This window comes from Nerophis lumbriciformis, linkage group LG06, assembly GCF_033978685.3.
Source record: "Nerophis lumbriciformis linkage group LG06, RoL_Nlum_v2.1, whole genome shotgun sequence".
NCBI classification, from domain to species: Eukaryota; Metazoa; Chordata; class Actinopteri; order Syngnathiformes; family Syngnathidae; genus Nerophis; species Nerophis lumbriciformis.
Genome location: NC_084553.2, coordinates 29,518,681 through 29,590,769, shown reverse-complemented (window position 1 = coordinate 29,590,769; position 72,089 = coordinate 29,518,681). Strand labels below are relative to the sequence as shown.

The 72,089-nt window shown below is 40.8% G+C and overlaps 2 protein-coding genes across 4 annotated transcripts; one reads left to right on the top strand and one right to left on the bottom strand.

Moving 5' to 3' along the window:
* Positions 1-13,301: 13,301 nt before the first annotated feature.
* Positions 13,302-45,542, top strand: crispld2 (cysteine-rich secretory protein LCCL domain containing 2). Of its 2 annotated transcripts, XM_061964042.1 has the most exons (16): positions 13,329-13,434; positions 15,305-15,353; positions 17,902-18,215; positions 20,643-20,761; positions 23,472-23,604; positions 27,686-27,801; positions 28,135-28,235; positions 30,579-30,758; positions 30,848-30,908; positions 32,390-32,456; positions 32,534-32,667; positions 32,747-32,790; positions 32,875-32,947; positions 33,047-33,122; positions 38,462-38,592; positions 44,053-45,542. In XM_061964042.1, exons 3-16 carry the CDS (start codon positions 17,964-17,966, stop codon positions 44,102-44,104), a joined length of 1,539 nt encoding a protein of 512 aa, XP_061820026.1. In that variant the 5' UTR covers positions 13,329-13,434; positions 15,305-15,353; positions 17,902-17,963; the 3' UTR covers positions 44,105-45,542. The 2 variants fall into 2 exon arrangements, with proteins under 2 accessions (XP_061820027.1, XP_061820026.1); XM_061964043.1 differs by lacking the exon at positions 15,305-15,353 and having other exon boundaries at positions 13,302-13,434.
* Positions 45,543-58,197: 12,655 nt separating this feature from the next.
* On the bottom strand, positions 58,198-64,760 carry LOC140678847 (uncharacterized). 2 transcript variants are annotated; one of them, XM_072913323.1, is made up of 2 exons: positions 62,473-64,760; positions 58,198-58,685 (listed from the first exon to the last, which is right to left on the bottom strand). In XM_072913323.1, exon 1 carries the CDS (start codon positions 64,589-64,591, stop codon positions 63,428-63,430), a length of 1,164 nt encoding a protein of 387 aa, XP_072769424.1. In that variant the 5' UTR covers positions 64,592-64,760; the 3' UTR covers positions 58,198-58,685; positions 62,473-63,427. The 2 variants fall into 2 exon arrangements, with proteins under 2 accessions (XP_072769424.1, XP_072769425.1); XM_072913324.1 differs by lacking the exon at positions 58,198-58,685 and adding an exon at positions 62,283-62,307.
* Between the last annotated feature and the right edge of the window lie 7,329 nt (positions 64,761-72,089).

Below are 72,089 nucleotides of genomic sequence, written 5' to 3'. Positions count from 1 at the left end.
TGCAGCTTATGTGCAGTCAGATGTGGACATGTTGGCAGTAAGTGGTCCTAGCAAGTCTGCCTCACTGTTGGTCTGGAATGTACATGTTCTCACTGGGATGCCTGTTTCCAAAGTCAGCTGGGATAGGCTCCAGCTCCCGTGTCACCCTGAACAGGATAAGGGCAAGAACACGGATGAAGTACAGATTATCCTGTCACCTTTACTTCCGAAGTCCTGCACATGGCAACCTTCACCCTGTTCACCTCGTTTAGTCATGTGACCAACGTTTCAATGTGTTCCAATGCTCGGTGTGTTTCGAGGTTGTCCAAGTAGCTCCTGTGTAAATAAAGCTGCACTCAGAAAAAGTGCATGGCCACCTGCTTATGATTAGGTCTTTACAATGTCAGAAGACTTTCCACTGAAATACTATGAATTATGTATTAGGAGTATAAGATTGTTCATGCATGTACGTATTATTATTGCACGATGAAAGTCTGCACAACCGCTGTAATTTGGTTAAACGCTGAATAAGAATGTAAATTCAGATTTTACACACGCATGATGACATCAGCAAGTCAGGATACTGACGACATTGCAATTAGAGGAAGTAACATGATAGGTTCTTTCAAATGCACTAAAGACAGGTTTTGTTGACATTAGCGTTTTCTATAAATTCCATCCAGGACACGATCTTAAATACTTCATGTATGTTTTGTGCAAAGAACACAGGTGATGTGGAATTATTGCAGCAAATATTTAGATTTATTGGTCCCCGTTGGGGAAATTAATTTTTCATTGCCGTACGTTTAAACCATAGACATTACACATCACAAAGCAAAAATAACAAAAAGACATCATACATAACCAACACATTTACAGGCTTGTCAGACAGGTTGGCCGGGCCTGCTGTTAAGAGCGGCTATAGCTGCAGGGATAAGGCTTTTCCTGAGGCGGGCCCTCCGGAATTTGATGGTTCTGTACCTGCGCCCTGATGGTAGTGGGATTATGTATTGGTGTAGTGGGTGATTGATATCTTGGACTATCGTGTTTGCCAGTCGAATGATGGACCTGTGGTTTAAATCTGAAATGTTGGGTGTGGGTAGGCCGATGATTTTAGCTGCTATGTTTGTAATGTTTGCCGGCAGTAAGTCGGACACGTTTCCAGTGAGGGTTGGACTCCGCCAAGGCTGCCCTTTGTCACCGATTCTGTTCATAACTTTTATGGACAGAATTTCTAGGCGCAGTTGAGGAGATCCGGTTTGGTGGCTGCAGGATTAGGTCTCTGCTTTCTGCAGATGATGTGGTCCTGATGGCTTCATCTGGCCAGGATCTTCAGCTCTCACTGGATCGGTTCGCAGCTGAGTGTGAAGCGACTGGGATGAGAATCAGCACCTCCAAGTCTGAGTCCATGGTTCTCGCCCGGAAAAGGGTGGAGTGCCATCTCCGGGTTGGGGAGGAGATCTTGCCCCAAGTGGAGGAGTTCAAGTACCTCGGAGTCTTGTTCACGAGTGAGGGAAGAGTGGATCGTGAGATCGACAGGCGGATCGGTGCGGCGTCTTCAGTAATGCGGACGCTGTATCGATCCGTTGTGGTGAAGAAGGAGCTGAGCCGGAAGGCAAAGCTCTCATTTTACCGGTCGATCTACGTTCCCATCCTCACCTATGGTCATGAGCTTTGGGTTATGACCGAAAGGACAAGATCACGGGTACAAGCGGCCGAAATGAGTTTCCTCCGCCGGGTGGCGGGGCTCTCCCTTAGAGATAGGGTGAGAAGCTCTGCCATCCGGGGGGAGCTCAAAGTAAAGCTGCTGCTCCTCCACATCGAGAGGAGCCAGATGAGGTGGTTCGGGCATCTGGTCAGGATGCCACCCGAACGCCTCCCTAGGGAGGTGTTTAGGGCACGTCCGACCGGTAGGAGGCCGCGGGGAAGACCCAGGACACGTTGAGAAGACTATGTCTCCCGGCTGGCCTGGGAACGCCTCGGGGTCCCACAGGAAGAGTCTTTGTTGACTTCTTTTTTGAATGTCCGTGGTGTGCTGATCAAAGGTGAGTTTATTGTCCAAGGTTACGCCCAGGTATTTAAAAGTGTCAACTGTTTTAACTGTTTGTGTGTTTATGATGATGGGGTGCTGAGGTGAGGGGGGTTGAACCATATTTCTTCTGTTTTATTGACATTGATTTCCAGATAACTGGCTGTGCATGACTCTGTGAAATGTTTGACTGTGTTATGATAGTAAATGGTAAATGGGTTATACTTGTATAGCGCTTTTCTACCTTCAAGGTACTCAAAGCGCTTTGACACTATTTCCACATTCACCCATTCACACACACATTCACACACTGATGGCGGGAGCTGCCATGCAAGGCCCTAACCACGACCCATCAGGAGCAAGGGTGAAGTGTCTTGCTCAAGGACACAACGGACGTGACGAGGATGGTAGAAGGTGGGGATCGAACCAGGAACCCTCAGGTTGCTGGCACGGCCGCTCTCCCAACTGCGCCACGCCGTCCCCAGATAGTCCAGGATGGATTGACTGTTGGAGAGGAGTGCGAGAATGGCTGTGTCATCTGAGTATTTTAAGTATGTTGTGGTGGGTGAGACGCTACGGCAGTCATTGGTGTAGAGTGTGTACAGGAAAGGGCTCAACATACATCCCTGTGGGACCCCGGTGTTGATGGTAAGCATCGGGGATGTGTTTGAGCCCACCCTTACTGCTTGCAGTCGGTCTGTGAGGAAGTTGTGGGTGAGGTGGATCAGCTGAGGGTGGATGTTGAGCTGGTGAATCAAAAAGCCATTTGCCAAACAATTGTAGACTTCAATTTGTATGAAAAACTGATTTGAATATATATTTTTTAGCCAAAATAAAGAATGCAAATCCAACACCAAAAACCGGGGCTAAGTGTATTTTGAGGCAAGCCCCAATTTTCACCCTTTTTTTTTGTTCATGTGAAACAATTTCGATATTTTTCGAATCAAACTTAAATTGAATTTAATGCATTTTTTGTCCTAGAACAAATTCATTGGAAAAAAAAAAAGTTCAATTATTAAACATCTTTGAAACACAAATTCCGGCCAGGATTCAATCCCAGTACAGTAGAACATGCATTTAAAAACTTAATTGGTTCTTGAACATAGTTCGCAGACTGAAAAGTTTGCATAGTGAAGCAGAGTTCCCCATAAGAATCAATGTAAACATGAATAATTGGTTCTAACCGCGACAAAACTCCCTATTTTAGTAAAACAAAGTGCATACTTTGAAGACACCATAATGTCTATATTTACTGTGTGTATACTGTATATCTAACCAACGCAACAAGGGTGTAATGGCTCAACATCGCTTTTTTTTTTATCAAAACAACAACATGACAGCCAACTTAAATATTAACACACACACACACAAGTCTCATTGGTGTGCTACAAAAAAACCCCCAATGACAATCATTTTACTTTGTACCTGCAAATAATTGTGGCACGTAGTCATGTAGTCACCGCTAGTGTTAACAAAAACTAGCAGTGGGAGGCGATCCTTCATCGGCTTGTGTCCTGGTAGTGCCTTCTCCTTCAGTGTAATAAAGGTCCGCTGTGGCATCTTTTTCGGTCTCATCACAATTAAAAACGTGCTGCAGAACAAAGGCCCATTCACAGATAAAATCAGTGAATAGAATGCAAATGTAAATGAAATCATATTGAAGGTGGGGGCCTGGGGCTAACTAGCTAAAATACTAGTTTAAAGCGGTTGTTTAGCAACCCCAAGCTATACAGCGAGACTGTGAGACTTTGGACACATGAAAAGCATTTCTGATCACACAAAGTGATCTCTATGATACGTGCTGGTGTGTACAGGATGAATGAATGAAGTGTCCGTACGGCGAGACATGGTCCGCACACAGAGGCACATTTGGCGCAATGTAAATGTTCGTCAACCAAAAAGGTGGCAAATAAAGGCGTTCGTGAATCCAGGTTCCACTGTATGTCTTTTCACCAGCCCAGCAATAACACTGACTGGGCGCCATGGAGGACAACATGGAAATTAGGGGACTATTGCCATTAGAGTGAAACCTAAATTTACACACGTTTGGTTCATGAACACGTTTCATATATTGAAGCAAATTTCTCCATAAGAAACAATGTACACGTGAATAAATGGTTCCAGCCTCGACAGAAGTCCATATTTTAGAAAAAGTTTGTACATTTTGGACACAATATTAAGTGCTATACAGTACTGTTTATCAGTGATTCTTAAACTGTGGTACGTGCCACTCTGGTATTACGTGGGCTCCATCTAGTAGTACGCAAAATAATCACTTGATTAAACTACAGTGTTTTATTTTCCTATATTCTATATATATATATATATATTACTGTTCAAACTGTGCCATACTTGTTAAATAAAACCTCTGCCTTGATTTTAATGAATACTTATGCCTTCTATGCTACTTTTAATTTTGGTCATTATGGTGGTACTTGGAGAGCTACATTTTTTCTCAGGAAGTACTTGGTAAAATATAAGTTTGAGATTCACTGCTGTATAATAAACAAACATAACAAGGAGGTGCTGGATCAACTTTCTATGTAATAACATACTAGCTGAACTATCCTCATATTCAGCCACCCTGCCGACATGCACACTTACTGTCACTAGTCATGTGGTGCACTCACAGTTTGAAATCACCAAACTCCTTAACTTTAACAGCCTGATTAGGAAGAAAAAATAGATCCACTTTATAGAGGTGTCAAAAAAAATCCACTATTATCCAATTAAAAAAAATAAAAAATCTAAAATCTAATTTAAAAAAATCTGTCCTGTCCAGCCACTCCGGCAAATCGTATGGTAGATGTAGATGCCCAGATTTAGTCTGTGAATACTTCTCTTGTTTTCTTATTTGTATTTGACTTTATTAAATGTTTATCACAGCTGTTTATTTTTTTTTCATGGAGGAATGTAGTTATGTATAGAACTGGCAACCAATGTTATTAAAAAAATTTTTTTTTTTTCTTTTTTTTTTTCTTTTTTTTTTTTTTTTTCTTTCTATTTTTTATTTTTATTTTTTTTTATTTTTTTTTTTATTTTTTAAATTTTTTATTTATTTATTTATTTTTTGTGTGTGTTGTGTATGTATGTGTTTGTGTATATGTGGGCTTATGTATATGTGTGTGGGTGTATTAATGTGTATATATGTGTGGATGTGTATGTTTATATGTATATGCATACGTGTGGAAATGTGTGTATGTGTATGTATATGTATATGCATATATGTATGTGTGTATGTATGTGTATATGAATGTGTAGGTGTGTGCATGGGTGTGGATGTCCGGTGGCTCAATTGGCCTGGCTGTGGATGAGTTGGGGTAGGTGGGTTGGTGGCCTCGGTGGTAGCCGGGGGTGTGCGTTGTTGTGGTTTACGGGGTCGGTCGCTTTTTTGTTTTGGTTTCGGCGGCCGCGGGTGTTTACGCTGCGGACGGGCGGTGGTGGTGATGGTTGCTGCGGTGATACCAGCGGTTGGCATCGCTGTGTTGGGTTGGAGTGGTTGGGGGACTGTGGCTGGTGTCTGTGCGCTTGTGGGGTTGTGGGGATGGCTGGCGTTGGCTTGCCGGCTGGTTTGGGGGCTGGCAGGCGGACGGGATGCATTGGCTTCTTCCCCCGTTGGGGGGCTCCTTCCCCTGGCCGGGACTCGTATGGGCACGTTGCTGTGTGGATGGCCGGGATGCGGTGTTTGCATTGGGCGTGGGGGCTGTGCGGTTTCTCTGCGTTTGGTTGCCGGTATGGGCTCTGCAGGGTTGGGTTGGGGCGGGCGGGGGCTGGCTTTGTTTGGCGGGGGGAGGGGCTCGCGTGGCGTCACGTTAAAGTGGTCTGGTGTGGGTCACGGGCTGTGGCGGGGGGTGGCGGCCTCCTGGCCGTAGTTCCTGGTTGTCGGCCGCGTGGACTGGGGGGATGTCCGGGCCCTCTACTCCTACTTATAGCGCACACAGTCACACATATATAGGACTTTGGGGATTTTCCTGCGGGGAGGCATGGCGGGGGGTTGAGGATGCCTCCAATGGGGCTCCAGTCTTCCTTTCTTGTCCCCTGCTCGTCCATCCCTCAATCTTAGCTGCATATTAGACACTTAGGATTTGGGGGGCTTGGTTTGGTTGGGACCCACCATGACCTTGATGTCCCCCAATTTTAATCGCATTATTAGTTCCCACAAGCATACATATCTCACTCACGCTACAGTACACACATCAATAGGGACTGGAGGTCGGCTGTAACGGCTGACCTCCTAATTTTAACTACACAGTAGACACTCTGGGGGCCTTGTACACATGCATGGGGGGTTTGGGGTTCGGCACACCCCTCATTGCCTCGTCGGCCGGCGGGGACTGCGGTCTGGTGGCCTGCCAGGCTTTTATTCATTTATTATTGTTATATATATATTTTTTATTTTTAATGTATTTATTATTTTTATTTTTATTATTACTCATTTTTATTTTATTTTATTTTTTAAATTTTATTTTTTATTTTATTTTTTTATTTTTATTTTATTTCATTTTTTTTTAATCTTATTATTTATTTGTGTGTGGCGTCGCGCGGGTCTCACTTCCTGTTGGATGGGGTCCGTGCCCGTGTGGCCCGACCTTGCGCTGTGGGGTCTCTGTTGGTGACTTGGTGTGGTGGCGGCGCAGCCCCCGTGTCTGGTCTGGATGCTGTGTCCCGGTTGTTTGGGCGGTGGTGTGTTTGTGCGGGTTTGGGTTGGGGTGGGGGGCCTTTTGGTTGGGGGGGGTTGTTGGTGTCTCTTGTTTGCGTGTTGGCGTTCGGGCTGACCGGCGGGCTGGCGCCGGCTGGTCTCCGTGGCCCTGGTGGCGTGTGGTTGCTGGTCGCAGTTTTTCTTTGATCGCTTTAATTTGATTGGCTGGTGCTGGCTGTCTGGGGTTATTGCGGCTGCTGTTTCTGCTGCCGTTTGTTTGTGGTGTGGGCGCCCGTGGCTGCTGGGTCTGGTGCAGGGGTGTGGCTGATGTTGTGACTGGTGGCAGCGCGCGCGCGTGATGGCTGTCGGGGCTGACGAACTGTGTATATGTATGTATATGTGTGTGTATGTATGTATGTTTATATATGTGTATGTGTACATATGTGTATGTATATGTATATATGTGTATGTGTGGGTATGTATACGTGTATGTGTGTATGTATGTATGTATGTATATTTCTGGGGGTACGCTCTGGGCCTGCCTGTCAGACGGGGGTCGACGCCTCAGGCTACTGCATCCGAACTGCGTGTCTGGAGCTCCTGGGTCCCGCTGTCCATCCCTTCCGGGTGCCCGTCTTGGTTGGGGCCTGTTGGGCCTAGTCCCTGCGTCTATTGTGGTAGCTTGGTGCTGCAAGGTATTCCGAGGTGCTGCGAGTCGGCCAGTTGCTGGGGTAGTGACCTTGTTTGTCAGCATGTCTGTGATCTTCTTTTAATTCTTTTTTTTTTTAATTAATTAATTAATTAATTAATTTATTTATTTATTTTTAAAATATATTTTATTAATATTATTTTTTAATTTTTCCCCTCCCTCAGGGGGGGGGCTCGGCGGGGCGGTTGCTGGTTGTTCCATCTCCATCGTTGGGGTCCCTGCGGGTGGGGTGGGTGGTTCCCGTGGCCCTGTGCCTGGGTGGTCCTGCGGCGGCCGGTTTGGGTGGGGTGGCCGGGGGCTGGCCTCGCCGCGCTCTCCGGGGGTGGGGGGTGGGCTCGTGGGGGCCCGGTTGCCGGTGGGGCGGGGGCGGTCTTCCCGTCCGGTTGCGGGGAGTCTCTGGGTCCTTCGGGCGGGGCGTCTCGCCTTTCTGCCCGTGTGGGGTGTGGTCTCTCGCTGGCTTGGGGTCTGGCTGTCCCCTGCTTTTCTCGTGCCCTGTCCTCCGCCGGGTGCGTCTGTCTGCGGCCTGCTGCTGGCCCTTGTGGGCGGTACGGTGGGTCGGGCTCTGGGGTTCCTGTCGCTGGCCGGCTTGGCTGCGTGGGGGCGGTGGTCCCTGGTTCCCTGGGCACCACGCCTCCTGTTTGTGGGTTGGGCTCTCGGGGGTGATGGGGCCGTGCTCTGGCTCCCACGCACTCTGGGAGTCGAATGTATTGTACATGCAAATTCACATATGCTCACATACGTACATAGGTACCTACGCTCCCACATACATACACAAATACAGTACATATTTACCTACCTAATGTTCGTACATCCACACGCACATTCAATATACAAACATACACATACACATACTGTACATATACATTCACTGTACAAACACATATACACATTCTGTACATATACATTCATTGTACAAACACATATACACATTCTGTACATATACAAGTACATATGCATACTTACACTCATGCACATAATCACGTTTCATCAAACATATATTAACGTTGTTGCCCTAGGGTAAACTGGGTGTAACACATGGCACACTGACAAAGCTTAACCTATTGTGACTATAACAATCTACAAGGTTAATGTAGGTTGCTTCTCTTTCTCCCCCTCCATTTTTCTGCATTCTTTCGTATCTCAAGTTATCATTACGTATATGTATTGTTGCATTTAAACAACTGTATTGTTGATAATAAAGGTAAATTATTGGTATTGTTCATTATCAATAGCGCTATTTCTATTGGTATTTGTATTGATCCATTTGTAGTGTAATAATGCTCATTGTCATTTCTGTATTATTTTTTATTTTTCGCTAACTGCTTATTTGCTATTACTTTTACCATCATATTTGTACATGTCATATTTGCTGATGTTGCTCTATTGTTGTTGTTGTTGTTGTTTGCTGTTGTTGTTTTTGTCTCTCTGTCTAATCCCCCTCTTGTCCCCACAATTTCCCCCTCTGTCTTCTTTTTTTTTCTCTTTCTATCCCCTCCTGCTCCGGCCCGGCTGCACTAAATGATAATATAAATACATTTAATAAAGTCAAATACAAATAAGGCAACAAGAGAAGTATCCTACACTTCTCTTTTGTAAAGTAAATCTGAACAGCCGACATGGGCATCTACATCAACTATATGATTTGCCTGAGAAGCTGGACAGGACATTAAAAAAAAAAAAAAAAAAAAAAAAAAAAAAAAAAAAAAAAAGTTTTGATTTTGAATCAAGAACCATTTTGAATCGAGAATCAAATTGAATCATGTGGTGCCCAAATATTCACAGCCCAAACACTTGTTGGTTAATCTTCTTTTGTGTGCATTGGTAGGGAGGGGTGTCGACAACGCTGTGGTTACGTTCTGAATTTTCCAAACCACACATCGCTTGTCCATTGCTTTATTCGGACTCATATTGAGCTAGCAAAACTAGAACATGATGTAAAAAGGCAAAATAAACCCCACTTAAAAAGCACACAAAGTAACATAGTAGTTAGCAACAGCATTGCAGTGCAGACTGAATGAGCACTAAAGATCGATCAGCCCGCCAACAATGGATGTGCTGCCGGGCACAAAATGGCACCACTGCACACAATGAGTGGATAAAACGTTCTTACATTGAGACGAGGTTCGGGCAACAATGCATATTTTTATTTGGTTTGTGGTTCGTAAATCAACAAGTTTGTACAACGAGGGTTTCTTTAAAGCGAGGTATCACTGTGTATTTTTTTTACCATAATAATGCAAATCCAACTAACCCGCTCCAGACACTCAAAACAAGTTTTTGTCGAGAACAATTCCAGTTTTACGTGCAGAAAACACTGCAAATTACATACTGTACATTTTACTTTTATTGAAGACTTCTGTTGGCGAAGATGTTGAAGAGCTGAGGAGAAAAAGGCTACTCCGATGTCACCTTCGTACCTTGCCAAGAGTTCTTTCTTAAATTAAACAATTAAACCTTCTTTATTAAAGTGCTGGGACTTGCAACTTTCTTTGTTCCTATAGTGAGTTATTTTGCAGCCGTAATCAATAAAAAAAAAAAGGTGACGATTATTTTTGGGCGCTCAATTGCACAAAATGATGATTTGTTTGTTACAGGCAATGTTTGGCTGTACGATAACGGAGACGGTGTACGGAAAATGTGGCAAATATTTGGTGAACATTTTTGTCAAAAAGTGGGGAGTACAAAAAGCAAGGCACCACTGTATATCAAATGAAGTGATTTTAAATCACAAGTGTCAAACTCAAGGCCCCACTTCATTTTATGTGGCCCGCCATCTCATTCAAAGTGGTATTCCACATCATTTAATGTTGCCCACTATATCACTCACTGTGGTCCGACATGTCATTCAACGTGGTCTTCCACATCATTTAAGGTGGCCCACCACATCATTTAATGTGACCAGCCATGTCATTCAACGTGGTCTGCAACATCATTTAAGGTGGCCAACCACATAATTTAATGTGACCAGCCGTTTAATTCAACGTGGTCTTCCACATCATTTAAGGTGGCTCACCACGTCATTTAATGTGACCAGCCATGTCATTCAATGTGGTCTTCCACATCATTTAAGGTGGCCCACCGCGTCATTTAATGTGACCAGCCATATCATTCAACGTGGTCTTCCACATCATTTAAGGTGGCCCACCACAACATTTATTGTGACCAGCCGTTTAATTCAACGTGGTCTTCCACATCATTTAAGGTGGCCCACCGCATCATTTAATGTTACCAGCCATGTCATGCAACGTGGTCTGCAACATCATTTAAGGTGGCCAACCACATCATTTAATGTGACCAGCCGTTTAATTCAACGTGGTCTTCCACATCATTTAAGGTGGCCCACCACATAATTTAATGTGACCAGCCATATCATTCAACGTGGTCTTCCACATCATTTAAAGTGGCCAACCACATCATTTAATGTGACCAGCCATATCATTCAACGTGGTCTTCCACATCATTTAAAGTGGCCAACCACATCATTTAATGTGACCAGCCATATCATTCAACGTGGTCTTCCACATCATTTAAGGTGGCCCACCACGTCATTAAAGTGGTCTTCCACATCATTTAAGGTGGCCCACCACATCATTTAATGTGACCAGCCGTTTAATTCAACGTGGTCTTCCACATCATTTAAGGTGGCCAACCACATCATTTAATGTGACCAGCCGTTTAATTCAATGTGGTCTTCCACATCATTTAAGGTGGCCCACCACATCATTTAATGTGACCAGTCATATCATTCAACGTGGTCTTCCACATCATTTAAGGTGGCCAACCACATCATTGAATGTGACCAGCCATATCATTCAACGTGGTCTTCCACATCATTTAATGTGGCCCACCACGTCATTAAAGTGGTCTTCCACATCATTTAAGGTGGCCCACCACATCATTGAATGTGACCAGCCATATCATTCAACGTGGTCTTCCACATCATTTAACTTGGCCCACCACATCATTAAAGTGGTCTTCCACATCATTTAAGATGGCCCACCACATCATTTAATGTGACCAGCCGTTTAATTCAACGTGGTCTTCCACATCATTTAATGTGGCCAACCACATCATTTAATGTGACCAGCCGTTTAATTCAACGTGGTCTTCCACATCATTTAAGGTGGCCCACCACATCATTTAATGTGACCAGCCATATCATTCAACGTGGTCTTCCACATCATTCAAAGTGGCCAACCACTTCATTTAATGTGACCAGCCATATCATTCAACGTGGTCTTCCACATCATTTAAAGTGGCCAACCACATCATTGAATGTGACCAGCCATATCATTCAACGTGGTCTTCCACATCATTTAAGGTGGCCCACCACATCATTAAAGTGGTCTTCCACATCATTTAAGGTGGCCCACCACATCATTTAATGTGACCAGCCGTTTAATTCAACGTGGTCTTCCACATCATTTAAGGTGGCCAACCACATCATTTAATGTGACCAGTCATATCATTCAACGTGGTCTTCCACATCATTTAATGTGGCCAACCACATCATTGAATGTGACCAGCCATATAATTCAACGTGGTCTTCCACATCATTTAAGGTGGCCCACCACATCATTAAAGTGGTCTTCCACATCATTTAAGGTGACCCACCACATAATTTAATGTGACCAGCCATATCATTCAACGTGGTCTTCCACATCATTTAAGGTGGCCCACCACGTCATTAAAGTGGTCTTCCACATCATTTAAGGTGGCCCACCACATCATTTAATGTGGTCAATTTATGTGGTACTGCACATCATTTAATATGGCCGACCATGTCATTCAATGTGGTCCGTCATTTCAGGGCAGCCATATCTGCGATGTGGCCCTCAATGAATCTAAGTTTGACACCCCTGTTTTAAATAATGCCATATTGGAATGTAAACCCAAAATAATAAAGAGTACTAAACCAGTAGTGATTGAAGTAATGACATAACTGGATGCGACTTTAAGGTTTTACTACTTATGTATAAAATACTCAACGGTCTAGCTCCATTTCATCTTGCTGATTGTATTGTACCAAATGTCCCCGTCACAAATCTGCATTCTATAGCATTTTCTATTCGGGCTCTAATACTCTGGAATGCCCTCCCGGTAACAGTTAGAGATGCTACCTCGGTAGAAGCATTTAAGTCCCATCTTAAAACTAATTTGTATACCCCCATCTGCCGTCTCTTTTCTGCCCCGGCCCCCCCTCTCTTGAATGGAGAGGTTATCAGGTGACCACAGATGACGCGCTAGCTGTTCAAAGTCGGGACCCAGGGTGGACCACTCATCTGTGCATCAGTTGGAGACGTCTCCATTCAAGATGATCCCCTGCTGGCCCCACTATGGACTGGACTCTCACATTATCAACTAGATCCACTCGACATCGCCCCCACATCTGCGGTCACCTCCAAGGTTTCTCGTTGTTCCCATTGGGTTGAGGTTTTTTTTTCCCCTGATGTGGGATCTGAGCCGAGGATGTCGTTGTGGCTTGTGCAGCCCTTTGAGACATCTGTGATTAAGGGCTATATAAATAAACTTTGATTGATCGATTGATTGATCGTCTCCATTAGTACATGACCATATTCCAACGGATCATCATGTCTAAATGTTTGTCCCCTAATGACTCATAGTAAATACTTCATGTTGATCTTTTTGTTCAGACTCCTCCAATATGACTTTCACCACAACAGAATTGAGAGAGAAGAGCATATTTGTCAATTTTCTTTGGAGATATCTGAGTCAGTGCTGCTGGACTCATTTGTCAGCGTGGTGATTAACATTAGTTGTAGTTTTCCTCCTGACGTGAGGCTGCTCCTGCTGCTGGTGTGCAGTCTGAGCCAGGAACATTTCAGGGAGGCAGGCGCGGGGGAGTGGGGAGATTTGTTTTTCTTTTTTTTCCCTACCCTCCTCTGATCCTGAGGGGTCCTTTCTCTATATAAGGCTTTTGGAGCTGCTCAAGGACTGAAGACCCACGCTCCTGCATATAGCCAACTTTTAGTAGATCTTCACACACACACACGCACACACACACGGGAATACAAGGCAACTCTCCAGCAAGTGGATACTGACCAGGAACAACCAGAGGTGAGCTTGAACACTTTTTTCAGCTGTTTTGAGTAAACCTCTCGTCCATTTGGTGCATCCTCAAGTTGATGCTCAATAATAAAGAATTGATAATGATGCTCTTCTTCAATGATTTTATTAAAACATACCGTACTAGCTTATACTATAATATAAGATGCAGGGATGTTGCTTCATGTAAGCATCTCTGATAAAAGTGATTGACAGGTGGTGGCTCACTTCTCGCCACCTTAGTCAGCTGGGGAAAAGACACCGGCTCCCTTAAACCGCGATACCTCGATGGTTGCAAATATTAAGAGGCTGCTAAAACCAACCCCAGCTAAATCAGGGTTATCATATTATTTTAGTAATTATTATCTGGGAGGCGCAAAAAGTTACCAAACATGGTTCCTTGCCTGATAAAGCGCAGCCATGCTTCATTATGTGGAAATTAATTATGTATTTATTTTCCTATTCAAAAACATGCTAAACATCTCTGAAAAAAGGTTGATAAAATAATAATAATTAAAAAAAAAAAAGGTAACACTTTAGTATGGGGAACATATTCCAAGTAAGAAAGACTTAATTTATAGTTTTTGGAAAGTAGGGTAAGGGTTAATAATAAGCAATAATTCTGAGGTTATTGAGGGAAGACTCTTAGTTAATGGCATACTGGTTGTATAAGTGAAGTGAATTACATTTATATAGCACTTTTTCTCAAGTGACTCAAAGCGCTTTACATTGTGAAACCCAATATCTAAGTTACATTAAAACCAGTGTGGGTGGCACTGGGAGCAGGTGGGTAAAGTGTCTTGCCCAAGGACACAACGGCAGTGACTAGGATGGCAGAAGCGGGGATCGAACCTGCAACCCTCAAGTTGCTGGCACGGCCGCTCTACCAACCGAGCTATACCGCCCCTATAATAAGGCCATGCAGAATAAGGCATTAATAACTACTTAATAATGACTAATTAATAGCCAATATGTTACTAATTTGCATGTTAATAAGCAACTAATTAATGGTGAATATGTTGGTCCTGTGATGAGGTCGCGACTTGTCCAGGGTGTACCCCGCCTTCCGCCCGATTGTAGCTGAGATAGGCTCCAGCGCCCCCCGCGACCCCGAAGGGAATAAGCAGTAGAAAATGGATGGATGGATGGATGTTCCCCATACTAAAGTGTTACCAAAAAAACCCCGCTTTGCTTCTACCAACTCCTTTTCGGACATGTGGAATTGTGCAAGTGATCTTCTTTATTGTACTTTTGTAAATCATGTTAAAAAAAAGACTAAACCACTCGTGCAAACCTTCCTGAAAATGAGTCGGAATCTTTGTGTCAATTTGTCAATTTAACACGATTCTCGTAATATTTTATTTGGTATATAAATTGGAAGAAAACCTTATGAGAAAAGATTACATGTTACAATAGCTCCTCTTGGTTGCCCAAGAATTGTTTATTTTTTTCATCGAAAAATGGATTCTTAAAAAAAATAAATTGCCAAAACCAAATATTTTAATCGATTCTTGAAATTGATGAATAGATTTAAGTCTGTAATTATTAAAAGTGAATCGAGTATTTTGAACATCCCTACGATCTACTCACGTCTTCACATTTGTGTAGCGTTGAGGTGAAGCGAAGGTCTTCTCATGTGGCTCCATCTGGTCCGTGTCTGTCACTGGGGTCTAAAACTCAGGAGAGCGTGAGAAGGGCCCAAACAGAGAAGCTGCTCGAGGTTGAGTGTGAAAAAAGAGGGCAGCAGGAGCGGCGGTGCAGGCAGGGTGTGGTGCCTGGCTCAGCTGCCCCGCTGGAAGCCCGTGCCCAGTCAGTGTTGGCACTCTGTGTTGGCGCAGCAGCTGATGCCAAACCTCAAGCTGCCTTTTTTTTTTTTTTGCAGCCTGAGGGAAAGTGAAGGGGAAGGGATACAAGGATTGAAGCAAAGAAGTGTGAGTCTTGTTTATTTTGTGATGTCTCGTCCTGCATAAACTCTCTACTCCATTGTTTACCCCCACAACCGCCTTGACTCTGTTTTATTGATCATTATCATCCCAGACTGTGTTTAAAGACGGCGGTGTCTCTCCAGGATCACGTGAGCGACAGTAAGAAAACCTCACTTGAGACGTCATGTGTGTAATATACACCTTGAATATGAGATTACCTTTTTTCTATAGGGAAAAATATATTCAGAAGAGTTGGTGGGGCATTATGGTCACAATTTTAGGTACACCTTCACATATGAACTCGGAATATTAGAAATATATTAATTGAACATTATGTGTTTTTATTGCTTAACGTTATCGTTGACATGTGGGTGTGTATACAATGTCAAAATGTAATTTAATGTTATTGAAAATGACACTTGTTGTGTATTTATTAACACTTTGAGGACATTCAATTTTATTTATATTTAAAGTGTTTGAAGGGTGTAAAAACATTTTGGATTCATATTTTTTTGCTCAGATGTCTCAATAAATTTCAATCCAAAACAAATATCAATTATGTAATGTATTTTTCTTTCAATTTTGACCCCTTTGAAAGGCCTTTTGATGAGATATGTCACATTATTATTAAATTAGGAAAACATCCCATGATATACAATTTTATACTAATTGAAAACTGTTTTTTTTTTTTTAATCTTTCATATTTTTATTCATCATTTTATTATTTCTAACCTAATTTGATCCAAAGGCCTTCAAAGGGTTAAAATAAAGTATGTTTTTAGGCTGAAGATGATTGAGCGAAAAATTAATCTGAAATTTAATCTAAAATGTCCAAAAAATGAAGGTCTTTTATGTCCTGTTTGGCTTTGGGTTATTGTCGAATAACTGCGAGTGTATCGTACACCTGTGAAAGAATTGGACATTGAAATGTAAAAATCTTACATGAAAAAAACCCTCTGATGAAAATGTATGTATAATGATTTAAAAAAAAAAAAAGGCCCAAAATACACCAAAAACTTACTGAAAGGTCAAACAAGTCAGCCTTTGTCCCCTCAGGGTTGAAAAAAAAATAGTTATTTATCTTCACTTGGGAAGTGATTGTTGGATGAGGTGATCAATTTCCGAGTAAAAGTGTAGGAGAAAACCAATGATGGGTTAGTAGTGATTTATGCACTGTAAAAGTTTACCAGGGTTTCACAGTACCGGTACTCACAATCGTAATCAAAATTTACTGTAAAACGAAAACAAGTGACTGTAAAAAATATGATACTCTTATATTTCACAGCAATTAACTGTCAATTCCCACTAACATTTACAGTACCGTATTTTCCGGACTATAAGTCGCTACTTTTTTTTCCTACGCTTTGAACCATGCGGTTTATAAAACGGTGTGGCAAATTTATGGATTTATTTCCGCTACAGCCATAATCTTTTGTATTCAACAAATAGTTTTCATAAAACACACAGAGAGACACTGAAAAGGTGTGGTAAACCAGTTCATATTTACTAAACCGTCACGTTAGGTAGGAGTGTTTTCATGCATAGTTGTACGTGCAATCGTAATGTAATCAAGCTTGCATCGTTAGCATTAGCTAAAATGCTAATATTAGTATTATTAACTTACAATGGTATTCTTTTTGCATTGTTTCATTTTCACTAATTCCTCAGTAAATTCACCAAAATGTCACTGCGGAGTTATTGAATCTGTTTAGCTGATTGGAGAGCTAGCTTCCTCACCTAGCGGGTCCATGACGATGACTTCTGTTTTGTTTTATCAGCCGTTATACTGCCCTGTGGCAGACAACAATTAAGGTATGCAAGTAAATATTTACATAACTCATGAATAACTAATTTCACACCGTATCTGAGGCTTACAGTTTGGTGCTAACACATGTAAAAAAAAAATTATTCTAAAATCTAAAAAAAAGCTTTATTTGTCCCCGGGGGACAAATCGCTCAGTGGCCTAGTAGTTAGAGTGTCCGCCCTGAGATCGGTAGTTTGTGAGTTCAAACCTCGGCCAAGTGATATCAAAGACTATAAAAATGTGACCCTGCTTGGCACTCACCATCAAGGGTTGGAATTGGGGGTTTAAATCACCAAAAATTATTCCCGGGCGTGGCCACCGCTGCTGCTCACTGCTCCCCTCACCTCCCAGGGGGTGAGGGTGATGGGTCAAATGCAGAGGATGATCTCACCACACCAAGCATGTGTGTGTGGCAATCATTGGTACTTTAACTTTAATTTGTTAGTTGTAACAGTTCATTCCTGTGAAATATACAAAGTAATGCAATCATTAGCCAGTAATGTGCTGTGAATTTACAATGAACATGTTTACAGTGTGATATCATAGCAAAAGGTGAGTTATTATTAAAGACAAAGGTGATGCTATCGTCATTTCTGCTTAATGCAAAATTATTGGAATAATATCTGTATTTGAACCCATGACTCATATTACACTGTGACATGATTGACACTACAGCACATCTATGTGTAATCTCTCAATTGTTGTAAAAAAAAAAAGGAAGTCACTGATGAAACGTTCTCTCCCTGCAGGTTACGTGCGGCCCACCTTTCCTCCTCTCATCTACGCACAAGTCAAGCCTGACGTGTCAACGATGGCCTTCATCCCTCTCCTCTGCCTCCTGCTGCTCTCCTGGCTGGGCCCAGCAACGTCTCTCGTCCTGCCCGACTCCAAGGAGCTCCGGCAGCTGCTGAGCCGCTACCAGGAAGAAGTAGGCCAGAACAGCACCGGCGGCGGCGGCAGAAGCAGGCGTGCCATCCGCTGGTCCGACCGGGAGGAGATCCTCCAGCTGCACAACAAGCTCAGGGCCTCGGTCTACCCGAGTGCTTCCAACATGGAGCACATGGTGAGTGGGTGTTTCAAATGCACATGACATTGATTTCAACATGTCAGCAGAAAAGTACATTAATAAAGCACTGCAATAATAAAAAAGATTATTACCCAGCTAGTTTTTTATAATAAAGCTGACTTTGTGCCTGTTTCATGCTGAGAAGACCAGCCAGGGTGGGGAGGGGAGCATGCATGGCACAAGTGGGCAATTATTGTTGTTGGGACTCCCTGAAGGTTAGGCAGTGTGTTAGTGTGGCTGTGCGTGTGTGTGTGTGTGTGTGTGTGTGTGCGACCACCAAAAGGCTGGAAATTTACTGCTGGGCCGTCATCTCTGCTTTCCACTCAGTTTAGTTGATTTGTGGTGGACTTTGACCAGCAGCGCATTAGAAGGTTTTTGTTTTACGGCTATTCAGTTCAGCTGAACCACATCTGGACCGTACTGATTCTCAGTGGATGTTGAATACACAGTGGAACCTCGATTTATGAACTTAGCTGGTTCTTGAACAGGGTTCGTAAATAGAAAAGTTCACACATTGAAGCAGATTTTTACATAGGAAACAATGTAAACATGGATAATGGGTTGCAGCCACGACAAAAGTCCCCATTTTAGTAAAAGTGTGTACACTTTGAATACAATACTGTATAAAGTGTTAAATATTACTCTATGTCAAACAAAAATAACAAGGTGATGATGGATCAACGTTTCTATTTACCGTATTTTCCGGGTTTAGAGTACACCTGCATTTAAGCTGCAACCACCAAATTTTAGAAAAAAATAATATTTTTACATATTTTAACCGCTTCGGACTATTAGCTGGAGATATATAACGGTACGAAAGATTTTGTAAATGTTTATTCACATGTCTTAATTGTTTCCAAATGGCAGTAAAACGGTTGATAAAACAAAACAGTCATCGTCATGGACCCACTAGCGCAGGAATCTTGCCCTCCAATCAGCTAAATAGACCCAATAACTCCATGGTGACATTTTGGTGAATTTACAAAAATGATACAATAAATAAAAAATGCCATTGTAGTTTAGTACTAACTCAGACACTTGTTAGCATATTCACTAATGTTAACGACGCTAGATTGATTACATTACAATAGCACGTACAAATATGCATTAAAACACTCCTACATACGTCACACATGGGACGGTTTCGTAAGTTTAAACATTTTTAGTTATATTGTAAAACTTACAAACATTGCTTGGAGTGGTGAAGGAAGAGTCATTTTCAGCAAAAACATTAGGGTTATACTTCCGGTTCAAAGTACAAAACAGGAAGTACATTTTCAACCCACAGCACCTGCAGTGAGCAAACTTGTTCAACAAATGGCGCCGTAATATAAACAATAACACACCTTTTCAGTGTCTCTGTCAGTGTAATATGAAAACTATTGGGTGAATAAAAAACATTTTGGCTGTTAGCGAAAAAAAATCCATAAATTAGCTGCACCTTATCATAGGCCGCAGGTTTCAAAGCGTAGGAAAAAAGTAGCAGCTTATAGTCTGGAAAATACGGTGAAAACAAAGTCAATAAACTGAACTGTCCTTATTTATTGGCACTCTGCTTACACTCACACACACTGTCACTAGCCCTGTGGTGCACTCAGTTTGAAATCACAAACTCCCTAACTTTAACAGCCAGGTCGCTACAATGATTAGGAACAACAAATGAAATCCACTTTACCTTGTAAGTTAATCTTCTTGGTGGAAAAAAAGGGAAGTGGGAAGCGAGGCAGTGTTGACAACGCTGTGGATACTTCCAAAATGTTTTAAACCACACATCACTTGTCCATTTCAGCTAGCGAAACTAGAAAAATGCTGTAAAAAGGCTTAAAAGCCCACAAAGTAGCAATTAGCACAGTAGTTAACGCCAGCACTAGAGATCAATCAGCTCGCCTAAAATGAATGTGCTGCTTGGTTCAAAATGGCTGCTCTGCAGGCACACAATGGGTGGATGAAATGTTTGAACACGAGACAAGGTTCATACAACAGAGCATATTTTTATTCGGTCTGTTGTTTGCAAGTACGTATAGGAGGGGTTCGTAGATAGGCCTTAGTTGGCCACATGCGTGGACAGCACCTTTTAGCTCTTATTTCCAAAATTGTGTACACTACTGAATTGGGGTCTTATGCCGACATATGGACACTTAAACTGCTATCTGGTGGTGTCAGAAGAGTATAACATACAATGGAATTTTTTTTAAAAAGTGTCAAAATAAAAATTAGCATGTCACATGAAGTACACGTTTGTGTACTTATGGACTAAGTACATCATATCAAAAGATGATTTTTAGTTTTTATTCTAATTAGGGTCCAATAAGCCCAAATAGCAAAGAGAAATAAAAAAAAGCATGTGAACAAACAGCTTGGGCCTTAAGAGGGTATAGTATACTGTGTATTTGCCTGCTCTAAAGTGTTTGGTGATGTCCACAGGTGTGGGACGATGAGCTGGAGAGGTCCGCCACTCACTGGGCCGAGGTGTGTCATTGGGATCACGGACCTCAGGACCTGCTCATGTCCATCGGACAGAACCTGGGAGTTCACTGGGGCAGGTAAGACGGCTCTGAGATGTTGCATGTTTTAATATAAAATACAATTATTCAAATATATTTAATAACTACAGAAGCATAGACTCCCACCAAGGATGAACTTTTAACAAAAGTGAACTGTTTCGTTTGTAGGCCATTTTGATCCTTACATTTACACCACCGCAACTTAAAAACAAAATTAAAAATAAATAAATATAAAAAGTAATCAAAAAAATATGTAGTGTACACATGGTTCTTGTAAGCAAAAGTAGATTTTCCTTGGTCTACCCCCCAAAAGGTTAATTGCAAATTGGTTAGTACTAGTTAATAGAACTATGAGAATGTAAAATGGTTATGTAAATATAAAGGGACAAACAGCAGACATCAACCAAAGCCAAACAATATTTCATTAGTAGGATCGGCACTAAAATGCACAGCTTTCAATGTCTTGCAAGGTAAGAAACATGTAAAGGGAGAAAAAAAATGTGGATCAGCAGCCTAATTAGAAATTGCATCAAAACGTTGTGAGGTAATGGATTTTTCCCCCACCCCTTCACAATGCATTTCAAGAAACAACAATGAAAAGTTCCTGAGGTAACATACATAGGGCCTGATCTACTAAAGGTTTGCATGTACTTAAACACGTGCAAACTTGATAGCACACGCAAAGCTGATGTAGCTAGATCCTGCAAACAGGATCGCGTCTCTCAAGTAAGCAAAATTAGGAGCACAATCGATTTAACGTGCCTGTCTTCATGCATATGCAGAATATATTCTGATCATCAGAACACCCACAATACTGGGAGGAGAAAATGCAAATACAGTCATTCAGCAAGCGCAATGTGATTTATCAATGCTGAAACTGTTCAGCAGCCGCTGCTTTGTGTCTTTATTTAGCACGTTTGAAAGTTACGTGCAAACTGACACTGTTACGCACGCGGCTGTGAGAAAGGAGGCCATTGCGCTGCAAAAACAGCTTGACAGAGAATTCTTCATCCTACATGTGTGTCAAGATAAGAAGACTGTCAGAAATAAAACATATTAGAAATATCGTCTATTCTGCAATACCATTTTACATTCTTATAGGTGCTGGATGACTTAAGGTACTGTTTATTTCTAATGGTGTTCGTTTTTTCATATAGGAAATATATTATTATAATATATGTCCTCCATGAAAAAATCTCTTGCAATATGCATATTCTTGCGTTTGGATCATTCTCGACGCATGAATGCATTGTGGTGTTGTGTTGTGTGTTTGGAAAATAGTTTGTGTTGTTTATATTCAGATTCTATACTGCGGAAAAGGTGTTGCATATCATACTGGAGATGTGTGCTGCTTGTTCAACAAATAAGTGGTTGGAGAGCATAAAAACAAATGTGGAAAATAATGAGTGTTTCCATGGGCACATAATGCCAGGAGTATATGCAAAAACCTAATTGAATTTTACACTTGTTATCAATTGTACACACAGTCTCACAGTCCACTGATAGTACATACAATTGTATAGTTTGCACATGTTGGTTACCGCGTGGTATTTTAATCTTTGTCCATCATGCCCTAAATGTACTATTATGTATAAGCTATCAAATAAGGTAAATAATGTGATCATATATTTATTGCAAAGTAGCCATTTTCAATAAATCAACAGGATTGATTCAAATTAATCATTTTGTTGTATTATCACACACTTTTGACAGTCAAATCTATTTAAAATAATCCTCAATAATATTATAAGGCTGATGAAATGGTTCATAATCTTATTAATCAATTAATTGTTTATCTTTTCAACAAACAGTTTGGTGAAGGCACTTTTCTGTTGTGGTTTGGTGTGGAAGAACAAATATTATCCCCCAGTGGACATGAGAAAATATGGCGTTCACCATTCCCGTACTGGTCTGTCCCAAAAGTGTTTGTTGAGTGGGGCTCGGGGCTTTTAAGCTCTTCCACCCCAAACTCACCCAAGCAGCTCTTTATGAACTTTGCATTGGACATTGGGAACAGAAAGACCTTCTCTAAAACACCCTTTAATAGGAATACAGAACACCGATGGTGAGCCGGCAGTCCTAGATTAGGTCTAACATCAATGACCTTTAACCTCACAAATGTTCACGGTAACACACGTTGTAGGAAGTCCTCCAAGGAAAATAATGTTTTCCCTCCATATCCCCTCCTTGTAATGTCCCAATACCTGCGTCCATACTTGTGTAAAGATTGACTTTGTAATGAATGAATGTGTGTGTGTGTGTGTGTGTGTGTGTGTGTTTGTGTGTGTGTGCGCACACACAGTAGGCATGACAGTGTGTTGCTATGACACCAGGTGCCCTTCCAGGAATCTGCTCTCATTCTCACAGAGCCGAGCATCCCTCCCCCCTTCAACCCCCCATCTTTTCTTCCTGTGCCAGCTCACCCAGTGTGAAGTCCCTTCTTTCCGCTCCCTTTGCACTCCCCCATCAAGCTCAGCACATTTCAATACCGTAAAAAGACATGTTTATATTGCGACCTCGCACTGGTTTGTCAGGCGGAGGGCTTGTGTTTAGTTTTGCTTTCATTCTTTGTTGTTTTTCTAAACCTAAATTTAATTTCCCGTGTCGGTAAAGGGGAATAAAAGCAAAATGAGGCTCATGTGGTGTTTCTAATGTCTGGCCAGGGCACCTGGCAGACCCCTCATATGATACCCCCTACATCCTGGCCCCTGATGGTGCTTGACTGAGCCTAATGTTTGTGTGCGTGTAGATACCGCTCCCCCGCCTCACACATCCAGGCCTGGTACGATGAGGTGAAAGACTACACCTACCCTTACCCCCAGGAGTGCAACCCCTGGTGTCCTGATCGTTGTTCTGGGCCCATGTGCACCCACTACACCCAGGTGAGACAAGACCATAGAAGCAAGAAAATAAATAAATCTGTGCTCGAAATATATTTTATTAGCCTTTATTTAACCAGGTAAAATCCCATTGAGATCAAAGATCTCTTTTCCATGGGAGACCTGGCCAAGAGGGCAGCAGCAAGGTTACATTAAAAACAGTAAACAAATACATAAAACATCACATTTACAACATTAAAACTTGCTCACATGACACATGTGCATACAGACAAGGTAGACTGCAATCCTTTCACAGAAGCTTTAAACTCATTCAACGTAACTAGGGTTTGAAGTTTAATGTTCGATTGTAGGTTATTCCAAGCCTTCGGTGCTGAAAACCTAAATGCTTTCTTGCCCAGTTCAGTTCTTACTTTGGGGACGACAAATTGCAGAACATTCATTGAACGAAGATTGTGACTTCCTTGTTTCTTTGTTAAAAGACAAGACAGATAAGATGGAGTGATACCCAGAATGGTTTTGTAGATGAAAACATACCAATGATTGAGTCGTCGAGCACATAAAGATGTCCAGTTAACCATTGAGTATAACACACAATGGTGAGTAAGGGGAGCGCAGTTGGTGATGAATCTCAGTGCCCCGTGGTACACACTATCCAGCTTGTGGAGACAAGCAGCAGTAGCATTCATGTACAACACATCTCCATAGTCAATAAGGTTGTTTCCACCAATTTCTGTTTCACAGTAAAAGAAAAGCAAGACTTGTTTCTATAATAAAATCTCAGTAAAAGTTTCAGTTTTTTTTACAACATACTGAATGTGCTCCTTAAAACTCAAGTGGTCATCAATTAAAAATCCTAAATATTTAAAAGCAGATACTAACATAATTTGTTGCCCATTTCTTGTTAAAATGTTCTCACACAGTGATGATCTTACAGTTTTTGATGTGGTAAAGAGCATACACTTTGTTTTCTCTGCATTTAAAACCAGTTGAAGATAGCAAAGTTGTTCTTGTACTCTGTCAAATGCATGTTGTAGATATTTAAAAGCCTCAGCAAGAGTGGGTGCTGTGCAGTATATGACAGCATCATCAGCATAGAAATGGAAAGTTGAGTTCGGAATATTCTGTCCAAGATTATTTATGTAAATAGTGAATAATAAGGGGCCCAACACAGAACTTTGAGGGACACCCTTTTTCACTTGCAGTACGTCCGAGGAGAAACCTTCTATCTGAACAGCCTGAGTTCTACTTGTGAGGTAATTTGCAAACCATCCAACTGCTTGCTGAGAAAAACCAATAGCTGAAAGACGTTTGATTAAAATGACATGATCAACAGTATCAAATGCCTTTGAAAAGTCAATAAAGAGGGACAGACAGCACTGCTTCTTGTCAAGAGCTTCAGTTACATCATTTATAAACTTCATAGCAGCAGTAACAGTACTGTGATTTCTACGAAAACCTGACTGAAATGGTGACAGAATAAAATTGGTGTCCAAAAAGTCTTTTATCTGTTCACTGATAAGGGATTCAAGCACTTTTGCCAGAACAGAGAGTTTAGAGATCGGTCTGTAATTATTTAGATTACTAGGGTCACCTCCTTTTAATAGGGGGATTACAAGGGCAGATTTCCAATCCAAAGGGATTTCATTTGAAATTAGAGTAAGGTTAAAAATGTGAGTCAGTGGTTGTAGCTTGCGGTATACCCCAGGGATCAGTACTCGGACCAAAATTGTTCAATCTATATATAAATACCATTTATAAAGTTAAAAAAGACTTAAAGTTGGTATTATTTGCAGACAATACTGGCACAGTTTGTTAAGGAGAGAACACATAGAAGCTAATGACAGAGGAAATTAATAAATGAAATAGATGGTTTGACAAAACCAGTTAATTTTTGAATATCAGTAAAACTAAAATAATGCTATTCGGCAACAGCAGAAGAGAAAGTCAAACACAAATACAAATGAAAAAGTAGATATTGAAATTAATTAAAACTTCTAGGTGTGACAATGAAATCTCATATAGAAAATATACAACGTAAAGTGACAGGTAATATTTTTATAATATGTTTTGGACCAAAAATCCCTCCATATTCTCTACTGCTCGCTATTCTTACGATATCCAAGTAATTATTTTAAGTTAATAACTACAAAAGTATGCTTAATTCACTAACTGTGTTACAAAAAAGATCAATTAGAAGAATATTTTTTTATTTATTTGAATTAGGGCAATGCATATTCATCAACATAGAGCAACAATGTAAATATGCCGGAGTTTGAACAATAGCTCATTTTCATCCGTTGTCCTAAGGCAAGTTAATACAGTATACATTCAACAGGTCATGATACAAAAGAATACATAAATCACAAAACATTACACATTATACACATTACAAGCATACCATAAGCACAGACCATGGACAAAAAAATAAAACAAAAAAACATGCGAATAATCTTAATAAGCGTGCATGTCTAATACACAATGTTGGCTATAGAGACGATTCAAACCCTTTATTTATTGAATCCAAAATATTGAAATTCAATGGTTAGGTGCATTTGCAAACAGCTCAAAATATGCACAAAGCAAACTATAACATTCTATTAAAAAATGTACAACAATTCTTCACAATAAAAGAGGAGAAATATAACCTAAAAAAAAATCTAACTCCAAACATTTGTATGCATGTTAAACACTTGAAATCTTTAGCTGTAGTATAAGGAATCAAATGACGTAATAGATTTAACAAAGAAGTCAAGCAATGTACTAATATGATCCACTTTAAGAATCTGTTTAAACAATTTCCAACGAGTTTCACTGGGACCGACAGCGTCCCAACAAGCATCGATCTCCCTCCTAACGACACACTATTATTATTGTGTGCAGACAAAATGAGATGTGGGAGGCCAAAACACAGCCAGCTCATTTTAGGGATGGGACATCACACCAGGAAGCAGTGACTAAGATTTGTCTTTTACTGTCTAAAAAACAGGAATATTGTTCAAAAAAGTCATCATGTACACAATCAGTTTATCCTCCCAGGAGGATTATTAATATCAGACAATTCGACTCTGAGGTCGATCGTCGAATCAGACCTTTAAGGTACTCAAAGCGCTTTGACACTATTTCCACATTCATCCATTTACACACACATTCACACACTGATGGCGGGAGCTGCCATGCAAGGCCCTAACCACGACCCATCAGGAGCAAGGGTGAAGTGTCTTGCTCAAGGACACAACGGACGTGACGAGCTTGGTAGAAGGTGGGGATCGAACCAGGAACCCTCAGGTTGCTGGCACGGCCACTCTCCAAACCACGCCACGCCGTCCCCGGAAAACAGCCCTAACATCAATTTATATTTTCACTGAAATGACTACTGATTTTCCTTGTCGGGTTATGCAGGGGACTCAAACCGGATTATATAGGCGTACCTAATGTTATGGCCTCTGAGTGTTGATGAATTTAGACAAAACCGTGCAGCGGCTAGGATGTGTTTAAAGAAACATCTGGACTCCTCCTCCCTCCACCCTCACTCTGAAACCGGATCAGGGCCATCTGGTAGCCATTTCCACTCATTGACCTGGATTCTTCCAAAGATGCGGCAGCGAGGGGACACTCAGCGTCTCCTCCGTGCCCGTGCATGTGGTCGTCTAAAACTTCCATGAAACGCTCACGCGCGCTCGTGCATACGTTTGTGCCTCCGAAGACGGACGGTTTACGAAAGTAGCACACATGAGTCTGCATGCTGACTCACTGCTTCCAGTGGCCTCGAAACCTCTTTAGCAGGAAAAACGATAAACATTCCTGAGGAGAGAGAGCACGTATGTTTGAAGGGACGAGAGGAAAAGTGAGGAGGAGTTTTGGAAGGTCCAGTGTTGTCTTCCCCTTCAAATAGCACATCATTCATCTCTCGCACCGCTTTTTCCTTTAATAAGGTGTTTTATTTGACCTCGGAAGCTGCGGACTGCGATATTAAGGCTTGTTCCCTTTTGCATTAGAAGGATGTGTGTGTTCAGGCGAGACCACTCCACATGTCCCAGTGGCCTCATTAATCCTGCTTGCTTCCTCCTGGAATGACCTACTGACCTACACTGTTTCCTCTTCTATATCCGCCGTCGTCTCACAGTTGGTGTGGGCCACGACCAGCAGAGTGGGCTGTGCCGTGCACGTGTGTCCAAGGATGAATGTGTGGGGAGATATCTGGGAGAACGCCGTCTACCTCGTGTGCAACTACTCCCCAAAGTAAGATTCCTGCCATTGACGCCTTGCATTTTTCCGCCAACAAAGACCTGGCAGAGAACGCCGTTAACGTGCGTGCATGGTGGCTTGACCGCTCATTTAAGCACTGAATGACATTTTCAGGCCGTTAAAATTCCTTCAGAAGTCAGAACACAGGAAAAGAATAATGAAGCACCGGGAAAGAAAAATAAGAGCATGTTTCCATGGCTTGCACAGAGACAAGGAGAGGGTTTTTATTAGCCTCTTAGGAGGGTTGACCGCAGTGTTAAAGTCATTACGAGGACGCTGAGCAGTGTCAGGGAGAACTGACGACTCTTCTGTTTCCTGCTCCTGCAGAGGAAACTGGATCGGGGAAGCCCCTTACAAGAATGGACGCCCTTGTTCCCAGTGCCCTCCCAGCTATGGAGGAGTTTGCAGGAACAACTTGTGCTACAAAGGTGATTTCTTCAAAGGCATTCCGAGAAAAGTCACTGAAACTCTGAAGGTCCAATTTGTTTTGTTCTACTTTTTAACTGGCATACAAGCAGGAAAAGAAGTGAATCAGCGTTAATATGGAAATGACTGTTAAAAGACAAACGCAGAATGTGTGATTGGCAAGATATGTGCCACAACACAAGAAAGAACTAGAACATTTTGATGGGCCTGCTATCTGTGCCCTGTACCTCTGGCCTGGGGTCGCCGGAAGCTGCCGTACTTATTAGACGTGCCGAGTGTCTGAATCCGTGAATTTTAGGTGTAACTCTACAAAACAAGCCACAGAGCTAGCCTAAAACAGTAGCATGTTTACCGTATTTTTCGGACTATAAGTCGACGTTTTTTTCATAGTTTGGCCGTGGGTGCGACGTATACTCCAGAGCGACTTATGTGTGAAATTATTAACACATTACCGTAAAATATCAAATAATATTATTTATCTCATTCGTGTGAGCGACGGAGAAAATGTCCGCAATCATCACACACACGTCAGCAATCGTCACTCACACGCCAACCAACCGGGGGCGGGTCATGGTAGAAGTGCATTGTGGGTCATGGGATGCTAACTGCTATATGCTATACGCTACTGCCGGAGCTATTAAAATGAATCACGTCAACATTGGTGGTAACTTATAAAAAGTGAGAAGGACTGAACTAAAATGGCACCAAAAAGGAAATCATATACTGCAGATTACAAGCTGGACGTAGTGAAATATGCTGCAGAGAACAGCAATCGAGCATCAGAAAGAAAGGACGCTAGCGGGGCGCATACCAGAGGCGACACCGAGGAAAAAGATTTCATCGGATTTAGCGATCGGGAATGACAGATTGTTTGGTAAACGTATAGCATGTTCTATGTGTTATAGTTATTTGAATGACTCTTGCCATGATGTGTTGCGTTAACATACCAGGCACGTTCTCAGTTTGTTATTTGTGCGTCATATAACATACACTTATTCAGCCTGTTGTTCACTATTCTTTATTTATTTTAAATTGTCTTTTAAATGTCTATTCTTGGTGTTTGATTTTATCAAATACAATTCCCCCAAAAATGTGACTTATACTCCAGTGCGACGTATATATGTTTTTTTCCTTCTTTATTGTGCATTTCCGGCCGGTGCGACGTATACTCCAGAGCGACTTATAGTCCGAACAATACAATACATAAAAAATGCTAACACTTGGCATGTGTGCTAACGATAGCATGACAACAGTCAGAATGTTTCATATACCAAGTCATACGACCCAAAGGTGTATGGCTGCGGAAATACAAAAAAAGTGTAAAAATCCATGAAAAAGTTAACAAGCCTAAGTTAGCTTGCTAGCATGTTATCGTTTGCATGCTAACAGCTAACAAGTGTCAAATACCAAGTTATGTGACTCTGGTCTAAACGGTTGCAAAAGTAGCTAAAAAAGTTAGCATGCTAATGTTAACATGTTAGCAAGCTAAGAATAGTATACTAACAGTTAGCTTGTGTCACATACCTAAGGTGTATGGCTGGGGAATTAGACTAAAAAGTGTGAAATTTGCCAAAAAAAGTTAGCACTTTAATGTTAGCATGCTAACATTAACACGCTAACAGTTAACACGTGTCACATACCAAGTTATATGACTGTAGGGTAAAGGGTTGCAAAATTAGCTCAAAAAGCTAGCACGTTAATGATAGCATGCTAATGTAAACATGCCGGTACGGTTCTCAAAAATACCACTTTTCGTTACTTTGGTGCGTGTTCGTATGGTAATATATTTAACATTTGTTCAGTAATTAAAAATATATATACAAATATTGGGTTGGTCAAAAATAACCTGTTAACTCATGTGATTAATCACATGCGTATAAGACCAATGCATACGTTATTACAAAAATGAGCGAGGAAATTCCGACTGGTGTGCTCGCTGAAAATTTCACCCCAAAATCCAGCCTGAAAGAACTTTAGATAAAATTGTTACCAAGTTGTGTGCAAGTAAATGACAAGCATTCAAGTATAATGTTTAAAAATGTTCTTGGATGATATTCCAACAATAAAATTTAATGTATGTACAAATATTGTTTTTTTTCTTAAACAAATTTTAGTTTTGCAACCAAGTGATTAATCGGATTAAAAAAAAAAATCCTCATTTGACAGTTCTAATACAATACTGTTTGATGTTATGTGAATCGGTACAAGGTAGCACGACAGAATTGGGTCGGTACCTATAAAGTAGTGAATTTGGTACCTATCCCTCCTGGTTACATTGAAATATTGGTTTGACAGTCCACTATATACCTTTCATCTGACTTTACCAGCTTTTTATCCAATGTTAGAATCCCAACGCTCTGAGACGGAGGATATGAACGAGGTGGAAAAGCCTCAGGTGCCCGTCGTACCTCGTACCACCGCCAAACCTGCACCCAAACCCAAACCTTCACCTCCGAGGAAACCAGTCTCCAGACCGTCTGATCCGAGCACCCCGTCCTCAAAGAATCCTAGCAGCACCTACTTGGGTACCAAGGAACCACCACCCAGACATTATCACAAATACACTTTTGCAATGTTACACATCTCTTTATTTTTACTTTTACTTATTTTGCAGCTCAGACCATAAAGTGTGAGACTAGACTGAGAGACAAGTGCAGAGGAGTCACCTGCAACAGGTACTCTTTTTTCCATCTCAGTTACATTTGCACGAGCTTATGACATGCAAAAAATAAAATAAAATTAAAAAAATAATTAATTGATAATGTCCAATAGGTATACATTTAACAGTATGTTTGTTATTGTGGTTGAAGTCCTATGACAGCTGTTTCTAATATTTTAGATACCTTATTTAGCTACATAAACGGCATACAATTACTTTTTAATTTATTTTAATAGTAAGTAAATAGAATCAGGATATTTAGAAACATGAACATACATTTTAAATTGCAGTCATTATTATAATTTATTGCTAATCCTCATTATGATTTTATATTTAAAAATGTCCAAAGGGAATAGAAGAAATATGTTTCTTCCATCCATCCATTTTCTACCGCTTATTCCCTTTGGGGTCGCGGGGGGCGCTGGAGCCTATCTCAGCTACAATCGGGCGGAAGGCGGGGTACACCCTGGACAAGTCGCCACCTCATCGCAGGGCCGAAATATGTTTCTGAATTAGGTAAATATAATTTAAATATTAAAAAAAAAAGTAAAATATGAACAGTCATTATTATCAACTCTTGCTAACTGTAATGCGATAAATCATTGTTTTTTATACTTTAAAATGATCAAAAGGAAAAGAAGGTTGATAAGTTTAAAATTAGGTAAATATAATTACAATTTTTAAAAACAAAAAATATGAACATACATTTATAATGACAGTCATTATTGTCGATTATTGCTAATATTGTCAACTGTTATGCAATAACTCATATTTGTTTATATTTTCAAATGTTCAAAGAAAATATAATTAATGAGTCTAAAATTAAGTAAATATAGTTAGAATACTATAACAATTATATATATGAACATACATCTTAATATGGCAGTCATAATGATCAATTATTGCTAATATTGTAACTGTAACACAATAGCTCATTATCTTATCATTTTTTTATACTTAAAAATGTTCAAATAGAATGTATGATTTATATATTATTCCTACAAGCATACAGGTTAAAATAGCAATAATTAATTATGGTACATTTGTGTTACTAAGCGATGGATGAGTTAACAAAAAAAACACATTATTTTTTTGCATTTAAAAAATGCATTTAAAAAATTCCAAAATGTTTTAATTTGAATTTATACAAGATTTACATTATTGTCTTCCAATCATGAATTATCATTAACGATTGTAACTAAGCATTCTTAAGTAATATAATAAATACTTATTCTGGCATTTAATTGTTTTCTAACATAACATAGTAGAAGAAAAAAGAAAATTAACCTCGATAAACAAAACATTAGAAAGAGCTCACAGTATGTCGTTGTTGTACAATGCAAACTACAACCATAAAAAGAAACATATCGTTCAATAAATACCTCTCTAGTCAAAACTGAGCCATTATTACCTTTTGAAAAGGATCTGATTGAACAGGTGTACTTTTTGTTGTTGCATCCATATTTACACCAGGTGACTTTGTCTGTGACTTTGCAGATATAAGTGCCCTGCTAACTGCCTGAATAGAAAAGGAAAAGTTTGGGGAACGCTCTACTATGATGTGGTGAGTGTGCTTACTAGAAAAATGAACATCTCATTGAAACAAATAGTGACCGAAAGAGGCTCTTCGTCATTGTAAAGCAATCAAGTATTTGCCGTGCTGCCATTCACTTTGGTGCCATCGACAACAATGGCGGCCTTGTAGACGTTACAAGAATGGAGACCAAGTCCCCCTTTTTTGTCAAAGCCAACAAAAACGGCGTGGAGTCTTTCAGGTAGTCCATTTTAAACAGAATAACCACTTTTACTGGTATTTCTGGCTTTTCTAACGTGACGTTTTAATGTATTTGACAGTAAATATAAACCAGGAAATGCATTTATGCTGGCCAAAGTACAAGGTAAGAGAACACGTACAGACACACAAAGGATGACATGCACGCCCACTAACTAAACTAAACTAAACTTTCTTGTGTCTTTAACAGAAACAAATGCAGATTGCTACACCACCGTTGCGGAGATTTGCCCGTTCAAAAAGCCTCTGTCACATTGTCCAAGGTGCATCGTCACATACTCACTAAATATAACTTATGCTGAATAGAAGTGTACACTCTCCTGTTGCTGCAGCTCCATTCTAACATCTGATTGGTTCCTCAGGGTCATCTGTCCTTCTGACTGCAAGAGTCAGCCCTCCTATTGGTCACCAGTCATTGGCAACAACATCTACACAGACGTAAGAGATGATGTATTGGCAACAGCGCGATGGGTCCATGTGGGTGCATGGGTGTATAGTATAATAATGACATGATTGCACTCTTTACAATGCAATGGTTTAACTCAACAACTAAAGAAATAGCTTGGAGTCCAATAATTGCATTATTAAAGTACTGTACACATATTTTTACTGGAGGGCTAAAGAGAGTCTCTGCATAACTGACTGAGTCTATAATCAAGAAAAGTAAGAAATGAAGAACTCAAAGATAACACAACTGGTAGTAAGAACAGACTTTGACAAACATTCTTGAAAAAAGTTGTATATACATTTTAAATATACATACACACATATATACTGTATATATATACTGTATATATATATATATATATATATATATATATATATATATATATATATATATATATATATATATATATATATATATATATATAAATATGTATGTGGTGGGTAAGCAGCCATGCAGAATTTTGAAGGTTGCAGGTTCGCTCCCTGCCTCTTGCCATCCAAATCACTGCCGTTGCCCCCAGTGCCGCTCACACGGGCGGATGAATGATGGATGGTGGTGGTCGGAGGGGCCGTAGGCGCGAACTGGCAGCCACACTTCCGTCAGTCTACCCCAGGGTAGCTGTGGCTACAAATGTAGCTTACCACCATCAGGTGTGAATGAATGATGGGTTCTCACTTCTCTGAGAAGCGCTTTGAGTGTCTAGAAAAGTGCTTTGTAAATCTAATCCATCCATCCATCCATTTTCTACTGCTTGTCCCTTTTGGGGTCGCGGGGGGTGCTGGAGCCTATCTCAGCTGCATTCGGGCGGAAGGCGGGGTACACCCTGGACAAGTCCCCACCTCATCGCAGGGCCAACACAGATAGACAGACAACATTCATCCATCATATATATATATATATATATATATAGTGTGTATATATAAGAGGCTGTAAAGTAATTAGTAATAAAACTAGATAAAGTATCTAAGTAAATTCAATATCTAAATTACTACACTAACTTTAGAACTGTCTAAAGCAGGGGTCGGCAACCCAAAATGTTGAAAGAGCCATATTGGACCAAAAATACAAAAACAAATCTGTCTGGAGCCGCAACAAATGAAAAGCCATATTACATACAGATAGTGTGTCATGAGATATACATTGAATTGAGATGACTTAAAGGAAACTAAATGACCTCAAATATAGCTACAAATTAGGCATAATGATGCAATATGTACATATAGCTAGCCTAAATAGCATGTTAGCATCGATTAGCTTGCAGTCTGGCAGTGACCAAATATGTCTGATTAGCACTCCACACAAGTCAATAACATCAACAAAACTCACCTTTGTGCATTCATGCACAACGTTAAAAGTTTGGTGGACAAAATGAGACAGAAAAAGAAGTGGCATAAAACACGTCCTCGAAAGTCGGAGAAAGTTATACATGTAAACAAACTACGGTGAGTTCAAGGACCGCCAAAATTAGTAGGACAAAACGGCGCTCGCCAAATACTTGAGTCAGTGAAGCATGTTTAATATAAACAGTGTGCTTTATAACAATTAGGGAGGTTTGTGTCATGTTTGTCCTCCTACAGAAACCATATTAAAACAAAACATTTTTTTTTTTCCCCTCATCTTTTTCCATTTTTCATACATTTTTGAAAAAGCTCCAGAAAGCCACTAGGGCGGCGCTAAAGAGCCGCATGCGGCTCTAGAGCCGCGGTTTGCCGACCCCTGGTCTAAAGGAAAGTCACGGTAACTTTTAGTTTAAAATTCCAAGGATAACACTATGATTCCTTCTTATTATTTATTCCATATTGTACTCAACTGTGAGCGTGTGTGTGTGCTGATCATGTTTAAACAGATGCTGTTTTACACAAGAACCAAGGTCCTGGATATTAATTCAATACCAAATTGAAGAGGGAAGTTTGCCAAACATGATAAACATATAACAATACAGTACAAACTGCGTCAATAAAGCCCGATTTTTGGGAAAATTTGCCAATACGCTGTCATATGGACCCTTGCTTGCCAGCACACACAAAACACACTCACATGCATGCACGCACACATGATGACCCTGTTTTCACTACACAGCACAGCGCTGATTATAACGTGACTGTAATATATATATATATTTTTTTTTTCGGATTTCCAGCGATGGTCTCGAGTCCCATTAGGCTACTGTTTATTTACCTGAATCACTGGTGTATTTTGAAAGGTTTAGTGGCAAATATATAAGCGATCATGAATATAATATAATATAATATATTATAATATAATATATCTAACAGGGGTTAGCACGTGTGCCTCACAATACGAAGGTCCTGGGTTCGATCCTGGGCTCGGGATCTTTCTGTGTGGAGTTTGCATGTTCTCCCCGTGACTGCGTGGGTTCCCTCCGGGTACTCCGGCTTCCTCCCACCTCCAAAGACATGCACCTGGGGATAGGTTGATTGGCAACACTAAATTGGCCCTAGTGTGTGAATGTGAGTGTGAATGTTGTCTGTCTATCTGTGTTGGCCCTGCGATGAGGTGGTGACTTGTCCGCCCATGTGCAGCTGGGATAGGCTCCAGCACCCCCCGTGACCTCATAAGGGACAAGCGGTAGAAAATGGATGGATGGATGGAGGGATGGAGTAGATTTTTACTCTCTTAACAAAAATTATTTAAGTAATGTATTTGATTGATATAACGAGTGCCGTGCTGCTGTGATCGTGACGCTAATGAGAAAAAGGATACGTTTGTTTGCAGTTGATTTCCTGCTGCAAATATTAGTTTATTCTACAATTCATATCTGCAGTTGTTTTTATGCTGTGAACTTCATATTTTGTCTCATCATTTAGCTATAGATGTCCCTGTTGTTCAGCAATGTTTGCTAGCATTCCAATCCAATCCAATCCACTTTATTTACATAGCACATTTAAACTACAAACATGTTCCCAAAGTGCTGCACAACAATATTAAAAATGATATTAAAAACAATATTCAAATATTATCCTTAGCTCCACCAATGACTGAATAAAAACAAAAAATAAATAAATAAAAAACCAATATAAAACCAATATAAAAATAAATATGATTAAAAACGATTTTAAAGGGTAAAACCAATTAAAACATTAAATAGAAATCAAAATGTATAAAAAACACAGAGGACAACAGAGGACAGAGGACCACACAACACAACTCACGTAGTGTTAAAAGCCAAAGAATAAAAGCAATATCAAGGTTCAGTATTTACTGTTGAGCCTACAATAGATTTATTCATCTAGTTTATTAATTCTACTAAGGATATTTTCTTGATACTACTGTAACGAATATCACCAGACTTAACATGACATTGGTTTATTTGCACAATCGGATATTCATAGTTATATTTAGGCACATCAACCACAGAAGAACACAACTAATGCAATCTCTTGTCCTTTCTTTACATTTATTTCTGCTATCAAACACTACTAATATAGTAGTAGAGAATGAACTCGATTGCATCACAGAAAGTCCCTCAAACAAATCAAATGTTCAAACAAACATTTTACAAAGTGATCGCTGCAGACACGAACATGGCCCGATTGTATTCCACAAGATGATGAAAGTGATATTTTTAAAAGACATTTGCATTGAAACCCTTTCATTTTTATCCTGACTTTAATACACTTCTTTCAGGACTCTATGACAGCTCTTTCCTATCACTGGAACACCCATGAACAAAACAGCAATATGGCATCCTCTGCTCAAACTCTACATTCACTCTCACTTGTTTTGACGCTACGCTCAAACTGCTTGACCATCGTGTGGATTAAGCCGGACTAAGACATTGACTCAGTACCTTTCCATGCTACAGTACAGTATACTGTACTGTAGCAGAGGTTCCTTTGTGTCCCAGTCAGAGACAACATTCATAATTGGAGTCTTGAGCTGAAATATTTAAAAATTAAATTATCTTTTAAAGGTGAACTGCACTTTTTTTTGTAATTTTGCCTATCCTTCCCAGTCTTGGTGTATGTATGCACACATTAAAGCGCTTAAAAAAACATCCAAAAACCATTAGGGTTTTATATACATGATGTAAATATATACGTTAGGTAGTAATAGGCACATTTATAATAACATTTAATATTTACATATTTTGATAATATTAGGCAAAAGCAGCGCATTCATTTCACGAATGCATCACAACGTTTGCTTTTTCCTTCAACAACATCACTTATTACTGCTCACTGTAGACGTCATGAGAGCCAACAAACATAATAAAACACCACTTACTATGCAATATATGCCGTTACTGGGATGCCATAGAATGTTTATATATTCCTGTTTAAATGAAGGATGACTCATAGTCCTCACGAAGAAAAAAGGGGGGTGGAAACAAGCGTCTTGTTGGGTCATTTCTCCATTGCCTGGTCTAAATTGGCTGTCAAAGTGTACCAACTTTTGAGTTTATGTCCACATCATTTACTATCCAGATGAGAAACCTAATTTATAATCAAGAACAAACTTTCACGAGCTCCGAGGTGAGAAAGCAGCTCAGCAGCTGATGATGTCAATTCAGTAGCAAAAGGAAGTTACCTCTCTCTGATCAATGCGCCGCTAAAAATAGGTCCTTAATATTAGCGCTTATAATAACAATATCGTTAATACTTGTACTTAATATTCAAGTCATGAAATGCAAATGCAGTATTCTTGCCGCTTTTTGGATGGTTATTTCTTGGGTTTCATGGTTTGAATAAACACAATAGACACAATGACGCCATGGCTCCCTTGTAAGCTGACTTTTATGTATGAGTTAGAATGCATAAAAAAAAAAAAAAGAGATATGTGTTCCTGTCCCTCATAAGAATTGTGAATTATGGGCAAAATTCCCCAAAAATGCAGTTCCCCTTTAAGGGGAGACAAATACTGAGAAGCGATGACGGCATGACATGACTTCCTGTGCCGGAAACAACACAAATACTCTTTGTTCATCATCACTGCGACTTCTTGTAAAAAGCATGTTGAAAGTGGATTGCTTGAGTGCGAAACAGACTAAACAGTGATGTGCAAAAATTCACGTCACCTTCCTGACGCAGCATGTTGAGTTTACGACTGGCACTGACACATCACGTCTATGTGAAGTTTCATAGGCTTTTCTTTCTTTTTTTTTTACCTGGTATGAACTTCTCCTTGAGATGACATCCAGCTGGCTGCACATCAAAGCAGCTCAGGGACAGCTGGACTGTCCACCTCATTACCCGTCAACACATCCCAGCACTGGGCTGCAAATGTGACCTGGGATGTATGAGCGGAGCTGTGTTCTAACAGGAATATGTGGACCTGGTGCTAAAATGTTCCCTCTTTTTCTTGACAGAACTCCAGTATTTGTAAGGCAGCCATCCATGCAGGGGTGATCCCACCAGACGGGGGCTTTGTGGACGTCCTGCCTCTGGACAAGAGAAAGAATTATGTTGGTGTCTTGAAAAATGGCATCCAGTCTGAAAGGTAATTTGGACATTTGTCATGTTTTTATCACCCTTCATTTGTTCACCTTGTTACAAAAAAAAAAGCCTTTTTTATTTTGGCCCTGAACTTTGTTTTCAAGTCTCATTCTCGGTGAATAATCTTAAATGACAGCCGGTTAGTATTATGAATATGTACACCAATCAAATGAGGATTGTTCAGCCTTGGCAAGATCTGTTCAGTCCTGTATTTTTTTCCCTTAACTTTTTAAACTTAACTTGTTTCATATAACTTAACTTGTTTTAAATTTTATTGCAGATGTTACCTCAGCTCATTTTATTCATGTACTTTAACAGTCAGGTGATTGTACGGAAAATGCAGTAAATTGTACGGATAAATAGATACATATTATCAGGCTTTGTTATCTGTGTTGGTCTGGACCCCGAGATACAGAGACGCCAGGCATGTGCAGAAAAGAAGCTTGTTTTGTTAGGGAACACGCAGTTAAGAGTACCTGCTCAGTGGCCTTGTGGTTAGAGTGTCTGCCCTGAGACTGGAAGGTCGTGAGTTCGAACCCCCGCCGAGTCATACCAAAGACTATAAAAATGGGACCCATTGCCTCCCTGCTTGGCACTCAGCGTCAAGTGTTGGAATTGGGGGTTTAAACACCAAAATAATTCCAGAGCGTGGGCACCGCTCCTGCTCACTGCTCCCCTCACCTCCCAGGGGGTGAACATGGAGATGGGTCAAATGCAGAGGTTAATTTCACCACACCTAGTGTGTGCGTGACAATCGTTGGTACTTTAACTTGAACTTAACACAAAAAACATAGATGTGCAGCTGGGAAGTGCACAAAGAGCAAGCATGTGTATGAAGAGCAAAGCAAAATGATCCGGCCCCATCCAGAAGACATAAGTAGCATCTTGATTGGCAACCAGGGACAGGTGAGGGAGCCAGTGCTCAGACCAGAGGAGTGGTGGCAAATGGAGGCGAAAAGGAAGTAGAACAAAAAAAGGAGTGCTGGACTGAAATTACAAAAAATAAATAATACATGTCTTGTGGGATTTTGACATTTTCAACAGTATTTTAATTCAGAGTACTCTATGACAAACAATAGTTAAAAACCTCTAGTTCAAATGTATAATTTCTGGCCTTAGGATTGTACTTGAATATATTTTTATTATTATCATTATTAACAATTGTACTATTTTTTTCCCGCAAGAAAGATGTTAAAAAGCCAAGGAGCCTCACGTTTCTATTGAAACAATGACAACAGGTCACATAATGGCAGTTGCACGCAACACGCAACAATAGCTGCATGTCAAATTGGAAAGAAAGAGATGCCATATGAATTTATGTCGCATTATTTGTATGCCAAAATCCACCAGCTGAGAACCAGACTGTCGCCCCCGGCTAAATGAATGGTGACTGATGGGGGTACAGGCGCAACAACGTCCAAGTCAGCGTACTATTAGGAAGTAAACCCCAGAGATATGAATACCTCTGATGCTGCCGTCCATTGGAACGATGCGTTAATGCACCCGCCATCTTGAGCAGGAGGAACTTAAGTCTGCATAAGTTAAGTCAACCGAGACAAAGTCTATCAATTGTTACAATTTTGGTTCCTGTCAGCTGTATTATTACGAAACCCCTGCCAAGATGGCGTCCATGTTAACATGCCTGACAAGCCTGAAGGCGGCATGTACGTGTTCATATCTCTGAGTAAGCCCTACCAGAGGCACCAGGTCTGAGAGGGATGTATAGAAACCAGAGCCCAGAAGAAAGTTGGCCGAGTGAAAAGATACATTTTCTGTACTTGTTCAACTTGTTAAAAATAATATTGTAGAGCTACCGATTTAATGAGTTGTGTTTTGCATGTGTTTTAGGCAAAATATTCAATCAATGAATCAATCAATCAATGCTTATTTATATAGCCTTAAATCACAAGTGTCTCAAAGGGCTGCACAAGCCACAACGACATCCACGGTACAGAGCCCACATAAGGGCAAGGAAAAACTCACCCCAATGGGACGTCGATGTGAATGACTATGAGAAACCTTGGAGAGGACCGCATATGTGGGTGATCCCCCCCCCCCTCTAGGGGAGACCGGATGCAATGGACGTCGAGTGGGTTTGACATAATATTGTGAAAGTCCAGTCCATAGTAGATCTAACATAATAGTTAGAGATGGCCGATAAATGCGTTAAAATGTAATATCGGAAATTATTATTTTTTTTTATTATCGGTATCGTTTTTTTATTTATTTTTATTTTTTATTTTTATTAAATCAACATAAAAACACAAGATACACTTACAATTAGTGCACTAACCCCAAAAACCTCCCTCCCCCATTTACACTCATTCACACAAAAGGGTTGTTTCTTTCTGTTATTAATATTCTGGTTCCTACATTATATATCAATACAGTCTGCAAGGGATACAGTCCGTAAGCACACATGATTGTGCGTGCTGCTGGTCCACTAATAGTACTAACCTTTAACAGTTAATTTGACTCATTTTCATTAATTACTAGTTTCTATGTAACTGTTTTTATATTGTTTTACTTTCTTTTTTATTCAAGAAAATGTTTTTAATTTATTTATCTTATTTTATTTTATTAATTTAAAAAAAAGTACCTTATCTTCACCATACCTGGTTGTCCAAATTAGGCATAATAATGTGTTAATTCCACGACTGTTGATATCGGTATCGGTAATTAAAGAGTTGGACAATATCGGAATATCGGATATCGGCAAAAAGCCATTATCGGACATCCCTAATAATAGTGAGAGTCCAGTCCATAGTGGGGCCAGCAGGAGACCATATTCCCTATACATTTTATTTTGAGACAAATCTACCCCATTAGAATTTTTTTCTCACACTTTTTTTAATGCTTTTTTAAATCTAGCTTGAATTTATTGATGCATGTTTTGGACTCCAACAAATTAAATAATCATATGAAATAATTACAATTTAGTGCAAAATATGAAATCCAACATCATTAAAACTTATATTTGCACATACTCCTGACAGACTGGTATTTAATCCCTACTTTATATAAAATTACCAGCCCAGCATTAACACTGTGCGCCACAGGAGTCAATGAAGCAGTTTGGAGAAATTTTCCATTATATTCTTTGGAATACGTCTGCGGTAAAATGTCATATGGAGCGTCATTAATTGACACACTTGCACTTCACATAAAGATCTGACTCTGGTCAGAAACGTCCGGCACATGTCACAAAATCTAACATCATATTTATCTTTAGAACCGTACTCATGTGCCGCCAAATAACTTCTGTGGACACAGAATGGTTTGGAAATGGTTCATTTGAGGTGTGCGCAGAAGAAAGATGCTTTTATTCATCTCATGATTAATGTCTTCTTGAACTGTACAAGGGCTTCCTGCATGTTTCTCACATCCTTCTCAGTCTGTGGCCGACTCAGACGGTGCAAAAGTAGGAGAGGAAGGCCCTGTGGCCGGTGCTGCTGTAAGAGTAATGGTGTGGTTTGCTGTGTGGATGGGCCACACATGGGATCTTTGCTTACTTTATAGCCTGGTATTTCAATGGAGTGTGCAAAGTGATGTTTGGGCCAAAATACTCTGACTGCTTGGACTACAATGAGAGCGTAAAAGCCCACACTTGTGGCATCCGGCTAGGGGGTCAGTAAATGGCTGAGTAGAAGTCGATGCTGTGGGCCAGCATCATGGCAGCTTGGCAGGACTCACAGTGTATCTGATTACTTGAGGCTGTCAACCACCTAATCAGTGCTTTCCTATAAGAATAATCATGTGTGATGTGATACCAGGTGCGCGGGCATATCTCGATCATGAACGAAGGTGCTGCTTCAAGGTCTCTCAACTAATGAACTCATCATAAAGTCATTATGACAACATACAACATGTGTTAGCTGGTAAGGTCAGTGCCAGTAATATGTCCCATTTACCACCTTGGCCTTGTTTCTTCTGGCGAACAAGATTAAATAATGTTGGAAATACTTATTTTGCATTAAACCAGAGCTATTGTTCAAGGTCACTTACAAATTGCATTGCTGTTGCATTGTTGGTCAAAAGATGCCATGCCAATTCGTAGCCAGCTTATTTTGCAGTTAATACCAAATTGTACACCTACATTTGATAAAATAAACTGAAAACAACACCGTAAACATAAATATTATTAATAACACAAAGACTGAACTTTGTTTTGGAAATACAATGGAATTACTTCTAATAAAATGACATAAAATTTAATTAATGAAATATTAATTTGCTAACGATTATGCTCTTCAGACTCAGAGAGAAGCTGTAACTTTTAGGTAAATAATAGAATAGAATGGAATAAAATAGAATATGTGATGAGGTGGCGACTTGTCCAGGGTGTACTGCGCCTTCCGCCCGAATGCAGCTGAGATAGGCTCCAGCACCCCCCGCGACCCCAAAAAGGACAAGCGGTAGAAAATGGATGGGTGGATAATAAACATTTTCTACCGCTTATCCTGTTCACAGTCACGCTGTCACATCCCAGCTAAACTACACTAAACTAAAATTAATTTAAATTAATTAAATAAACTAAAAAAAAATGTAAAGCATTGATTTCACAGCAACATCTTGCAATCTAGACAAAAAAGAAAAAAAAGGACCATCACTACCAGAATCATATCTTTTATTACTATGCAAAATGTACACTGACTACTCTTAAGCATGTCAACGAAAATAAGAAATGAATAATAAAAATGGTTCCTGAAATGAGGCCACATAATGCCCTAGTATATACAAATATGAAATAACCGTAACAAAATAAACAACTACACTAAAATACAAATCTAAATAAAAAATAAAACGAAGAAAAATTAACTAAATTTGAAATAACTAAAATAAACAAATTAAATGAAATAAAAAAATTGCATGCAAAAAGTGGACTTCAACAGTAACATATTGCAATGTAAACAAAAAAGAAAAAAATGGCATCCATCATCACCGCCAAAGACATATATATTTTATACTGTTATGCAAGCTGTACATGGACTACTCTTAAGTATGTCTACGTTGTATTTCTATTTCATTGTCCCTTGAAAGCAATAATGAAAACGGTTCTTGAAAATGAAAAATTTTCTAGTATATGCAAATCTAAGATAACTGTAATAAAATAAATAATAAACAGTTAAATCAAATCAAATCAAATTACATTAATGGCTACAATAGATTTCAACAACAATTCATAAAAAATCTTAACCACCAAAATTATGGGTGTGATTTTTACATTTCTTTGCGCGCTCACAAACAGAAAAACAGAACGATGAAAAAATACTGACTTAGCTTAGTTTAGCAAGTTACTCTTGTTGACGGCAGCCAGTGGAAGCGTTCCGACAATCCTTATCATGCGGAGTACCCACCTTACTCTCTTCAAGGGATGACACTTTTTTTGACCATCTTTTTGAGAGATGATGTATTCTTGCAAATCACATTCCTGCTTTCCAAATTCTAATATTTTGTATTGCAGTAAGAGCAACACAGATGGAGGCTCCTTCCGTGTCTTCGCCGTGAGGGAGTGAGACGTCCCTCAAGATGTCCTAAAGTCATCTCAGCTGCTCATGAGGATCAGGACGTGCTCATAGGTTTGATTCCACGGCCAATCACGTGCCTTCAGTGGAAGCAGAGTGTCTTGATTCGGTGACTCTATCCCTCTTTAAGTAGATACATGGTACAAAATTATGTGGTTTTCCACATGGAGATATCTTTAGAAATGCTTAATGTGTGAGTGAGGTTGTAAATTATAATGAATTGAACAGCTGGTGCTGGGTCTGTCATTTTTGAGGTATGTTTACATTAATTTCTTTTTTTTTTTTACGCAGGAATGTATACTTTATTTAATCAGCGTGTACATAGTATATGATATTTTGTTTTTCTTTGAAAAGAATACCATACAGTATAATAACATTTTTGTGTTTATCTTTTATTGTCCCTTCTTGCTCTGCTGGACACTCCTTATTTGCCAACAGTAAAATGTAATGCAATGAACATGCTTTTATTTTGAAATGGAGGATGAGTATGTTTCAGCACATTGGATATGTGCACAGGATGCACAGAAGGTGTTGTGTAATGCAGAGTCCATAAGTGCCAGATGTTAAGAATGTTTAAGAATGTTTTCTGGTTATATTTCATGACCATAAGTCGCTTTTGCCTCTCCTTTTTATGTTTTTGTTTTTTACAATTCTTCATATGTCATGAAAAAATGCTAGATTAGCTTTCCCTACCCTCACAAGACAGATGAATGTGTCACATAAGCATTTCATATCAGGTCATAATTTGAATTGTTTGCTTCGTGTTGTCATTAAGTATCACTGATAAATTATATACTGGTAAATATATTGATATTCTATCAGTATATGCACTTTTGTAATGTTTTACAAAATTATTCATTCAAACCCAGCAGGCACAAGACATTAAAACAACGTTGAGAACTTGTTGAATTAGGTCCGGACGTTGGGCAACTCAAACATAACGTTGAGACAACAACGTTTAATCAATGTTGGATTCTGACGTTGATTTAACCATTGAAAAATGGTAATTTCCCAACCTAAAACATTGATCCAACGTGAGACACCAACATTGTCTCTATTTACAACTATTTTGCAAAGTTGTTTCAAAGTCAGTTTTAAAGAACATGTATGTATAATCAATGTTGTATCAATGTCTTCTGTGTGCTTGGAAATGTATCCTTATCAGAGAATTGGACAAAATCGCTAAATCCACTAAGAAAAGTGTATATCCGTATTCTACCTCAGTCCTATCGCTATGCTTGGCCTTTAGGTCTTTAACATATAGCAGTTGTAATAGCAAGTATGATGGCTTTTGTAAAGTTACGGGAACTGTTAATAATATCAATGTGTATTTTTTGGAGCAAGGTCATGGTTATATGCAGGCATGTATAAACGGTTTCTCTATTTTGTTTTTGCACAATTTGAAAATAAAATGTACATTTAAACAACAGTCAGTGTTTCCCATTTGTTTTTATATCAGCCAGAAAATGAGGTACTCCAATCTTGTTAAGATCTCTGGTCTGGTTCCCGGGATGCAGAGCAAGGAAGGGGATGTGCAGGCTAGAAGTCTGTTTATTTAGGGTAAATACAGATAGTGCAAAACAGATCTATTGCAGTGTGAAAGTGCATAGAAGACAAACACTTGTGGAGGTACAAAGCACAATGATCCAGCACCAGTGAGGAGCAACAGGTGAAACAAAAAAGGATGAGATTAATTAATGGAAAAGAGGTTAAGAGCAGAAAGTGGAATCCAACAGGAAGTAGAACCAGAATAAGAACACCAGGACAGGAAATGAGCGAACACATCAGTTCAAAACTGTCATGTGAGATCATGACAAATCCATCATAACATCTGCCTTTATCAATATTATCATTCTCTCAATCACAGCTTTGTTTATTTATGTAGTTTTAGGGTCCAGTGGTGTACTATTGGACTGCGTTATACTAAGAGCTTTTTTGTAGAACTAAAATTGTGAACACATTGAGGAGCGGTAGCACTGTGCCTCTATAATCAAGACGCGACCTCTTGGCACAGGCAGAAATATGCAAAAACGATTCCAGATTCATCATCAAATCCAGATGATGTGATGTGATAATATTTTTATAGCAGTTGATGCGATATGGATGGTGAAATAAGTATGTGAGGAAAAATAATCATCAGCCACATTCTCCAATCCAATACAAAAATGACTAAGAATTGTGCTTGATAAAGATAATAATAAATTCACTTTCCTCTCTCTTGTCTTGATAGTGATGGATCAAAGCAATAATAATTGCTTGTGCTGCGAGAAGTATGTTACAAGAAACTATCTGAGAATTTACCATTTGACACATGTCATGGGGCAGTATAGCTCGGTTGGTAGAGCGGCCGTGCCAGCAACTTGAGGGTTTCAGGATCGATCCCCGCTTCCGCCATCCTAGTCACTGCCATTGTGTCCTTGGGCAAGACACTTTACCCACCTGCTCCCAGTGCCACCCACACTGGTTTTAAATGTAACTTAGATATTGGGTTTCACTATGTAAAGCGCTTTGAGTCACTAGAGAAAAGCGCTATATAAATATAATTCACTTCACTTCACATGTACCACAAATATTACAACTCCAAGAAAGAAAAACAGCTTGTGTTGGTACAATGGAAGTCCCCCACCCCCTTTCATGATGCTGACACCGAATGATGCAAACATGGTAAAGGTACTGTACATTTTATATATTTTTAAAAGGTAATGTAGATTTATCATGTGTAATCATAATTAGCAGTGATGGGCAAGATACTTGGAAAATGTAATAAGCTGAGCTACAAGTTACTCTCGATTAAATGTAGCGGAGCTATCCCCGGAGAATTGTAGCTAGCTACACTACAAGCTACTCAGTAACAGTTATGGACCCAATAAGGGTCCATTACTGTTACCTATTTGTCATTTAGCTGGGGACACCCTACAGTTGCCTCCAGGGTTCCCCGCACCCCACTGTATGTATTTATTTTGTTTGCCTTTTCTTTGGCCCACCATTATAATGTTATTAATTTTCTCTACCTACAGTAAAACAAAACAGCATCTATCTATATCTCGACAAAAAAACGTGTGTGTTGTTTGGGAACAGTTGGTAATGGTGCATTAAAACTTATATGAATCAACTCACTTTAATGTGTGTTCCTAAATATGTGTTGGATGTCTTAGATGTTGAGAGCATTTGTGGTTTTGGTTTACAGAGTAAACAACTAAAAAATAAGGTTTTGGTTATAGTTTTTTTCTGAACGTATACATTTGTATAAATATGGTCAATAACACGCATTATTGTGGGTTTCCTGCGTGTCTTCTTCATCACTAAAGAAAAACTCTAATCTGCGGAAGAGAATTCCTCTGCCATTTTCAAGTATGTTTTTGTTTGTTTGAGCGGTCAGCTTGAAGCATCCCTCTGTCTCTGACTCCTTCATCGTCATGTGACATGAGTGCATGACTATTACGATTTTGCTTACTAGTTTTGATGACCCGCCTTATCTTGCCTCTCATTTCGCCCTAACCTTAGCCAATTGTGAGTCATCATACGAACACCAACCAATCATCAAGGATTTTCTCCGTATGTTTGGATGTTCTCATTCATCCAGGTCATTGCATTTTCTCTATATTTTTTGGGGGCGTGGATTTGCAGTCCATTTTCTCTCTTTGTAGGTTGTAGTTTTGATGGAAGCTACCTCGCTACATGGGGGTAAAAGTAGCTAAGCTACAGGAAAAGCTTCTCGTCAAAAAAGTATCTAAGCTACCGCCAAGCTACTGGAAAATGTAGTTAAGCTCGTGGCTTAACTACATTTAAGCTACATATAGCTTGTTACTGCATGATTGTAGTCACCTAGAGGCATGTCGAAATGAAATTCAACAATGGATGTCCAGCAACTTTTTGCATCTTAACGCTGAGAAAACGGAAATGCTGATTATCGGTCGTGCTCAACACAGGTACCTATATAATAATACCACCTTAACATTTGATAACAAAACAATTACACAAAGCAACTCGGTAAAGAATCTCAGTATTATCTTCGACCCAATTCTCTCATTTGAGTCACACATTAAGAGTGTTACTAAAAAAATCTTTTTTCTCGTTATTCCTATTGGGTTTAGTTTTTTCTTGCCCTGATGTGGGATCTGAGCCGAGGATGTCGTTGTGGCTTGTGCAGCCCTTTGAGACATCTGTGATTAAGGTCTATATAAGTAAACTTTGATTGATTGATTGAGAAGAGCATGCACATGGAGATGACCAAATGAAGATTCAAACCCTTGATCTCCAGACAGTGCAGCCCACCTGCTACCCACTAGGAAATTGCGCCACCCCATTTGAGGACATGGACATACAGTACTTAAGATTAGTCAGTGAACAGCATTTACAGCTAGCCTAAGAAAATGACTCAACAACTACAATGATTGTGTCTTGCCTGCAGTCAAGAATTAATGATTATAGGGTCAAGCATGGTCTAGGGCTGCATGAGTGCTGCCCGCACATGGCAGCAGCGGATTATTAAAGAAAACATGTTTTTCAGCCTGTACTGTGACATTTTGATGCAGGCTGTGATTCCCTCTCGGGTTGCAAAGTGTGTGTTTCATTTGCCACATGAGAAATGTAATAAAATGTTTGCTGACATACGAAAGTTGTTCTCACTTTTGAGGGATAGTGTACGTAAAATCAGGACGCCAGGTCAATGTGGGGATGAATTAATTATCATCCCCAAACGAAATTGGGTACCAAAGCCCACGAGCAGAACAGCTAAGCCAACGATCAATTAATCTGAGAGAGAAGATCTGAAGTCCTGGGAAAACCTAACATCCTCCTGCTTTTGCCAAGGCTAACGACAGAAGTTCCATCGGAATCCTTACTGGACAATATCAACACAGCATTGCTATTTATCTCTACCAAGAACATTACCAAGACCAATCAGCTGATATGGGCAGCAGCATCAGTCTTCCTTGAAATGTTTTACTACAAGATGAACAGCACGAGCAGCCGAAAGGATTAAGAACAACCTCCATGGAAGAGGGGGCATAATACCTTGGACATTGAAACAGATGCATGCCACTAATTTAAGACAAGAAAGATCCTTACAATTCCACCCTAAGTCCAACATCTTGAGGCTATACACAAACCGAAAAGAGGGACGCCGAGGAATAGTGAGTGTCACAGGCACTATACAAGAGGAAGATGGCCACTAGGGTTGCCCTGCTAAGTGAATGCTTCAGGCAACAGAAGCCCAGTAAGGAGGAGGAGTCAAGTGGACTGTCAAGGAAGACAAGTCGCAGCATGGAATGTACCACCGACAAATTGAAGAAGTGGCTGACATCGAGAAAACATACCAGTGGCAGGAAAACACTGGACTGAAAGACAGAACTGACGTACTAATCATGGCAGCAAAAGAACAGGCCCGAAACACAAGATCAATAGAGGCCGGGGTCTACCACATCAGACAGGACCCCAAGTGAGGCAGTGCAAAGAAGCCCCTGAGACAGTGCAGCACATCACAGTACAAAATGGGTTTAATCCAATAGTGAAGAATGTGTTAAAGTTACACAAAAATTACTCAGATCTTTTTTTTAAACTACAAAACTGCAGTGCTGCTTAGAATAATACCTCAAAACCACTCATGCGTTGCTCATCACTATCGAGACTGGTTTGGCTTTCTTTGTTTTGTCCTTGGCATGAGAGGCAGCACAGTGAATCCTTGGCTCTATTCCTTCAGTACTTCTGGCTCAGAGGCAAGAGAACAAAGGCTGTGAGAGGATGATCAGGAATCTGCGGTAATTCGGTGCAGTCAACCAGTGTGCGCCGGAGCACCGGAGCGCTCCCACAAAGCTGTGGATTCATCTACATGCTCCATATTGTGGTCTAGAATGACAAGAGCTCAGTCATTGGCGCTGACGGTCACACAAAGTTTTTCTTCTCTCCCTTTGACGCACTTTCATTCTGGGAAGGGAGCATTGAGGATTCACAGCACATTACTCAAAGAGTTTGCACCCTTGGTATCACTCAGCATTTTGTGGCTCACACCATGATCCTCTTTTATCCCCCAAACACTGATGAAAAGACATTTAGAGGATGATTAAGAAAAGGTCATCTTGAAATCATTCTGTTGGTTTTTCCTGAAGGTGGGGTAAATATGTCTTCTAATAATCCACATGTTTCTGGCATGTCTCTCATTATTTATTTAGGAAAAACAAACTCGCATGTCAAATAGGGTACAAACTAAATCATCCTTCGATCTAATGTGATGTGGGAGTAGACAGACAGCACCTTGGCTCGTCGCTATCAGCAAGAGCTGGTTCTATCTGAGCCAGCGTTCCGAGCGTTGCAAGTTGATACCTGATTAATGACGTCAACCTCTCCTGGATCAACATCGAAATAAATGTCATGGCCCCTCCCGGTCATGTCCTGTGTTGGTTTTGTTGTTATTCTCCTAGGTTTTGTGTTTAGTTCTGTTTCCAGCGCTCCTTGCTGTCTTTTGTTTACGTTCTTAATACTTTGAGCGCTTTCTGTTTGTTGCTTAGTGTCTCCACTTGCCGCCATCACTAATCACTCCCCTTTAGATGTTCACGTGACCCTGCCAGTATTTGCGAGATTTTTGTTTGCCCTTGGTGACTGTAAAATTTGCTCGACTTGCTCCATGCTATTGCGTAAGTTCATCACTATTTGTGACAAGTTAGTTTTAAAGTTAAAGTTAAAGTACAAATGATTGGGAGCTGAGGGGAGCAGTGAGCAGCAGCGGTGGCCGCGCTCGGGAATCATTTTGGTGATTTAACCCCCAATTCCAACCCTTGATGCTGAGTGCCAAGCAGGGAGGTAATGGGTCCCATTTATATAGTCTTTGGTGTGACTTGGCCGGGGTTTGAACTCACGACCTACCGACCTCAGGGTGGACACTCTAACCACAAGGCCACTGAGCAGGTCTTGCTACCTTGTACCAAGCCTTTCTGAAGAATTTCAGTTTTTGTGCTATCACTTCCCAGCGGCACCACTGCATGTGTTTTATCCTAACAAGAAAACTGTTAATGACTTTTTACATTGATGTGGTGAGTCTATTTTATATTTTAAAAGTACCTAATGAATTGAGACATAGCCAAATGGAAGCTACTTTTAGCATTGTAAACCTGTGTCATAAAATACTTGGAATCAATCCAATTATATCTGTGAATCCACCTCTTTAGTACAATCCTTACATCGTAATTAATACAAATGTGATCAAATTGATTGAATGGAAGAATAGTTATATTTATTCAACTTCATCACATTATTCATGAGAACTCCTTTACACTATTCAATTAATTAGTTGATCAATAGAATATACCCAGAATTCCTATTTTAAATTTGAATTTATTTATAACATGCTGTAAAAAATGCATATCCTCTCAAATTATGACTGATAATAGCCACAAACAGGAGGATACACTTTTTATTCAGGATACAATTTGAAACATAGTTAAAAGGTTTTATGGAATATTAAATGAACATCATACTAAGAATGCAAATGATGTATGTGTTCGGAAATAGATGACTGACTTAAACATTTTAGAAAAAGACATATCATGGAATGATATTTGGAAAAGGCATATGTTTAACTTAACTGTGTTACTTTTGTTGACAACATTGACGCAGGTAAACTGCTAGCGTAACATTCTCCTATGATTGTTGTCGATGTAGCATTCACGCTATCAATGCCATCCTCGAGTACGTGTTTCGTTTTGAGATGGTATTTTAAACTTGATGTGCCCCTATTATAAGAACGTTTGTCGCTGCAATACCAACAAGTTACGTCAGTTTTATCTAAAGTACTGTTCCGAAGCAAAATTGCCCGCCTCTCATCACGATGACATGCCGTGTAACAATGCGCGCGTCTTCCAGATTAAGCCCTAACACGAAATGTTAACCTGGATGTGATTAATCTTCACTCATATATGATAACGCAATCTTTTTTTTTTTCATTATTCACATGCGTTAGGGCGTTAACGTTGACAGCCCTAATTAATATTGAACTTAGTCAATTTAACATCTTGACTAGATTGTATTTTACACACTCTCAGTTGTTTACAATGGGTACAGTAGATAGTAAGTTATGCATAAAGTGTCAGGCAGCTGACGGAACTCCTACTTATTTACTGTGGGAATGAGAATAAATACAGTTGTGATTGTTGTGGTCTGAAACAACAAAAGAAGCAATCACGTTCTTAAATATAAACATCCCAATGACAACACACATTTGTATTCTTGGAGATCTGCATTAATTTAGTAATGTGTCAGCAAAGAACAAAAATGTATTTTTGTCTATATGCATCATAACAAAAATAATATATAAAAATAAACGGATGGATGTAAATAGTCAAATAATATTGACAAAATGGGACATCCTGAAGAGATGTTGGAAAGTAGCTTAAAGATGGTCTGTAAGACATAATCATGCAAAATTATGACCAAAGAACCACCATTACAAGCAATGTAGACAACAAGGAAGTGTTTTAAATGTGGGGGGACAAAAACATCTGAATATCACCCCTTAAAGCTGCGGGGATAATTTGAGTGGGACAGTAACTCTCTCAGCACATGGCCTGAAAAGCGTCCACTCTTATCCCCCACTATACTGATTGTGGGAGATAGCATAACTTGGAATATTGTCTTTTTCAACACCATTACTCGATGCTATCTCAGTTTTATTGACTAGCTGTCAGCCCTCTTCAGTTGGCGCAACGTACACGTTGGACCTGATGAGACGGAAAGAAGCCATACAGAAAAGACAAACATAATTTGAAGTCCTCTTCAGTCCGTCAATGCTTTATTCTTACATTATTTAATACAACTATTGCATTGTTTTTTAAACAATATTTATTATCTACACACATTTTTTTTTTTTAAATGCATGTTACATGTATACATTGTGATGTTTTGTAGGATCCCAAGCACAGATTAAATTAATTTCAATGCATTTCAATAGGCAGGGCTGATTAGAGATACAAGTTGAAGTACATTGGTTCCTGTGTTCCACATAACTTTGATCAAAGGATCAATATTTTCCATTAAGTTGATAATGGCTGTCGTTGTCTTAAAAAGTTACATAAATCCACTGTGATCAAAGTAGTCTAAATATATCTTGTTCCTCCTAACAAAACAAAAACGATACAAAAACAACAAATTTTTGTTTCCTAGCATCCCTCAGAGGAGCCGGCACATTATCACTGGCTCATCATGGTCGGATGATTCTTTTGAACCTTCTTTGTTGACTATTTTCTCTTTTTGGGAGCGTATGAAGCCAATGAGCAGAGAGTTGGACACCACTTTTGTCTCAGTGAAGCAATAAAACCAATGGAAATGTTCAACCGACATAAACAACTAAGAGCGACTGTTATTGTTAGTGGAAATAGCAGAATACTCAAAGGATTTGCTCTAGTACATAGTGAACACCAGTAAAACCCAGAAGACAGAAAGACAAGTTAAACACAAGCAAAATAAAGATCAAAGACAGGGGACTGACCCCATCCTACAACAAGGTTTAAGTTTCCACACTCATGCTCCAGTATTGATAACACATATCTCGACATTCACCTTTATACTATATAGTAAACACAAACACATTGTTCGCTATACATCTACTAAATCTATCTGGTGTTCCACATTGATCAATCTTCAGACCTTGTTGGTTGAATACAATAGGCCTTACTAAAAATGCCGAATGCACAACTATTGTCCATCTAGAAAAGACTAGAGTGTCAAATACAACTGATCATTAAGCTCTAAATTTTGAATTAGTTAAAGTGTTTGTTCCACTGAGTGTTTTTGTCAATGTTACATAAGCCTTCTACAGTATGTCAAGCCCTGCACAGCACATGCTACGTCTTGGAGAGGGGTCTAAACATTCCCTCCAGCTACCACTGCATCCATCAGACGCTTCTTATGAGTAGGTGGAAAACTAGGCTCACATAATTTGACCCTCCTCATCTGGAAGAAAAAAACAATACCTGTAACTGCCAACCCTCAGCTTAATGCTGTTAACATTAATTGCAGGACACCCAATAGAGAACAGAACACAGATGGGATGCATTCATCACACGTGTAGAGGAAGACCACTTTAGAATGAGGCTGGAGAGGTTATATAACAACACTCACTGCTGTAATGTAAATTATTGCAAAGGATGTATAGAGGTGCATGACGCTGAAGTTAAACAACTGTTGTCCTATTCCTTTGCGTTATGTGTTATCTTTGTTACACGCACGCAATGTTAAAGGGGCTATTTGCAAATTGCTCAAAGTTATATTTTGTCAAACCAAACAAATAATAAAAACCACCACTGGATAGCTTTAAATGTTTATATTTTTCACAATGCTTACAACACTTTGGAAAGTTAGCACCCTCAACAAGTGTTGCAAGCAGCCCCTCTAAGTATCTATAGAGAGTGGCTTGATTCCAAAAGAGTGTTGGCAACTAGTTGTAATGACAATAGAGCTATATATATATAGCTTTCTTGCTGCCAACAGTTAGAAAATTGTATTCTTTATATGAGTTTGGGTTCACCAAAACAATTGACACAGATATCTGAATTTTTTATTCTCAAATGTTTTGCACACCTTATTCAGGGGTATCATTCAACCCGAGTTCTTCACAGAAATGGCCTTAGATCAGGGGTGTCAAACTCAAATACAGAGTGGGACAAAATTTAAAACTGAACAAAGCCGCGGGCCACATTGACATTTAATAGGGACCCAAACAAGTTTTGCATTAAATATTGAACAAGCAAGGCTTATATAACTTTATAGTGACATGCAAAATCGAGTTTCAAATAATAATAATAAAAATTAAAAAATATCAATGGCATATCAAATACAATTTAAATAAAAATTGAATGCCTCTTTTCTATTTGCAGCCTTCTGAGGTAAATATCAACATTAACTTTTTCCACAGACTAATAAATTTGAAAATAAAATAATGAATAAACCAACCATTCAGGACTTTAAACGGCTCAGTTTGCAACACACTGATCTAATCTGATGTGCCCAAGCCAGATACCTGCCATCTTTTCTTGGATGCTAGTTCATTAATGTCAGGGCTCAGGCTTTGAGCTGAAGCATCCCTCATTATCGAACGAAGGTGTTCATCAGTCATTATTTCTCGTATTCCACAGTCTTGGGGGCGTGCCTTACAGGCATTGTTTTTAACGTCCTCTACGAGCTGACGTCACGTCCGCTTTTCATCCCTTCTAACAACGTGCCCGCCCAGTCTCAAGATTTGAGCGGCTCCTGTACGCTCACACACGTAAATGCAACGCATACTTCATCAACAGCGATACAGTTTACACTGAGAGTGCCCGTATAAGCAACTTTAACATTGTTAGAAATATACGCCACACTGTGAACCACACCAAACAAGAATGACAAACACATTTTGGGAGAACATCTGCACAGTAACACAACATAAACACAACAGCACAAATACCCAGAACCCTTTGCAGCACTGACACTTCAGGTCTTGTGCCGGATAACGCACCCCCGGTGTAGAATGCACCCCCTGACGGGAGTGTTGTATCAACTAAAGGCCACACTTAAAGTTTCCACGTGCAAGATTGAATCTATTTGAAAAAGTTATTTAATAAAAAGCCAAAAGTGCAAAAACAATAATGTTCGTGTTGGAGGAGTTGTGAATGAATGAAATATGAAATCCGTGCTGCAGTCGCTGCTAGGCCACAACATTAGGTACACCTGCAGACTGCAGCACGGATTTCATATTTCATTCATTCACAACTCCTCCAACACGAACATTGTTGTATTTGCACTTTTGGAGTCTTATTAAATAACTTTTTCACATAGATTCAATCTTGCACCTGGAAACTTTAAGTGGCACAACACCTGGACGCTACAATATACACCCCCGCTACCTCCAACCCCCCCTCCACACACACACACACACACACACACACACACACACACACACACACACACACACACACACACACACACACACACACACACACACACGCACACACACCTTGTAGCGTCGCGGAATAGCAGCACTTGATGGACTGGGCGAAAAGTGGACGTTACAATTCTTGTGAGGGGCACTGAAATTTGGGAGTCTGCCGGGAGGTTTGGCAAGTATGAGAATTAGCGGTGTACCGCGGCACCGCCGCTGTATATGATCGGCGGGCCAGCTCTAGTGTTAAATTACACGGCGGGCCAGATTTGGCCCGTGGGCCAGAGTTTGACACCCATGCCTTAGAGTGTCTTTCCATCCATCCAAATTCTACCGCTTGTCCCTATCAGGGTTGCGGGGGGTGCTGGAGCCTATCTCAGCTGCATTCGGGCGGAAGACTGGGTACACCCTGGACAAGTCGCCACCTCATCACAGGGCCAACACAGATAGACAGACAGCATTCACACTCACATTCACACACTAGGGCCAATTTAGTGTTGCCAATCAACCTATCCCCAGGTGCATGTCTTTGAAGGTGGGAGGAAGCCGGAGTACCCGGAGGGAACCCACGCAGTCATGGGGAGAACATGCAAACTCCACACAGAGAGATCCCGAAACCAGGATCGAACCAAGGACCTTTCGTATTGTGAGGCACACATACTAACCCCTGTACCACCGTGCTACTCTAGAGTGTCATTACACTTGATTTAATTAGTTTGGATAAGATGAATTCTGATGCTGTTGTAGTTAGATCAAGTGTTGATTTTAATAACAGAACTTGGTCCACTTGCGAACAATCTCTGGTGCAGTTTTGTTCACCTTAGGTTAAGGTTGACCACCATTGTCACCATGGCATGCACCAAAGACATTGATCAGTTTAAAAAAACATAGAGCACAGAGAAATAACAAATCTAAAACAGTTAAATGGCACTGTGGAGAGGCGGGGCCGGCGGTCCGACACCGGGGCCCGCTCCAAGATGGCAGCGAGGAGGCGTGGCCTGCAGACCCGCGTCCAAATGGACTACAGGTGCGTGGGTCGGGCAGCTGGGCACAATCAGATAATCTGTCTGTGTATAAAAGGGTGACAGCCGAGAGAGACGAGAGGAGAGGTGGAGAGCCAGAGGCAAGACGCGGAGCACAGTCCACAGCGAGAGCGAGAGCGAGGGCGAGACGACGAAGACGGAGACGCGGCCGGGTGAAAAGCGGGAAGCGGATCGAGCAGCAGGTGGAGCCGGAGCTGAAAAGCGGCGAGCAAAAGACTTTCTTATATTGAAAAATAAAGAAGTCTAAACCTGCTCCCGACGATGTCGTCCGTTGATGGTCCTGAGAACTCACCCGGAAGCAAGGGTCTTCCACAGGCACCTATAATGATTTAATTTACATTTAAAACATTTGCTGGCGGCCTAGATAATACGTACTGGATATGCTTGGGTTTGAATTTAACTCCAAGGTCAAATTTTAAACACTTTTTGAGTATGCATGCAAAACAATTATTTTGGAGAGGCGTTTTAGATGGAAATTAACCCCACCCTGTCCATGTTGAAATATATATCTTGGAAACAAGCATCACTGCTATTCTTTTTTCAGACACGTTCGAAAATAAACTTCATGGAGTGTAATGGAGGCCAGCCAGTGTGGTGCGTTGGTAAACCTCACTCCCTGACAACTTCAAGAGCATTGTTGGCTGTCGAGTTGGCAGCCCAGGCTTTTAGCTCGGTAGTCAGTACGCTCGCGCCCTCATGCTGGCGACCTGCATCCGAGCCCTTGGTGGAACAGTAAGAAAAACATAACGCAGCCAACCGAGTGAGTACACAAACGCAACAATAGCATGTTGCATATCAACGATAAAGTGCGCATGCCAGTAGTTTTGTTTGGTTAGACAAACAGCTCAATTGAAAAGTAAATATAAGTACAGTAAAGTTACACGGACGACCACTTTTGCACAAAATAAACAGTTACAGCATCGATAAATTGACTGAGTAGTAAAATTGCAATGGCAGCGTCTTTTAGCAGCAGTCGTTTTGCGCTTAAGCCAACTTGGTCCTGGTCTATGTTGACAAAACAGTCTCATGTAAAGTGTCGGGGACAAATACCAGGGAAATATTTATTTTGTACACGTCATAGCATGACAGGGGAGGCTCCAGGCCACAGCCAACAGTCTTGGCATTGGCACAGCAGCTTGAAACAGAGAGGAGGGGGATGGCTGAGAGCACACAGAACACCCACATAGGTGCGTCTGTTACAATGTGACATCACAAATTACCCCTTGTTAAGAAAAACTGCAAAACCCAGCTTTCAGGGGCATCTAAAACCACTTGCTTTATGATCGAATGCATTGGCATTGTTTAACATTGTCTACAGGGGCACTACAGAGAGCCTACTGACCAAATGCATCTCTGTCTGGACTGGAGCCTGCAGTGCCTCAGACTGGAAATCTCTGCAGAGAGTGATGAGGACGGTGGAAAAGATCATCAGGACTCCTCTTCCTTCTATCCAGGAAAGTGCAAAAAGCCGCTGCCTGACCAGAGCTCAGAAAATCTGTAGAGACTCTTCCCAACCCCACCAAGGACTGTTTTCACTGCTGGACTCCAGAAAGAGGTTCCTCAGCCTCCGTAGCAGAACCTCCAGGTTCTGTAACAGCTTCTTCCCTCAGGCCATAAGACTCTTGAACAAATCAAAATAATTCCCTCAATTCCCGCCAAAAATGGATTAACTCGCTGGAATATAAAGACAGTATAACATACATCCATAAACGTGGATGCATATGAAAAAGTGCAATATATTTATCTGTACAGTAATCCATTTATTTATATTGCTCTTTTATTCTGCACTGCAACGAGCTAATGCAACAAAATTTTGTTCTTATCTGTACTGTAAAGTTCAAATTTGAATGACAATAAAAGGAAGTCTAAGTCTAAGTCAAAGTCTAACACGACTATCCAATGTTGTAACATCATTCATAGGTCAGAAGAAAATCATCTTAGCCCCGCTTTAGCTTTAGTCACTGGAACAGACACTCCAAATTTAGTGGTGTGTGTTTTTTCCGATTTTTTACGATTTGGTTAGGCTGCACGTTGACCTGGTGGTAAGGATGTCGGCCCTGCAGTCAGGTGTTTGAGGGTTCGAATCCATGGTGAGGCATATCTATGTGGAAATTGCATGTTCTTATTGTACGTGTGTGGGTTTTCTCCTGGTAGTTGAGCTTCCTCCCAGATTCCAAAAACATGCATGTGGAATTATTTTGGAAGCCTAAATTGTCCATGAGTATGAATGGTTGTTTGTAAAATATGTGCCCTGGGGTTGGCTGGCGACCAGTCCAGCGTGTACCCTGCCTCTGATCTGAAGCCAGCTGGATGGGCCATAGCTCACCCATGACCCTAATGAGGACAAGTGGGAAAATAATAACAAAAAACTAATTCGACGTGCTCAAGGTCATTCCTTTATTTTTGCTACTTATTTGTATAATAAATACATGCTTTCATTCTACGGTATATGTAAGTATGGACAGTATGTCCGGACGTCAGCACAGCATTTTCTAATAGAAACTAGTCATTTACGACGTATTTGTTAAGGAGTGCCCTCTAACCAAACATTCCCAGCTGGAGCATTGCAAATTAGCTTCCCTGCCAGTTCTATGTCATTAATATGCGGTCTCAGTGAGCCAAATGAAATTAACATTGTAGATAATACCCTCAGGTCACTTTTCCCATGTTGCTGATGTCAGTGAGCTATCTGCATTCACGTTGGCACTCACAGCTCTTGCCAAGACAAATGTCAGCCTGAGCCTCGCTGCTGCCAAATCAGCCGGTGGTGAGTTTATAGTCTTTGAAAGCCCTTGCCTTTTGCCCAGTGGTTCCTTAAGGGCTCTGGGAAATGTTCGGTTCCCAGGCAAAAAAGACTGGAAAGTGACGAGCTTGTGACATATTTTTTTAGGACTGTTGGTGGACTGCGTAAAAGTTGGTCTGTTACTCTTAAGAGTTGAAATATGTAAGCCGTTCTTGAATGTTTGAAATACCAGCTTTTCCCTTTCAAGGTGCATGGCACTTTTCCCCCCCTCCTATATATCACAATCCCTGTGAGACAATAACACATAGGTATTTCTCTTTTTTACGCATTGTAAATCTTAAAAACTCACTAGCAAGAGGCGGCTAACAATGCAGGCAATGAGAATTTGATCTATTTGGCCTATAAAGCCCTATAAAAAACAACAAAAAACCTCCACCAATGTTTTTTTTTTATACATGTTGTAAGTATGTATGTAATGTGGTAACAGGCATATTTATAATACCATGTAATTATGTGTTTTAAGCATTGCCGGAACTTTTTTTGCGCTATTTCCAACATCAACAATAACAATCATTACTAATTAAGGCAGACTTCATGAAAGCCGAGAATGATAACTTTGGGACAAATGATGATCCAGAACCATATATTTTTGAGCCTGACTATACGGAAGATGAACTACAAGTTTTAGAAGTTGGGTGCTAAGCAGATCATGCTATTGTGAAACGCTTAGCATCATGTAGCAGTATATATTAGTGCTAAACAAGAAATACATAATAAAACAATTACTTACTGTACAATGTCCGACCGATGGGATGTTTATGTCATTCAGCACAAAACTTGTGTTCCTGTTTTTATGATAAATTATTCATAATCCTCACTCCTAGGGTTAAAAAAAAATGCTGGGAGAAAATTGATATTTTGCTGAGTCATTGTAGCGATGTCTTCGGTTCTGAGTTGAATTTCAAAGTTGACCAATTTCTCGGCTTATGGCCACAGCCTTCTACTGTACAGGTGAGAGAAATTGTTTATAATCTAGAACAAACTTTTACTTACCGTGTTGCTAAAAGTAGTTCCTCTGCGTTAGCTCGTACAATAACTGTCGCTAATACTTGGTTAATATGCATGTCACGGCATATAATGGTGCATTGTTGGCGTTTCAACATTTTTTTTAGAGAGCTTTATAGGCAGAATAGATTAATCCCATTATCTACATTGTTAGCCGTCTTGTGCTATTAATTTAGACTACACCAAAAAGAGAAAGACAGTAGTTCTTGTCTCAAATAAGGATTGTGAATGATAGGCAAAATTCCAGAAAAAGTGTAGTTGCCCTTTAAAGCTGATGTGCTTCTGTTGGTCAGGCTTCGACAGCGGTGATGAATGGTATACCATGTTTGCATGCCTGTGTATTTTGAGCAGCCTTAATTCTAAAATAATGTTCTTTAACTGTATCTGGACTTCTTTTGACGTGCACTGTTTCTTGTTAAAGCCTTATGTTATCATGGTATTACACAAACCAGTGAAGGCTCTTTTTTCCCTTCTGTAATTCATAGTCACTAATTATGATAGTGGGTGGATGGCTGTATTTACAAGTGCAGTTATATTTAAAGTCCTATTCAGACAAACAGACTCTGAGAAGTAAAGACAGAACATTTTTGTTCTCGTCCCTCCAAGAACCATATTTATATTTTGGGAGTGGTGGTTGGAGTTGACGTCTGAGTTAACCAAAGTACTCCTTTTTGTGGCATTGTCTTTTTGGAAGGAACATGAGCAGTAAGAGCAGATCAGCACACTGCTGACACGAGTGTGAATCCCGATAGGCCTGCTGACGCACATTAACTTCACAAGGACTAATGGAAGCTGCTTTCGGCCAGGTGGTTTTTGCGGAACTCATGACATGTGTCTCAATGAGAACCAGGCTTCACTATGCTGCTGTAATAGTGGATGGATCTGTGGAGGAATATGTACACCAGGGCTATTCAACTAAACTATTATTCTCATTTGGAGAACCGAATCCTCTGCAGCTGACATTTGTTGTTGGTCTAATTATTTTATTAGTTTAACATTACGAAAGAAAATAGCCCTGCTATGCAACATGCAATTGTTCGCTGGCTTTTAGGAGGTTAAATTGTCAAATCTTCAAATGTGTTTACACTGGTCCAGGTCCATCTGTACAACAGGAGCACTGTTGTGTTTTTAGGAATTTTCTGCAAAAATGTTGGTCTCCTAAGTTTTGAACTGAACTATAGTGTCATCTGCCAGTAGACCTGTCGTCTCACCGTCGTATGTGCGCAATATGTAATATTATTACTAATTATTTTGGGTTTTCGTTGTTTTACTTTTGAAGCTATATGTAGAAATGGCGCAGCTGAAGTGGCAGCTGGTTGTGTAGCCGGGACGGGTCTGCAGGATCCCGACTACGCTGTTGTGTGTGTAGTACTCTGCGTTCATTCAATGACATGGGACACGGGGCTGGTTCAACTTCTCACATTCACTTTTATTCCTGCATGACGGTGACATGAAACACAAAGTGAGTGCAATGGTCATCTCCTCTCCACATAACTCCTCTCCCAGTGAGGGACAGCGCAGACTTGCACTCACTACTACATTTCCCCATACAGTAAAGTAACCAAAACATTTCTAACATGGCGGCCAAACACACACATACCTGCATGACGGTGACATGAAACACAAAGTGAGTGCAATGGTCATCTCCTCTCCACATAACTCCTAACACACACAAGAAATAAAATACATTGAGCATGTAGGCTAACATGGAGGACCCCCACACACACGCACACGCACGCACGTGCTCACTCACTCACGCATATACAGAGAAAAGTCTCGGTGAAACAAACTCTCCTTCTCTCGCTCAAAATGGCTCTTTAAAACACGCCACTACACAAAGACCTCCATAAACACATCTCGAAACTTTTGCACATCAACATTCTTCCGTTAATTTTGCATTTAAACTCAAGAAATATAATTTGTTAATCCCAGAGCAAAACAACATACCTCTCCCAGTGAGGGACAGCGCAGACTTGCAGGAAAAGGAAGCTACGCACCGTCATATCCTCAAACTTTCAAAATAAAAGCTCAGATTTGTAAATATAAAAGAAATACAAAAATAAATCCACAAAAACTTGAATTATATTACTGATAATCCATATTTAAAGTAAAAAGAAACTAAGACACATCATGTGATGGATTTTGGTGAAATTAATACGAATATAAAATAACAAAATACCAAAATATTCTGTTTCCTTTTTCTATCTGTTACATTCACCCCTCCTTAATTTCTCCAAAATCCTGAACATATGGAGAGTACTGTATTCAATAATCGAAAATGATGAAAGGGATACAATGTTCAAAATTCACTCAAACCAAGATGTCCCCTGGAATCTAAGTCCTTAAACCAGCTTATAAGCTACTTATATAATAAGTTCAGAGAGAACACTAGTTGATCAGGCTACTGCCTCTCCTAGTTAATATGATGCCTTGTACATCACATAAAATCTTGGTACACAATTCCACCAATGAGAACATTTCCCACATTAGACCAAAAGAGTACTTTTACTGAAAAATACTACAAAAAAAACAGGCTATGCCTCTATTGTTCTACTTTAAAACAAAGTCATCAAAGACTGGGACTTTCTTCTGAACCTTTGTATACCCTTTGGTAGTGGTTTCTGCACCATATTCTCTATCAGTCTATTAACTGCCTTAACTACCCTGCCTGTACGTGTTCTGACAACATGTCTCTCGTGCCCTGAATCTTGTGTAGGTGCCTGACTATCATTCACTGTTGTGGGCATGATGTCACAAAGTCTTGTGTCACTTATGTCAGGAAGACTGGTTAAAGGGTCATTCTGCTCATTGGTTAAAGGGGACTTGGGAATCAGACTAGAACCAGGCAAGTCTCTTGGAGGTAAGATCTCCTCTCTTTGTCCTATGCTTCCACTGCCTGCAGGGTCAGCTTCAGAACTTCCAAGTGACATCCGATCAGAGTCTCTGATTGGGGAACACGTTGTCTCATCCTCCTCTTCTGACTCCCTGTCCTCTCCTGATGACTCACAGTCAGCATCAGATGACTTGCACACCCATGAGCAGATGTGGTCCTCTGGATTTTCATCCGCCACATCACTCGAGGTATCAAGTGGCTGAGGCCGAAACTCACTGATCTCATCTGAGGTACCTGGCACTGGTTCTGCACTGGTTTGTTCAGGGATTGGTAAAAAGCTCACGTCCAAAATCAGGTTCCGATGTACCACCTTGGTCTTCCCACTCTCATCCTGAACTTTGTAGATGTGGTTTTGGGGATTGCGATCTATAACTGTATAGATTGAGGGTTCCCACTTGTCCGCCAACTTCCTTTTTCCTCTCTCTGCTTTGTTGGCGAGCAGAACTCTGTCCCCAACATTCAGACAGGTGCCTCGAATCTTTTTGTTATAGCCATCGGCTTGATGTTGCTGTTCTTTCCTCGTATGTTGTTGAGCGATATTAGCAGCTTCATGAAGGCTTGTCATCAGTTTGCTGGCGTAGGTGTTGTAGTCAACCACACTGGTATCCTTCAAGACCTGCTTGAAAACCATGTCCACCGGGAGTCTAGGGACTCGACCGAACATCAAGTAGAATGGGGCGTACCCAGTTGTCTCATGCACGGTGGCATTGTAGGCAAAAGTCAGTGTCTGTATCTGTTGTGCCCAGTGTTGTTTAGCTGCCAGGGGTAAGGAGCGTAACATACTGCCTAGCGTCCTATTGAATCTTTCAGTCTGCCCGTTTCCCATTGGATGGTATGCGGTTGTGTGTGACTTTGCCACCCCTGTGAGACTGAGGAGTTCTGAGATGAGTTTGCTTTCGAAATTGGCTCCCTGATCTGAATGTATCCGCTCTGGAAAACCATATATGCAAAATACATTGTCCCACAGCTTCTTTGCAACCTGTTTCGCCGTCTGGTTTACACAGGGGAAAGCATGAGCCAGCTTAGTATAGTGGTCTGTTATGACCAAAACATCCACTGACCTCTATTTGTTATCTTCAGCACTCCAAAAATCGATACACACCAACTCCATGGGTGCAGTGGTGCAGATGCTCTCCAGGGGAGCCCGGGCAGCTGGTTCAGGGCTTTTTGCTAGGATACATCGTTGGCAGCATTTCACATAGTCTTTAATGTCTCTTTCCATGTGCGGCCAGAAAAAACGCTGCCTGGCAAGGTGCAGGGTCCTGGCCTGTCCCTGATGTCCTGCGAGGTCATGTACACCAGAGAGAGCCTTGACTTTCAGGGCAGCCGGTAAGACAAACTGGTACCTTGTATGTCTAGTAGAGGGCTCTTTAAATGTTCTATAGAGAACTCCATCTTGAACCTTGAGACGATGCCACTGTTTACAGAGGGCTCGTGCTCTAGAGGCTAATCGGTTTCTCTCCCTCCTAGATGGCATATTTCCCCGTTCCACCAATAGTAGGACGTCCTGGATGTCTGAGTCTGACTCCTGACTACGCCGAAGCTCCTCAAGAGACAGGGCTGGGAGTGTGTCTTGTTGTGAGGGCACCATCTGAGGAAGAACCTTGAGAAACTGTACTGCTCGAGACTCTGCAGCCACTTCCCACTCAGTATGAGCTTCACAGATGGACTTAACAGCAGAAGAGCCCTGACCTCCAACTCGATTACAACCAGGAGCATGTGTGGTCACAGAGCCTGGCTCATTTATCTGAAGACATTGAACCTTGCACCGAAAAACATCCTGTACTCCTTCCTCCTTTGTCCCCTCAGCCTCTGCCAAAAGATCCTTGTACGGCTCACTCATCAACCTTTGACTCACCGACCTGGTGAAGGGGTCCCTACTCAAGGCGTCCGCCACAATGTTTTTTGTTCCAGGGATGTGTTTGATGTCAAATGTATATGAAGATAGTTTTGCCACCCATCGCTGTTCGCATGCGTCGAGTTTCGGCTTGGTCATTATGTACGTCAATGGATTATTATCAGTCCATACTGTAAAAGACTGACCCTTTAACCAATGACTAAATTTTTCGCAAACACTCCACTTGAGCGCTAAAAACTCCAAACGATGAGCAGGATACCTCTTTTGTGAGCCAGTGAGAGTCTTGCTTGCAAAGGCGATTGGACGAGCCTTGGCTTCACCCTCTGAGAGCTGAGACAAAACTGCCCCAAGGCCGTCGAGAGAAGCGTCGATGGACAGGATCAGTGGTTTGGAGAAGTCCGGGTGAGCGAGGACCGCGCAGTTCAAAAGCTTCTCCTTGAGGCTGAGGAAGGAAGAATCAGTCAGCTGTCCAGTCTGTAGGTTTGAGTTTTCTGAAAACCCCTGGCTTCTGATTGGATTCTCCAACCCTCCCTCTCCGCTTTTGACTTGCTGTGAGGGCAAACAAAGGTTTTGCGATTGAGGAACAGTTCGGTGTAAAGTGTTGATAGTAAAATATCATACCAAGGAATGACTTTATTCTCCGAACTGAAGGCGTGCAGCCATCATCTTCCATTAAGTCTTTCTTTGTCATTTTGACAATCACTTCCACTTTTCCTGGGTCAACAGCAACCCCATCACCATCAATAATGTGACCGAGGAACTTCACAGACTGTCGCAACAGGTGGCACTTTTTTGGGCTTAACTTCAGATTATGTTCTCTTAGCCTCTGAAAAACAACCTCTAGCCTATTGAGGGCTTCCTGTTCTGATGGGGCAAAGACCAGGAGGTCATCTAAATAGCATAACAGGCTGCTAAAGTTAAGGTCACCAAAAATGCTAAGCATCATTCTCATAAAAGATGCGGGACTATTACAAAGGCCCTGTGGCATTCGGTTATATTCATGTAAGCCCAGTGGTGTTGTGAAGGCAGTATATTTTTTGTCTTCTTCATACTTGGGCAGGTTATAAAACCCTGATGTTAAATCCATGGTACTAAAAACAGAGTTCCCACCGAGGGCAGCCAAACAGTCCGACTGATGAGGCAGAGGGTGAGCGTCTTTAATGGTCCTCGCATTCAACCATCGGAAGTCTGTGCATATCCTGAGGTCACCATTCTTTTTCCAAACCATCACGAGGGGGGAAGCAAATTCACTTACTGACTTTCGGATGATTCCCTGCTCCTCCATTTCAGTGAGGACCTGGCGCAGTTTTTGATAGTGAGCCGGAGGGACTCTGCGATATGGGAGGCGGAAGGGGCGGTCGTCTGTGAGCCGTATCCTATGCACAAAGCCTTTGGCTTCTCCACAGTCAAGATGGTGTTTTGAGAACACATCTTGATATTTTTCAAGCATCACCACCAGCTGACTCTTGGTAGCGGGGCTAACCTGACAACCATCAATGTCGACGTCTCCCAAGCCTAGGTCTTTCAGTCTCTGTTTCAGGTCAGTGTTATGAACAGTGTTTTGTCGGTCCTGTGTTTTCTTGTCTGTGTCATTCTCTTGCTGACAGGAGCCCTGCAGCAATGTGAAGTCTTCGGCGGCGATGCAGGGAGAGACATCTGCTAGCTTGCAGTTTCTTTTTAGGGTGAGAGGCTTTTCAGTCACATTCGTCACTCTCATCGGAGTCCAGCCATCTCCCCACAAAGGTGTGACCACTCTGCCAACCATGATGCCTCGGGGGACACACCTGGACAAAGTGGGCTCCACCACCACTGTGCTTCCAGGTGACATCGGGACATTACTGGGTAACCTGCCCCATAATAGGTACTCCCGCTTGGGTTGTAGTGTCACCGCCTGAGTCATCTTAACTGTGCCCACCTTGTCTGGTACATCTACCCCTCTCCATCTCGTGAGGCTGGCCATCATCTCCAGAAACTGCTCACACTCCTGAGACTCCTGTGCACTGCATGAGATAAGTTTCCAGTAGTTATCATCGTTCTTCAACTGCTGGACAACATACTTCAACATATTGGTGCCTATGATGATCTCATCTTTCTGACCAGCAACCACCAGGACTGGAACCGTGCACTTTATACCATACAATCCCAGCTCCATCTCATACATGCACATGGGGCTCACCTGTACTCCTCCACAGCGTCTGTTCTTTTTGTTGTGACAGAATTTTCTCTGATAAAAGTCTCTGTTCTGCTGTCTCATTTATCGTGCATGCCATGGACCCAGAGTCGAGTAATCCTCGCAGCTGAGCAGAACTGTTGACTATCACTGGAGCATGAAATAATTCACCAAATGGTTCAACGCTATGGATATTTTGGATAACTACTGTGCAATCTTCTGGCATTGCTTTGCACACATTAGCATACACCTCTTTTAAATCTTCTCCAACTTTGAGGGTTGTCTCTTTAACGCTCACACGCCCCCTCTCAAAATGTGAGCCATCTAGTTTAAAGGTGCTGCACCTTGTTCTTCTCTAGACTGAGACTGGATGGGATGGGGCGAGGCATCATGTCTTGACCTACGTTGTCGACAGTCTCTCCTCCAGTGACCTGGTTGGAAACAGCTCATGCAGAGGTTCTCCTGCCTGCAGTGCATCGTGGTGGAGTGGTCAGTGGCCTGGCAGACTTTACATTTACTTCTTTGGAAAACGTTTGCTTGCTCTCTGTTTGGTGCTGCAGCTACTACTGCCTGAGCTTTCTGCTCCAAAACACGATCTAGCAGGCTGATGAGTGAGTGGATGCAAGCGTTCTCAACCGGGGGAGTGGATGATGGCCCTGTCATGTTCTGTTCACAGGTAAGCTCCCTCACATTGTCAGTAGCTTCATCTTCCAGCGTTGAAATCTGAACATGGGCACCAACCTGCCGGTGTTGTGGCGGGCGGCATGTTTTACCTTGATTTTTTGTCTTGGCCTCTCTCTGATGTTCGATGAGATGCTCCTGTACCTCATGCGATGTCCACTTCTCTGCTGTTCTACATTTCAGGACACTGGAGAGTGCAGGGTCAGGACAATGTTTCACAAACATCATTGTAACTTCATGAGCAGGGGTCTCTATGCACTTCCCTTGCCTCTTTAAACACTCATCAGCCACATCCACTGCTTTATTCAGGCGGATCCAATAGTCCATTGGATTCTCTCCAGCAAGAGGTAAGGTGTTGTAGAAATCTGCTAAGGGCATTGAAGAATATGTTACCTCACTGAAATGTTGTTTAAGAATGTCAAAAACAAGCTTGGGGTCCTCAGCAGGCTTTTAGGATGGGATGCTGCGCAGAGTGACCTTGACAATATCCCTAGCTTTTCCCATCAGTCTTGACATTATTTCCTGGGAATGTTCCTGGGGCGGAATACCCCTCTTCTTCAGGTAGACATCCAATACTTCTTCCCATTCATGTACTGTGTGCTTGTCAGTTCCATCACCTCTGAAGTGTTGAGGCTCTTTAACATCTGCCTGCATCACAAACTTCACCCCTGTCATATTTAAGTCAGAACAACCCTCTCCTCTGTTTGCACTAGGTGTGGGAATACTTTTGTCATTGTGACTGTCTGTAGTCTTTCGTATCTGGTTTGCAATGCTCTCACCAATTTCGTGAGCTAACTGAGTTATGAGGTTTCCGATGTCTGGAGAACTAATGCCTTCATTAGACCTGTGTTGCTTGGGGGAAAATGTACTAGTATGCATATGAGTGGAGGATGATGCACGGGGGCGTACTGCACTAGCCCCTCTCCCTATGCCTGAAGAACTAGTGGTTGGGTTGAGCACATGTTTTGGAGTAATGCTATCGTGATACACCTGAGTGGAAGATAAAGCTGGGTGACCTACTGTAGCCTTAGCTGGAGTTGAATCTCCCAGAAACACGCCCCTCCCAAAACTCATTGCAACAGCACCCTCATCAAAGCTAAGTACCTTCTGTATATTCCCACCGTCAGTCATATTAGCCAAATATATTAAACTTTCATTCACTCATTCACTGATATCAAAAACAGGTAAGTAACACTTAGCATGTACACAAACAAAAAAAATCACAAAGTCAAGTTATGGAGATGTAAATATCATTAACCCTCAGTATCTCAAAAGAAGAGAGAAAAAATTCCCCACTTTTTTCTTTCAATTTTTTTTAAGTGTCAAAACCCCTGGAATGTCCCTTTACTTGTTACAACAACCACCGGTGATCACTCTGGCGATGATCCGTGGAGAAGATATCCGGGTCACGGCACCAATGTAGCCGGGACGGGTCTGCAGGGTCCCGACTACGCTGTTGTGTGTGTAGTACTCTGCGTTTATTCAATGACATGGGACACGGGGCTGGTTCAACTTCTCACATTCACTTTTATTCCTGCATGACGGTGACATGAAACACAAAGTGAGTGCAATGGTCATCTCCTCTCCACATAACTCCTCTCCCAGTGAAGGACAGCGCAGACTTGCACTCACTACTACATTTCCCCATACAGTAAAATAACCAAAACATTTCTAACATGGCGGCCAAACACACACATACCTGCATGACGGTGACATGAAACACAAAGTGAGTGCAATGGTCATCTCCTCTCCACATAACTCCTAACACACACAAGAAATAAAATACATTGAGCATGTAGGCTAACATGGAGGACCCCCACACACACGCACACGCACGCACGTGCTCACTCACTCACGCATATACAGAGAAAAGTCTCGGTGAAACAAACTCTCCTTCTCTCGCTCAAAATGGCTCTTTAAAACACGCCACTACACAAAGACCTCCATAAACACATCTCGAAACTTTTGCACATCAACATTCTTCCGTTAATTTTGCATTTAAACTCAAGAAATATAATTTGTTAATCCCAGAGCAAAACAACATACCTCTCCCAGTGAGGGACAGCGCAGACTTGCAGGAAAAGGAAGCTACGCACCGTCATATCCTCAAACTTTCAAAATAAAAGCTCAGATTTGTAAATATAAAAGAAATACAAAAATAAATCCACAAAAACTTGAATTATATTACTGATAATCCATATTTAAAGTAAAAAGAAACTAAGACACATCATGTGATGGATTTTGGTGAAATTAATAAGAATATAAAATACCAAAATACCAAAATATGCTGTTTCCTTTTTCTATCTGTTACAGTTGCATTGCTCTCTGTTCTTTTATTGTATTTTACATCCTTCGTGTTCTTTAATGTTTCCCCCTTGTTTCCATGTGTTACACCTTATTTTTGTGAACTTTTTGTATCTGCACTGCAACCACATCATTTCACAATTTTGGGATGAATAAAGTCTTATCGTATCCTATCTAGTGCAGTGGTTCTCAAACTTTTTTCACTGAGAACCACACAGTAAAAAACTTGGCTCTCCAATCATCACCATAATGACCAACATTAAAATACAGCAGTGTAGTCCGCAAGTATTCATTAAAAACAAAGCAGAGGTTTTATTTAACAAGTATTTTTGACCACTGTAACATTACACACACTTTGAACACTAACACTGTGTTTGAATATAGGAAAACATAACACTGTACTTTAATTAAGTTATTATTTGGCATACCACTAGATCAGTGGTTCTTAACCTTGTTGGAGGTACCGAACCCCACCAGTTTCATATGCGCATTCACCGAACCCTTCTTTAGTGAAAAATAAAATGTTTTTTTTTTCCAAATTCAAGACGAAGTTATATGTTTTTGGTAACACTTTAGTATAGGGAACATATTCTAAGTAATACAGACTTAATTTACAGTTATTTGGTGAGGGTTAGGCTTAGGGTTAGAGGGTTAGGGTTATAATAAGGCCTTGCCGAATAAGGCATTAATAAGTACTTAATAATGACTAGATAAGAGCCAATATGTTACTAATTTGCATGTTAACAAACAACTAATTAATGGTGAATATGTTCCTCATACTAAAGTGTTACCATGTTTTTTTACTGGTGCACAAAATGAACCGTGCATGAACATCATCTTGTTCAAAGAACAAAACCAACACACACAGTGCATAAACTCACAACAAATTACACACCTGCAAATCAGTGTGACTTCTGCTGTTGCCACACCCGTAATACGTCGATAGGGAGAAGTTTTTATTCACACGATGAGTCGGGTGTGTCTTGACCTCCGCCGAACCCCTGAGCCCGACTCACCGAACCCCGAGGGTTCGATCGAACCCAGGTTAAGAACCACTGCACTAGATGAAGCCCGTGTATCACTAGTGGCAGAGTTGTGTAGAAAGAGAGTATGGCCAACTAAACAACAGGCGCCATGACTGCTACCAATTGCATGACTGCTACCAATTGCATGCATCCAGGCTGTGCCTGGATGCATGCAATTGCTGTTGTTCTGACGAAATAAACCAAAAATATTATGTCTATATATAGTTCTAAATATACTCCCATAAACTTAATAAAACATCGTTTGTTTCATGACAGTATGATTTTG

Excerpts from the sequence above, each read along its gene's own strand:
- crispld2 (XM_061964043.1), top strand. The coding sequence starts at position 17,964 with ATGGCCTTCATCCCTCTCCTCTGCCTCCTGCTGCTCTCCTGGCTGGGC. Across the intron at positions 20,762-23,471 it reads CTGGGAGTTCACTGGGGCAG|ATACCGCTCCCCCGCCTCAC; the intron begins GTAAGACGGCTC and ends GTGTGCGTGTAG. Across the intron at positions 23,605-27,685 it reads TGTGCACCCACTACACCCAG|TTGGTGTGGGCCACGACCAG; the intron begins GTGAGACAAGAC and ends GTCGTCTCACAG.
- LOC140678847 (XM_072913323.1), bottom strand. The coding sequence starts at position 64,591 with ATGGGAAACGGGCAGACTGAAAGATTCAATAGGACGCTAGGCAGTATG.